General features: G+C 43.2%; 2 protein-coding genes across 2 annotated transcripts; one reads left to right on the top strand and one right to left on the bottom strand.

Annotated features, from left to right (window-relative positions):
- The first annotated feature begins 25,831 nt into the window (after positions 1-25,831).
- Positions 25,832-26,956, top strand: LOC116979985 (actin-85C-like). Its single transcript, XM_033031991.1, has one exon. It carries the CDS (start codon positions 25,835-25,837, stop codon positions 26,954-26,956), a length of 1,122 nt encoding a protein of 373 aa, XP_032887882.1. The 5' UTR covers positions 25,832-25,834.
- A 9,605-nt stretch (positions 26,957-36,561) lies between these two features.
- LOC116980187 (EEF1A lysine methyltransferase 3-like) lies at positions 36,562-47,628 on the bottom strand. The gene is made up of 3 exons (XM_033032284.1): positions 47,339-47,628; positions 38,718-38,829; positions 36,562-37,433 (listed from the first exon to the last, which is right to left on the bottom strand). The coding sequence occupies exons 1-3, from the start codon at positions 47,471-47,473 to the stop codon at positions 37,021-37,023; spliced, it is 660 nt and encodes a 219-aa protein (XP_032888175.1). The 5' UTR covers positions 47,474-47,628; the 3' UTR covers positions 36,562-37,020.
- Positions 47,629-72,089: the final 24,461 nt, after the last annotated feature.

Raw genomic sequence — 72,089 nt, forward strand, 5'->3', positions numbered from 1 at the left:
TGGGGACACATTGGGGCAACCATCCGGCACCACGAGCTAAAGCTGCAGCGGATAATCCGACTATTGACAGCAGGCATCACTTCGTTTGCTCGTTCTATAAACAACACCGAGATGACCACCAATCAACAGGATACACTAGCGTTGTTGTGTAACACGCAGTTTGAAATTAATAATCTGCGGAAATAAATCATCAAACCTGCCATCAGTCCTCGATTTGCCGGGCTGTGTAAAACACCAGCCGATAAGCCAGACAGGCTGCTCTTCGGGAAGGCAGGGTATAAAACGAGCAAACTGAAAACACACACCACCAAGTGGCAGCACCCCGCCGCATCCACCAGTAAACATCCACCATTCAACACTGGTGAAAGCTCGGGGTCCGCTTACTTTCACCGTAAGTCTTTTTAGACCAGGGCCCAGAGCGGACCCCATGGAAAATGCGCCAACCCCCAACAAACACTCCACATCAGACACCTCGCAAGCCGACCAAAGGGAATCAGAGGAAATACCCGTAACCATGGAGGTAGGTGGGTCTGGTTCCTATCACCTTTTGGGAGGTGAAGGCTTAATACTAACAGGAGGTAGATTGCACCGGTTTGAAGCATAGTGGATATAAAATACAATTCATGTCAGAAAAAACGCCGCCAGTTCAACAATGGCCCCAAAGGGTATTTTCTCCCTCCGTCAAAGAGAAACGTGAGGGACAAGCTGAACTGGTGAGACTTATCACAAAGGGGGTCATCGAAAAGACCAAACATGAACCTTTGGAATTTGTATCGAATATATTCACTAAAACAAAAAACAAAACAAAAAAAAAACAAAAACAAAAAAACAAAACAAAAAAAAAAATGGTGGCTATCGCATCATCATTGACTTAACCTCACTAAACAAATTTGTTAAGTATATACATTTCAAAATGGAGACATATGTTACTGCCAAACAACTGAATTCCAAAGGATATTCGACAAGTAGCAAGAGTAATTTGGAAAATGGTAGCAGCATTTCCGGTTACTCAATTCGGACCTTTGCACTATCAAAAAAATTACAGAGAGCAAAGGTACAGGCAATAAAATGACATACAGGTCACTATGATCGTGTCATGAACTTACCCACTGAAGCAATATCAGAGCTACAGTGGTGGGCAGAAAACGTTTGGCATAGTTTCAGCCCTATCTTTATCACTAACCCTACTTTAGTTACTAAAACAGATGCCAGTGCTCAAGGCTGGGGAGCGACTAACTCCATATCCAGCACAGGTGGTAGATGGACTAACCTAGAGTCATCATTACTACTTACACTGGGCATTAACTATCTAGAGATGTTGGGCGCCTTTTATGGTTTAAAAGCATATGTATCTAATATGCAGCACTTGCATGTTCGGTTACAAATTGATAAATACTACGGTGATGGCTTATATTAACCATATGGGTGGCATAAAATCATTGTCATGCGACAAATTGGTCAACATGATTTGGCAATGGTGTGTCGAAAGACATATTTGGCTATCAGCTACTTACCTACCAGGTAAGCTAAACACCCATGCCATGAGAAAATTAAACGCCTGGGTTGCAAGTTTGAACAGACCTTACCTGGAACTGGGATTGTCCAAACAAACCATCACCATGTCGGCATCCCTTCGAACATCCACCAGAGGCAGTACTTAACCAGCATCAAAAAAGGGAGAAGTACTGCCAGGAAACAGGGACGACATACGCAACAGCTACAGCCACCAACATACTGGAGTTCCTGGCCTATCTATACCACGATGCAGGGATCAGCTACAGTGCCATCAACAACCAGCGCCAGGACAACAGGCGATGGGATCCCATCCACTGGTGGTAAAACTGATGAAGGGCATTTACAATATCAAGCCCTAAGCCCAGGTATACCCATATTTGGGATATCAGTGTGGTCCTGACATATCTCAGGGAATGGCCACCAGCCAGATCCCCGGCCTCGAGCAAGCTACACTAAAGACGCTCATGTTGATGGCACTTGTATCCGCTCAGAGGGTCCAGTCACTACACCTATTGCGACTGGACAACATGATCACAGCTCCAGACCAGATCTGTCGTTATTCAGCGACTGATCAAAGAGAGCAGACCAGGAACACCTAATCCAGTCGTAGCTTACCCACCAGAACCACGGTTATGTGCCATGACTCACCTACTATCCTACATAGACACAACCAAAATATACGAGGGAGATGAAAAGCCTTGTGGGTCAGTCACAAAAACCTTATGGTCGGGTGACGAGCCAAACCATTGCGAGATGGCTCAAGCAGGTGCTAGAAACTGCTGGGATAAACACTAACATGTACAAATTTTATTCCACCAGGACAGCATCCATGTCGACGGCTAAAGAATGGACATGCCTATAGACCACATCCTGGCTACAGCAGGATGGTGGGGGGGAAAAGACCGTTCAGAAATTTTATAATAAGCCGTTGGCAAAACCTGGTTTATTTGCAGTAAAGATTTACGAACTGCAAATATTTAATTTATGCCCAGGGGAGCAACTTAATTCTTTGTTGTTATTGTTTAAAAAATACCATTGTGTTTTTCTACAAATAGACTCATTGGTTGATTACGATAACACTTCCTCCCTCAAGAACTTCGGCAGTGAGTGAAATGAAACTGTTACACGGTTTGAAATCACAGAGCTTTGAAGTCTTCACGTAGTCACTCACGTGACTCCGAAGTAATAGTAAGATTAAACGAGAATTTACCAGTTTGAAGTTTGATCTGTATTTTATGAGGAGTTACGATGAGGGATTACGTGCCCTCCGCTCCCACCCTCATTATATGGATCAAACTAATAAATTGATGTCTCCTTATCTTTACTATGTTTACTTCAAATAACTGTGTCTATCTGTGATTCCACACCGCTGCTTGGAAGTATGCCGCGCCTGCGCACTGAGCGGGTTCTTCACGTAATCCCTCATCGTAACTCCTCATAAAATACAGATCAAACTTCAAACTGGTAAGTTCTCGTTTAATCTTACTATTTTATGCCGCCCATATGGTTAATGTAGGCCACCACCGTAGTATTATCTATTTATAACCGTACATGCAAGTGATGCATATTTATGCATATGCTTTTAAACCATAAAAGTCACCCAACATCTCTAGATAATTAATGCCCAGTGTAAGTGGTAACGATGATTCTGGGTTAGTCCATCTACTACTTGTGCTGGATATAGAGTTAGTTGCTCCCCAGTCTTGAGCACTGGCATCTGTTTGGGTTAGTGATGATAATAGGCTGAAACTATGTCAAATGTTTTTTGCCCACCACTGTAGTTCTGATATTACTTCAGTGGGTAACTTCATGAAACGATCATAATGACCTGTATGTCGTTTTTGGTACAAAGGTCCGAATTATGTAGCCGGAAATGCTGCTACCATTTTCCCAATTACTCTGTTACTTGTCGAGTAGTTGGTAGTTTGTTGACCATTAAATTGTTGCATGATTATGCCAATTCAACTATGTTGTCTTTTGGCAATGTTACAGTCACGTAGACTGAATTAATTGTGAAGCCCAAGTAGTCCATGATGGCTTCAACTTAGATTTATCTGGATGTAAGACAACCCCAGGGTTTCGAATAGCTGTTTGGTAGCTGAACAGCTAACATAGTCAAATTCATGGTCTTGCCTACCATTTAGGATATCATCAAGATATGCCATGACAATATGTTTTTGTCTTCTGAATATTGCCAGAGCTGGTTTTAGTGTCTTGGTGACACTCTTAGGGACGACAGATGGCACAATGGGCTAAGTGTTCGGCTGGCAACCGGAAGGTAGCCGGTTCGAATCCCGCTTGGAGTGCATACTGTCGTTGTGTCCTTGGGCAAGACACTTCACCCACCTTTGCCTGTGTGTGAATGTGTGTGAATGTGTGTGAGTGATTGGTGGTGGTTGGAGGGGCCGTAGGCGCAGATTGGCAGCCATGCTTCCATCAGTCTGCCCCAGGGCAGCTGTGGCTACAGAAGTAGCTTACCACCACCGAGTGTGACTGAGCAGTAAATGAGTAAAGCGCCTTGAGTATTAGAAAGGCGCTATATAAATCCCATCCATTATTATTATTATTACTCTTGGGCAGATGTGAACCCATTGGGTAACGCTTTAAACTGCTATAGCTGCCCCATCCAGGTAAATTTCAGCTATCTGCGATGATCCTTGTGAATGGTACTAAATAGTAAACATCTTTAAGATGAATGCTTGCCATGAAGTATCCTTTGGAATTTAGTTGTTTGGCAGTAACAACCGGTTCCATTTTGAAATGTATATACTTAACAAACATATTTAGTGAAGTTAAGTCAATGATGATGCGACATCCACCGTCTTTTTTTTTTTTTTTTAATTTATTTATTAGAGGTAGACATATTATAAAATGTAGTTACATATTATAGTAAAAAAAAAAAACTTTTCATATACATCAGTCATACATTATTAAAATTTTCCATTATCAATTACTTCTGCTTCTAGTATTTTTATTTTTTATAGAAAGCGAGAAAAAGAGAGGGTAGAAAGTTACAAATAAAAAAGAAAGCAAAAAAAAAAAACAAGAAACAACACAACAGAAAAACAAAGGAGGTGGAATGGGTTACCTGTAATACATCAATGGAGATAGGTTCGTAGGTTATAAAGTATAGAGTATAGTTTTTCATCTGTTCCTGAGTTCAAGTTTCAGCTGGGTCCTCGTGCTGTGCCAATCTATCCCTTCAGATAGTTAATGAATGGAGCCCAAATTTTATGGAAAATATCTTGTTTGTCCATTAAGACAAGTCTAATTCTTTCTAAGTATAGGGTCTCCGACATTTCCGTAATCCACATTTTAATTGTGGGGGTTGTAGGGCCTTTCCAAAATTTTAATATTAATTTTTTTCCAGTTATTATACTGTAATTGAGGAAGTTTCTTTGGTTTGTTGTGAGTGTTAAGCTTTGTTCTGATATTCCAAGTATTATTAATTTTGTGTCTGGGTCCAGTTTTGTATTAATAACTTCTGAAGTTATTTCAAAAATATCTGTCCAGAAATGTTTAAGTTTTATACAGTTTGCAAACGTATGTGTTAAATTAGCCTCTAAATGTAGACATTTATCACAAATAGGAGAGATTTGTGGGAAGATTCTATTTAGTTTTATTTTAGAGAAGTGTAGTCTATGTAAGACCTTGATCCACCGTCTTTTTTGGGTTTAGTGAATATATTTGATACGAATTGCAAGGGTTCAGGTTTTCCCATGATACCCTTTGTAATTATTCTCACCAGTTCAGCTTGTCCCTCTTGTTTCTTTAACGGAGAGGGGAAAAAATACCCTATGGGGTGAATGTTGACCTGGTGGCAATTTTTCTAGTATGAATTGTATTGTATTCACTAATGCCATTGAGTATACACTGATCACTCGTGATAGACTCCCATGTGTTAGTATTACTCTATATACTGGTAGGAACCAGACCCACCTACCTCCATGGTTATGGGTATTCTTCTGTTTCCTGCCAGTCCAACGAGTGTTGCACGTCGTCTGACGTGGCGGTGACGTTGGGGGGTGGCACATTTCCCATGGGGTCCGCTCTGGGCCCTGATCTAAAGAAGACTTTCGGTGATAGAATGCGGACCCCGAGCTTTCATCAGTCCGGTATGGTAGACGTTGACTGATGGACGCGATGGGGTGCTGCTGCGTAGGAATTACTGTTTTTGGTTACTCGTCCCAGCCCTGCCCTCATGAGCCGAAGGTTTTGTAAAACCTCTTGCATGTCCTTCATATGCTTTGTGAGGTTTTTGCCAAAGAGCAGTGGGTCTGGCTCAGTGGCTGGGGTATGCACAACCCTGCAATGTAGGATTTATGGCAGGTCTTATGACTTGTTTACGAAGGTTGTGGTCATCTCCGTATTTGTCCATGGAACGAGGAAAAAACAATGTGATGGCTGTCGTCAGGCTTTTAATGGCCTCCTGCACGTGGGGTTTCCACGTAGCTGTCCACCACACCTAGCAGCTCTTCCTGTTCCTGCACCCCTTGCATACTCCCGAGATCTTCAGCCATTGCCCCTGTTCTTGACCAGCCCAGTCCTGGTCACCAAAGCTATCCTCTGGAAAGGAGGAAGCAATGGACAGTGCACAAGGCACTGTGGAGGGAGTGCCTGACCCCCCTCTGCGAGAGCTCCCCTCCTGGGGTGCACCTCGCTGGAGTTCCTGCTCCAAGAGCCGCTGCAAGCGGCACAGGTGGCTGTCTCTCCCCCTCCTGGGTGGAGAGACGTCCCCGTCCGATAAGTCGGAGCCACCGGCCGGATGCCTCTTCCTTGGCTTTACATCCAGCCCGCTGCTCATGCACTAGTGGGGCTGGGCTCGGCACGGGGTCGGGGTAGCGGACCGCCCGGTAATCGGTCCTACCGCCTTGTTGCTGCCCCCGCGAGATGGAACGCTCCTCTGTGGAGTCGAGCGGGGGCAGGTCTGTTCAGGCGGCTGTCTTTCCCCCCGGGCGGGTGGAAAGACGTCCCGTCCGATAAGTCGGAGCCACCGGCCGGATGCCTCCGTGGCGGTACTTTCAGCCCGCTGCTCAGGCGCTAGCGGGCTGGGCTCGGCACGGTGCCGGGATAGCGGAGCGCCGGGTAAGCGATCCTACCACCTTGATGCTGCCCCCCCCAGATGGAACGTGACTCACGTGACTCCGAAGTAAAATTGGAGAATTCAATGCTTATAACGTTAAGCTGTAAGCTACCCAAGCGGAATATGAGCTGTTCCTCCAGTTTGTGTGTGACCTCACTTTGACAATGAAGGAGGCCCAGGACAGAAAGATCAGTAGGGGAATGTGAAGGGGAGATAAAATAGCAACCGGGAGATCCAGCAGGCCCTAGTAGACCGAGCGCAAGTGCTGGGAGAAATTGTTGCCTATTCTCTTGGTCTGACCGATGTAAAGGTGGCTAAATTCAAAGAACCAAGTACAATAGATGCAGTAGAGGAGATGCTGTAAACCTGTGTCTCACCTGGAAGGGCTGTTGTAGACACGTTTTGATAGAAACATAGAAAATAGGTGCAGGATTAGGCCATTCGGCCATCGGAGCCTGCACCGCCATTCAATATGATCATGGCTGATCATCCAACTCAGTATCCTGTACCTGCCTTCTCTCCATACCCCCTGATCCCTTTAGCCACAAGGGCCACATCTAACTCCCTCTTAAATAAAGCCAATGAACTGGCCTCAACTACCTTCTGTGGCACAGAATTTCACAGATTCACCACTCTCTGTGTGAAAAATGTTTTTCTCATCTCTGTCCTAAAATACTTCCCCCTTAAACTGTGACCCCTTGTTCTGGACTCCCCCAACATCGGGAACAATCTTCCTCCATTTAGCCTGTCCAACCCCTGAGCTGAAGGAGGAGGTATAGGTACAGCTATTATATTCCCGCGTTGTGTCCATAAACCAAACATTTGTGGTACTTTTGGGTCAGTGTACACCCCTTGTAAAAATGGTAAATTGCTAGTAAACGGTTCGAGCTGCCTTTAACTGGTTCTAGCAGGTTATAATCAGAGGCTCGCTGCTGGTGTCTGCAACCAATTATTAAAAAAATATTCCTTGTCAAGGAATGCAGCATAAAGTTGGTGTGTCACCAACACTGTTAGTGGTGAGCTTGGGGGTTAAGGATGCTTTGTAATTCCAATACCTTGCTTCTCAAAGTTAACCATTTTAACTGTGCCTCCACCTCCGTGAATTCCTTTTACTGACATAAACTGTACACCACTATGTTTTTTTTGTCAGCATTGCCAACAACTTTGCCAACAAGCAGAAGTAATCTCCTGATCATATTCTGTTGTAAGGCAAAACACAATTTTAACGCACACTAAAATAGCATCAAAGTCTGCTCCTCTGGTTCATCCAGTCCGTGAAAGTTTTCAGTTCAATGACAGGTGACTGGGCTTAATGGTCACGACAGCACACTGACTGCACAACAACAATCGCCTCCTTTTACGTTTCTGTTGAGCTGAGCAATATTTGGATTTGCAAGGAGGATGTATAATGCCACTATTGTCAACTCCTAAGTTCCTTACTTGATTAATAGCTTCTTTCTTTCCCAGCCTGTAGACTTGGCAGTGCTCCACCATATTTATTTCTTGATGTCTTGCAAACGAATACAACGCAGAATAATCGTGCAATAGAAACATTTTTGATGAATGTGTGACCAGTTCTGATTGTAACCAAGATACAAAGCACTGGAGTAACTCAGCGGGTGAGGCAGCATCTCTGGAGAACATGGGTACGTGATGTTTCAGGTCGGTGAAACCAGAAGAGGGGATGTTAGAGGAGCATTGAATGCTCCAATTTTATGTAACCTCTAGCAACCTCGCCCCTCGCCATCCCTTTTCACTCTCCAACCCCAATCCCTCCCCCCTCCATACCCCATCTGGACTCGTACCTATTTTTATTCTCCCCTCCTCTGACATTCATTCCTCTGGCTTCACAATTTGCAACTCTTCAATTCTTCTGTCTCACACTCTGTCTTTGTCCAACCATTTGCCTATCAAAATCCCTCTTGCCTGTGTCAACCTATTATCTGCAATGCTTTGGCCTGCCTCTCCTCCCTCCCAGCTTTCTTTCTTTCCCCACCCCCTTACAATCTGATAATCTTACAACCCTTACTTCGGGTTTGTACGTCTGAAGAAGGGTCCCGACCCGAAATATCATCCATCCATGTTCTCCAGGGATGCTGCCTGACCCGCTGGGTTACTCCTACGCTCTGTGTCCTTTTGTGTAAACTGGCATCTGCAATTCCTTGTTTCTCCAAATTATAGTTTTCAGAGTAAAGATTTTCTCCTCATGCCCATTTGTATTATTTTCCCGGAGTTTAAATCTGCATTCCTTCGCCATTGCATCATCTGCAAATTGACCCCACACACAGAATTGCTGAGTGAGAGGCCATCTCAGCTTCCTCCTGAGAGACCCACTGTCACAGAAGCCAGTCTTAAGCCAGTTTGGTTCATTCCTCCTTATACCAAGAAACAGGTTGGAGCACTGCATACAACAAAAAATATGGCATCAAACAACACGTTAACTTGAGTTCTCAAGTCAACTGTTATGCTCTGGAATTAGCCTCGACTCCAGTCACACTGTTTTAGTACAGTTACAACACTGGCATCTACCCAATAACGTGGTAAATTGGTTCTCACGTGTTCACAGCTCATCATCTTCAACATACCAGATAATTAATACAAGTGAGATTCCGCTGACCATAGACTGAACTAGGCTGAATGTTACTCATCATTCCCCACTGGACATGGTGAGCTACCCGAGACAGATACCACCAAAGCCATCTCTGCAAAATGCTCCAAATTCAATGGAAGCAGAAATGAACCAAGATTGTTTAGGGTGCCACAGTAGCACAGCGGAAAATATGCTGCATTACAACACCAGAGGCACCTGACTATCGGTGCATTCTGTACAGAGGGTTTGTATGTTCTCCCCGTGATTGCGTGGGTTTTCTCCGGATGCTTCAGCTTTCTCCTTCACTCCAAAGATGTGGAGGTTTGTAGGTTAATTGGCTTCGGTAAAATTGTGAATTGTCCCTAGTGTGTAGGACTGTGCTAGTGTACAAGGTGATCGCTGATCGGTGCAGACTTTGGGCCGAAGAGCCTGTTTCCATGCTGTATCTTTCAAGTAAAGTTTAAAGTTAAGTCAGTGTGCTCTCTCAAGCCAATATCCCCAGTAATGAGGTCCTTGTAACACTCAGTCAGTCTTATCATTTGTAAACTTGACCTGAAATAGGCATTGTCTTTTGAGCTCAGTCACAGGAAGTGATTACCATGGAGTTATAAAGTCATAGAGAAATATAGCACAGAAAGTGGCCCTTCAGCCCACTAAGTCCAAGTTATAATCAACCATCTATTTCTGTGCTAACCCAATCCAAATTCCTTGTAGTCGTCCAACATTCCCATCATGTCTCCTTCAGATTAGTTCAGTTTAGTTTAGAGATACAGTGCGGATACAGGCAGTTCGGCCCATCGAGTCCACGTCGACCAGCGATCACCGTACACTTGCACTATCCTAAACACAAGGGACAATTTACAATTTTTACCAAAGCCAATTAACCTACAAATCTGTACGTCTTTGGAGTGTGGGAGGAAACCTGAGCTCCTTGGAGAGAACCCATGCAAGTCACAGGGAGAATGTACAAACTCTGTACAGGCAGCAACCGTAGTCAGGATCGAACCCGGGTCTCTGGCGCTGTAAGGCAGCAACTCTACCGCTGTGCACCGTGTTGCCTTATTCTACCACTCACTTACACTTGGAGCAATTTACAGTAACCAATTAACTGGCTAACCAACACATTTTGGGCTGTGGGGGGGAAACCAGATCCCTCAGAGGAAATCCATGTGCTGACAAGGAGAACGTGCAGACTCCACCCAGACAGCACTGCAGATGAGCACAGAACCAGATTTGCTGGAGCTTTGAGGCAGCAGTTTTACTAGCTGCAACACGGTGCTGCCCCCGAGTGGTGAGAGGAAAATATTCAAGCATATATTCAAATTCTTCAAAGATTGCCACGTCACTACTGATTCCTGGGAATTTCTAGCCCGACCGCTCAAAGCGGTCACCCTGCTCGAGAAAAGATGCTATTAAGCTGGAAAGAGTGTAGAAAAGATTTTAGCAAGATGCTGCCAGGGCTCGAAGGGCTGCGTTATTGATGAGAGGTTGGGCAGGCTAGGGCTTTATTCATTAGAGTGCAGGAAACAGAGTGGTAATTATAATGGTTCAATGGTTCTTTATTGTTACATATGCACAGTGCAGTGAAATTATTTTGCACAACCCACAAATGCGTTACTACATTTTGGTAGACAATCTGAAGAAGGGTCTTGACCCGAAATGTCACCCATTCCTCTCCAGAGGTGTTGCCTGTTCCGCTGAGTTACTGCAGCATCTTGCATCTATCTTCGATTTAAACCAGCATCTGCAGTTCTTTCCTTTGCTATATTTTGGTGCTGTTTAAAAATAAAATAGTCCAAAAGTCCGGTGCACATGCTGGAGCCCCAGGTTTGCCCCATGCTGCTGCAGACCCGAGACCAGATGTCCCCTCCCTCACCCAAACACCTCTGTATTCCAGGAGATGCCTCCTGCAGCCGACGTTTACGTCAGATTTACAGGGACGCATAAAATCATGAGGGGCTGAGGTGAATGCACTTAGTCTTTTTCCAAGGGTAGGGGAATCAAGAACTAGAGGGCAAAGGTTTTAAGTGAGAAGGGAAAGATTTATCAGGACACTGTGGGGTAACCTTTTCAGAGAAGGTGCTACATACAAGGAATGAGTTGCCAGAGGAATTGGTTGAGGCAGGTGTAATAACATTTAAAAGACATTTTGTTTGGTGCATGGATAGGGAAGGTTTAGAGGGTATGGGTCCAACACAGGTGAATGAGACTAGCTTACATAAGCATCTTTTGGTCACATAGAAACATGGAAAATAGGTGCAGGAGTAGGCCCTTCGAGTCAGCACCACCATTCAATATGATCATGGCTGATCAACCAAAATCTGTACCCCGTTCCTGCTTTCTCCCCATATCCCTTGTTTCCGTCATCATGGATGATGTGTGAAATTTAGAAAATGATAATTAACATTGGGGGTTGTAATCTAAGCTGAGGGAAATAAAACTGATCAGGGAGCTGTGACTTTTATTGCACCCATTTGTTATACAAATGGAGAGTGGTTTTCTAAATAGCAGGGAACATAAGGTTAAAGACAACTTTGAGGGAAGATGAAGATGAAAGGTTACAGAGATTGGTCAATGATGACTTATTTCAAAAATGTAGAATCCACAAGTAACCATTGTGTTATGAGAATATAAAAGATGCAGTGGGTGCTGTGAATCTTTGAAACACTTTGGGTTTTCTCAGAATGCTTCTCAGAGCAGATTGTTAAGGTCTTGAATAAACTGACTTCTTCGAGAAACTCACCACAGTTCTATGAGATGTTTTATTTTGCATTTGTTCCTATCTAAGCTGGGCCCCACATGTGAAGCCAGATTCAGGGCAGAGGTGAAACACAAAACTCCCTCCTCAAGTAGATAAGTTGGGCCGAAGGACCTGTTTCCATGTTGTATGAGTCTATGGCTGGGTGACTTTAAGGATCACTTGGAATGGTATTGAGAACTTGGGGTCCAGGCATGAGAAGCAACGAGCTCTGCATAAATGGCAGAAAGACTACATCTTCTCACAAACACCCCTTCCATCCACCCACCCAATAGCCACCTCCTGCCCCATCAGAGTGCACAAAAGCAGAGTGAAAGTAAATCATCCTCGATCCAGAGAGAAGACGATCCACATGCATTTGATGTATAGGAAGGAACTGCAGATGCTGGTTTAAACCGAAGACAGACACAAAAAACTGGGTTAACTCCGCAGGACAGGCAGCATCTCTGGAGAGAAGGAATGGGTGACGTCTATTGTCTATTGTTTTGGGTCGAGATCCTTCTTCAGACTCAACCCGAAATGGCGCCCATTCCTTCTCTCCAGGTATGCTGCCTGTCCCGCTGAGTTACTTCAGCTTTTTGTGTCTATCTACATGAATTTTCCATCACAAAACAAAATCTCAAATCTCAAAACCATCTGCTAGAAAAGCTAGTTTGACAAACCTGCAGAGTCATTATTTTGCATTGCACCTTGTTCTTTCCAATGCCAAAGCAACTAAGAACCTGTAAATAAATAATTCAGAGAGAAGGAAAAAAATCTCTTGAAATGTCTAGAATGTTTTCAAGACATCCTAAAGATAACGATTCCTGGCAGCCCTCAATCTTCACTCTGTTTGACCTCCAAGGCTGACCTTGTGGGATATTCTTGGTGCTCTCCTTTCTCATCACCCTGAAAGATAAAGAGCTCCATCTAATGGTAAAGGTCATGTACATCCACTAGGTCGTGTGTTGCCTGGAATTAGTACTGAAGCTTATGCAATACATAATATTCTGCATTTAATTTCCTTTCTGCTTAACTTTTATGCAATTGAGTAAGTTATTTTGATAAATTCGCAGCTCATTAAAAATAAACTATTTTTTTTAAATTGCATTAGCGCAAAGCATGAAGTGAATTTTAAATCGAAAAGCATTATCGTGGACGATGTAGCAATGTGATTACTAAAGAGTATGCACATTAGAATATAAAGTAACGGTCATATGCTTATTATGGAGTTTTATGATGTGGTCTACCTCATTCCGGAAATATTGTAAGATAAACTGAGTAGCAAGTCAAAGCTCCCAAAGATATGAAGAATTACTACACCAATATTTCAATGGCTTCTCTACAAGGCTCATAATTTCATAAATGATAGGAGAAGAATTAGGCTATTCAGCCCATCAAGTCTACTCCACCATTCCATCATGGTTGATCTATCTCTCCCTCTCAACTCCATTCTCCTGCATTAACCCCTGACTTTTGGATAGGTACATGGATATGCAGGGAATGTATGGGTTGGATAGTGGATGAGTGATGGTCTTGGCATCATGCTCATCACCGACATTGTGGGCCTGAGGGCCTGTTCTTGCGCTGTGCTGTTCTCTGTTCTATTTCCCAACAATTAGTACATCTCAGAAATCTGCTGTGCACACTACACGCTCAATTCAATTTTCTCAAAACTCAGCTTCGAGTCAATCGAATTGGTCAATTAATTCCTCATGGAAGGTTGGTTAAGAAGGTTTCCTCATGGAAGGTTGGTTAAGAAGGTTCAATGGTTGGGTATTAATGGTGGAGTAGCAAGATGGATTCAACAGTGGCTGAATGGGAGATGCCAGAGAGTAATGGTGGATGGTTGTTTGTCAGGTTGGAGGCCAGTGACGAGTGGGGTGCCACAGGGATCTGTGTTGGGTCCACTGTTGTTTGTCATGTACATCAATGATCTGGACGATCGTGTGGTAAATTGGATTAGTAAGTATGCAGATGATACTAAGATAGGTGGGGTTGTGGGTAATGAAGTAGTGTTTCAAAGTCTACAGAGAGATTTATGCCAGTTTGAAGAGTGGGCTGAAAGATGGCAGATGGAGTTTAATGCTGATAAGTGTGAGGTGCTACATCTTGGCAGGACAAATCAAAATAGGACGTACATGGTAAATGGTAGGGAATTGAAGAATGTAGGTGAACAGAGGGATCTGGGAATAACTGTGCACAGTTCCCTGAAAGTGGAATCTCATGTAGATAGGGTGGTAAAGAAAGCTTTTGGTGTGCTGGCCTTTATAAATCAGAGCATTGAGTATAGAAGTTGGGATGTAATGTTAAAATTGTACAAGGCATTGGTGAGGCCAATTCTGGAGTATGGTGTACAATTTTGGTCGCCTAATTATAGGAAGGATGTCAACAAAATAGAGAGAGTACAGAGGAGATTTACTAGAATGTTGCCTGGGTTTCAGCAACTAAGTTACAGAGAAAGGTTGAACAAGTTAGGGCTTTATTCTTTGGAGCGCAGAAGGTTAAGGGGAGACTTGATAGAGGTTTTTAAAATGATGAGAGGGATAGACAGAGTTGACATGGAAAAGCTTTTCCCACTGAGAGTAGGGAAGATTCAAACAAGGGGACATGACTTTAGAATTAAGGGACTGAAGTTTAGGGGTAACATGAGGGGGAACTTCTTTACTCAGAGAGTGGTAGCTGTGTGGAATGAGCTTCCAGTGAAGCTGGTGGAGGCAGGTTCGTTTTTATCATTTAAAAATAAATTGGATAGTTATATGGATGGGAAAGGAATGGAGGGTTATGGTCTGAGCGCAGGTATATGGGACTAGGGGAGATTATGTGTTCGGCACGGACTAGAAGGGTCGAGATGGCCTGTTTCCGTGCTGTAATTGTTATATGGTTATTATATGGTTAATTGATTGGAAGATATGCAATGGAAACAGGCATTTTGACCCACTGAGTCTACGCCACCCATTGATCAACCGTTTGCGCCGTTTCTATGTTGTCCCACTTTTACATCCTCTCCCTACACACTTGGGGAAACTTACAGAAGCCAAACAACCTCCAAACCCTCACGTATTTGAAATGTGGGAGGAAACTGGAGTACCTGTAGGAAACCCACGTGGTCACAGGGAGAACGTGCAAACTACACACTGGCAGCACCCGAGGTCAGGATCGAACCCAGGTCTCTGGCGCTGTGAGGCAGCAGTCCTACGAGCTGTGCCACACTGTTGAAACTTGTTATCTGATACAGCTGGTTAGCTAACGTCCAAATCACCTCACCGACTGAGTTCACAAATTTAATTAATTAAATAACTTTTGCGTTATTTCTAGCTAACTTATTAAATATTGTATTGTAATTATCTGTGTCTGAAGCCAGGCTTTGTGTGGGGATGCCAGGAAGCACAGCAAGGAAGAGAGAAGAAAATGGAAGCAACTATCAACAAAGGGAAGCAGATCAGCATTACACAAGGCCATGTTACTGCAGGACTCGTGCAGCACTTCTAACACCACCTTATCAAAGAGTGCCATGAGGCTAGCTTTGAAGTGACAGGGGGTAAAGTTCAAAGGAGATGTGGCAGTGCAATTTTTTTACATGGAGAGGTTGTGGCCTGGAACACACTTGCAGGTATGACAATGGAGGTAGATATGACAGTGGCATTTAAGAGATTGAATGAATTAATAGTAAGATTAAACGAGAACTTACCAGTTTGAAGTTGGATCTGTATTTTATGAGGAGTTACGATAAGGGATTACGTGAAGAACCCCGCCAGGACGCATGCGTGTCATTCTTCAAAGCAGCGGTGTGAAATCACAGATAACTGTAATGACTAAACATAGTAAGATTAGAGAAGAGATACCAGTTAAGTATATGATCAGGGTGGGAGTGGAGGGCACGTAATCCCTCATCGTAACTCCTCATAAAATACAGATCAAACTTCAAACTGGTAAATTCTCGTTTAATCTTACTATTTTACTTCGGAGTCACGTGAGTGACTACGTGAAGATTTTAAAGCTCTGTGATTTCATGCCGTGGAAACGAGTCCATGCATCACGTCTGCCTTGACTGTGGGAGGAATTGTGTTAACATAATTTGGACATGAATTCGACATTAAAATCATAAAAAATTTTAACACAAATTTATAACCCCTTTTTATGGGTTTAAATTAATTTACAGAACTTAAATTGTTTCTGCAAACGTTCCAGGTTTCATTACTGGTTTATTATAAAATAATTGGAATGTTTTCCCCTCCAGACCATCCTGCTGCCTTGAGGATTTGGTCCATTGGTACATCCAACTGTATCGCTGCCAATGTAGCTGCAGCCCTGGTGGAAAGAGATTTTTAAAATTAGTATCCACCCCAGCCTGTGTTAGCACCTGTTTCAGCCATCTTGAGATGGTCTGGACCGTCACTCTTGGTGTGGTTGCTAGTGGCTGACCAAAATGTGCCTTTTCATTGCCTCTTAGGATATTCTTTTTCTCCATGTATAACGACAGATGTCTTATTATACACAGACGGTCATCTGTTGGGTATGACCTAATTGTATATTGAGGCCTGCTGATCCCTTTCTGTTCTGCTTACTATCTCATAAATATGAAACGTAATATTTTCTGTTGAGGAAGTCATGTTGTCCAGTCTAGTTTTTGCAGTGACTGTACCCTCTGTGCCGTGACCAATACCATTAGCATGACTGTTTTAATGTCAGTCTGTGTAGGGACAGAACTGTTGCTGGAGACCAATTCCTGAGCATCTTCAGGATTATTCTCACATCCCATATTTGGGAGTATCTGGTTCCCCTCATAGGTTTTGTACCAGTGGGTGAGTCCCAACAGTGTAATGGTCTGTCCCCTGCCATAGGTAAGTCGATAGGGCACTTCTGGCGCAGTTGATGGCACTGTAACTGAGCCCCTCATCATAGTGGATGCCTGCCAGATATTCCAGAACAGACGGGATGTTCATGTCTTTGATACCATGTTTGATACCACTGGGAACCATGGTTGTGTAGGCCAATCGGGTACTACCAATACCAGATGCAGAGTCTTGTTGTATTTCCTTAATACCCGACTGATGAGGCAGGAAAGGAGGGAATGCGTAATAAACAATTCCCCCCCCCCCCCCCCCCCCAATGCAGCGAAAATGCATCTGTCACCGCTGCCCCAGGGTCTGGTTCCCATGTAACATAATTTGATAACTGGTGGTTAAGTCTGGATGCGAATAAATCGATATCTGGTGTTCCATATTATGCTGTGATATCAGCAGTACTATTTTATTCAACATCCATTTGGTGTTTTCATTAAATTTGCGTGACCTGGTGTCTGCCACTGAATTTAGTCTTCCTGGTAGGTAAGTGGCTGATATCCAAATATCTCTCTGGATACACCATTGCCAATTTGTATAGCCAGATTGTCACACGATGTCGATTTGTTTCCACCCTGTGGTTGATGTATGCTACCACGGTGGTATGGTATTGGTGGCTCCGCACCCAAGTGCACTGGCATCAGTTTGTAGTACCATGGAAGGGTTACTGACATTGATTGGATTGGAACAAGGCCAGATGTTATCTATCCACCATTTTAGTTCCATTTTAGCTTGATTGGTAGTTTCACAGATCTGTCAAAGTGACCTGCATAATTTAGAGTGCTTGTATTTTGCTCTCTGTATGTTTTGGTAATGTAGAGGTCCAAATTGTGTGGCTGGAAAGGCAGCCATCATTATGCCATTACTTTAGCTACCAATCTGATGGATGGTTTGCTGATGTCAGTGAGGTTATTGCAAGCCTCTATTAAATCTCTAGCCTTTCCCTTAGGCAGAGTCACCGACATGTGAACTGAGTCAATGGTGAAACCCCAGGTAGTCCATAGTAGTGGAAGGCGTTAGTTTAGATTTAACTGGATGAAAAATGAATCCCAGTTTTCCAAATAACTTTTTTGTGGCTTTTACAGGTTGTTTGGCCAATTCCAAAGTTTTGCCCATAATGAGTATGTCATCTAAATATGCCATGACCATGTGTGTACGTTTCCGTAGAAACGCTAGGGCTGGTTTCAAATTTTTTGTGAACAGCCTGGGCTGATGATAACCCATTTGGCAGTGCTTTATACTGTCAGAGTTGTACCATCCAGTTGAATTTTAAGTAACATCTGTGGTCACCTCGTATAGGCACTGAATAGTAAGCATCTTTTAAATCAATGCTGGCCATTGAAGTAACCTTTGGAAATTAATTGTTAAGCAGTAACAAAGGTATCTATTTTGTCAGATCTATGATGATGCGATGACCATCATCTTTTTTGTTTTTGATAAATATATTGGACACGAATTCTAATGGTTCGTGTTGAGTTTTCTCAATTACACCTTTTATGTGAAGCCGCTTCAGTTCAGCTTGCGCTTTTGATTTTCCTTTATCAGAAGGCACGAACATTCAGTTCAGTATATGTTGAACTGGAGGGCTGTACTTGTGTATAAACTCTGTTGTATATCCCTGGATACTGCTTAAGATGTAAGTATCGGTTGTTATCATGCTCCATGCATTCAGAAAAGAGTGTAATCTCCACCCAATCTCCGTGCCCACTGTATATTGTAGGGAACCAGACCCACCTACCTCCATAGTTACCAGTGGCCGGTTTACTTTTTGTAGGTTCTTCGCTGCTGTTGTAGCGCTGGGGTCTGGATTTTCGGTTTGGTTGGCGTTGGAGGTCCCCGCATCTTCCAAGAAGGCCGGTCTGGGCCATGGCCTAAAAAGACTCATGTTTTGGGTACCGGTCCTTCGAGCTTTCACCAGTTCTGCTGGTGGGTGCGTGGGGGTGCTGTCGTTGGCTGTAGTGGGTTCCAGTAGGTTCTCTTGTTCCTGCACCCCCTACACACTTGTCTTTTCTTCTGCGGACCCCTCTTCCAGGTCAGCCCAGAACTGACCCGCAGTGCTCCCCTCTGATGAGGTAGAAGCACTGTGCAGCCCTTCAAGAGGTACTGCTGTGGGTTTATCATAGGGCCCACAGTGACCCGACTCCATCTCCCGGAGTCTGTCACATTGGAGCAAAGCTCCATACACCGCTTCTTCCGGCTCCAGCGCTCTCGGGCGCTGGCCGCCCGTGGTTGTTCAAAGTCGGACTCCTCTGAGTCCACGACCTTGTTTGTTTTGTGTCTAGCCTTTCCGCCCGGCCGCGTGGATCTGGCCGGTGCGGAGGCGACATCGGGCACAGCTGATCCCACTACGGGTGATCCAAGTGCCGCTGGCTGCTGCTGGCTGCCCGCTGCTCCACGGTCCTCCTTCTCCAGCTTTGTCCTTACTGTCCTTCCGTGGAGTGGATATGGCCGGTGTGGAGGACATCTGGCACAGCTGATCCCATCTAGCCCACCAGCTTTGTCGCAGCCCGTTGGTTTCTGCACCTGCAATCAGCATGGTAAATACAAAAAAGACCGCAGCTCTTACCTGCAGGTCCAGGTTAAAATTGTTGCTACGGGTGAACGTCGTTCCACCCCGTCTGCTGCCGTTATTGACTTGTCAAAAGTCAACGGCCCCATTTGAATAGTCTCCCGCCCGGCCGTGGTGTTCTGGCCGGCGCGGGACCAAAAGTCGGCACAGCTCTTCCCATTACGGGAGATTAACGTGCCTTTGGCTGCTGCTGCCGGCTGCCTGCGACTCCGCGGTCTTCCCCAGCCAGCTTCACTAGCAGCACTTGTGGACACTCCTTTGTTCAGCTTCCCCTCCTGTAAAGACCCGGCGCGGGGAAACATTAATTTTGCTCCCTCTCCCGCCCGGTCCGGTGCGGGAGCGAGTCGGGAGCGAAAGTCGGGCACAGCTGTTCCCATTACGGGAGAATAACGTGCCTTTGGTTGCTGCTGCCGGCTGCCCGCGACTCCGCGGTCCTCCCCAGCCAGCTTCACTAGCAGCATTTGTGGACGCCACATTGTCCAGCTTCCCCTCCTGTGAAAAAACCCAGCGCGGGGAAACATTCGTTTTTTGCTTCCCTCTCCCGCCCGGCCGGGCCCGGTGCGGGAGCGAGTCGGGAGCGAAAGTCGGGCACAGCTGTTCCCATTACGGGAGATTAGCGTGCCTTTGGCTGCTGCTGCCGGTTGCCCGCGAATCCGCGGTTCTCCCCCGCCAGCTTTCCCGCAGCCTTCATGGATCCGGTCCATGTCTCCACCTAAAAGGTAAGTGGAAGGAACGCAGAGTCTTCTTACCTGCTGTTCCCGACTTTCAAATTCTGGAACGCAGAGTCTCCTTACCTGCTGTTCCTGGTTTTCAAATTTTGCCGCTAGGGGAACGTCGTTCCCCCTGCTGTGACTCGTTGCAATGCGTGTAGCGATAATACACGCATGCGTCCTGGCGGGGTTCTTCATGTAGTCACTCACGTGACTCCGAAGTAAAATTAATGGTCCCATAGCAGAAACGTCCACGTCGTGGGGCTGGAAACTGGAAGTATCCTGAGCTAATTCTGCTACCACCATCATCTATTGGGGCACGTGATGACACCCACAGATTGTTGCCAGAAGCTTGCGTCCTTTTCAGGACGGATGATGACAGTGAAGTCAACATTTGTAACAAGATGGACACGAAAAGAAGAATGAATGAATTATTTGAATTATTATGAATGAATACTTTATTGTCACATGACAAGGCACAGTGAAATTCTTTGCTTGCAAGGTATGCAAATAGTGACTACATAAACGGTGCTGACAAAGTTACAAATTATCCCGCGCCAGGTCCTCCCAATTCCCCCGCCCCACGGCAGTTTTTAGATTTTTAGATAGCCACATGGATATGCTGAAAAAGGACGGATATGGATCATGTGCAGGCAAGGAAGATGACCTTGCATCATGTTCGGTATGCACACTGCGGGCTGAAGGGATGTTCATACGCTGTAGTGTATGTTTTATGTTCTAATTGCCTTTGCTTCATAAACCAAGTGATGTCCAAGCCATATTACCTGTTGAAACCTTAACTTGACCCTTGGAAAAAGAGCAACAAAGTGCTGAAGGAAGTCAGTGTATCGGATATTTTTGTACAAGTTTCCAGCATCTGTTGTCTCTTGTGACTCCCTTAAAAGAGACGCCTTCCTTTCATTGGATGAAGTACTTCCAAAAATTATAGAAAATTAAGTATTTTGTAATTGAGGAATATGTCGCTGGCTTGCACACCAACTTGCTTTCCCACAGCAGTCTGCAAATTGTGAGGTCACCTTCCCCTCCAGCAGACTCCTTCAAATATTCAGAGGGTAACATTAGTACACATTCTTATTGCAATCACTAGGAGTTGGCTAGAGATTCCTTATGCCTGCAAAATCACTTACATTTGCAGTGAACAGCTCGGGTAGATGTGCAGAGTCTCTTGTCCAGTGTAGGGGAATTGAGAACCAGAGGGAACAGGTTTAAGGTGAAGGGGGAATGATTTTATAACTAGTTGCCGGACGAGGTAGTTGAGGGGTAGGGACTATCGTGATGTTTAAGAAGCAATTAGACAGGTACATGGATAGGACAGGTTTAGAGGGATATGGGCCAAATGCACCAATTGGGACTAGTGTAGATTGGGTCGGTGTGGGAAAGGTGGGCCGAAGGGCCTGTTTCCACGCTGTATGACTTTGCCTCTCTCTTCCTGGGCAAAGATAAACAGGACAAGAGAGGATCCCCATTAAAGTTGTTCAAAGTGCTATAAACTGCATCCACACAGCCCTGTGTGCTTCTCATCATAAGCAATAGCAATACATTGCATTTGTTCAATATTCACAGCATACAATGCTTGTGAAAGCTTGCACTGGGGCTTCCCAACAGGAGTTAAGATTTATTCATCCTTTGCCAGCAGTTCTATGTCTGGCCTTTATTTCAAACAGTCTGCCAGGTTGCAGGCTGGCATCTCGGCAGGTCCGATTTTGCTCCAATCCATTTAGGAATGTGGCCACAGCTAGCTACAGAGCTGGGATTCAGCACCAACCTGAATGGCTGACCAGATTTTGTAGTTGATTGTAAAATACTCAATTCAATTCAATTCAATTAAAAAACTTTATTGGCATGATAAAATACATTGTTATATTGCCAAAGTATAAAACATGACATACATATTAAAAATGCATAAGTATAAATACAAGTATACAGTGCATGGATAGATATGTCCCTGTACATAAACTCGTAATAGACCTATAGCCCAAGATAGACACAAAAAGCTGGAGTACCTCAGCAGAACAGGCAGCATCTTTGGAGAGAAGGAATGGGTGACTAGTTACGGAAAAGAGAAACAAGAGATATAGAAGATGATGTAGAGAGATAAAGACAAATGAATGAAAGATATGTAAAAAAGTAACGATGATAAAGGAAAAATAGGCCATTGTTAGCGGTTTGTTGGGTGAAAACGAGAAGCTGGTTTGACTTGGGTGGGGGAGGGATAGAGAGAGAAGGAATGCCGGGGTTACTTGAAGTTAGAGAAATCAATATTCATACCACTGGGCTGTATACCCAAGTAAAATATGAGATACTGTTCCTTCAATTTGGGCCCAACGCCTGTCACCCAGCAGGGCAGTACATCAATACCAGCAGTTGCTGAAGGATAATGAGCATGAGGTGGAGAACAGGAGCTGCGGGTTAGTGGATGAGACCATGAAGTAGTAGCGGCCATGAGTGACAATAGCTGGAGTTCTCTGAGGATAACTCATCCGAATTGCTTCATATAAACCATCCCATCTACCCCAAATTCATGATGATTACACACCAATCTGAGGCAGTACCAGGCCACCTGGTCCTTTGAGTCTGCTCCAGTATACAATAATTTAAAGTTTTGTGATACAGCATGAAACAGGCCCTTCCACCCACCTAAACCACACCCTCCATCGATCACCTGCCAACACACCAGTTCTATATTATTCCACTTTCTCATCCACTCCCTACACATTTGGAGCAATTTAGAGGCCAATTCAACTACAAACCAGCACATGTTTGGGATGTGGGGGAAAACCACAGCACTTGGAGGAAACCCACAGTGTAACAAGGAGAATGTGCAAACTCCACACAAACAGCACCCGAGGTCCTGCGGCGCTGTGAGGCAGCAGCTCTACCCGTTGCACCATTGTGCGGCTCCAATGTCGCTGAGTATTGGGCAATTACATCTGATGCGCTTCAATTTTGATAACAAAATGACTATGCAGCAATAAGCAAAGTGCAGGAGGAACTCAGCGGGTCAGGCAGCATCTGTACAGGGAATGTTTCGTGCCAGGAATGCTTTTGTTTTCCTGAACATCTGAAAATGCAATACAGAGTTAGCATGTATAACCATGACAGTTAACTCCACCTCATTCACCCTCAGCCCCCTCAATACTTCCACAGGCTCTGACTGGCTCACTTCCAATTCCCTTTAACTCAAAGCTGGAAAGACTGAAACCATTAAGCTTGCCAGAAACTGTATCTGCACTGTCTGCATCCCTATTCTTGGTTTGGTATCAGGGTGAAAGAGGCAGTTTACAAACGTTGGTTTCTTATTTGATTGTGTATCACACATTAGACCATATTGCCTCTCCTTCACCAAATTCACCTCCACCTGCCGACTCTGCCCTTGTCTCAGCTTACTTCCTCTGCTCGAACTCTTCCCGACTTAAGTGATACTTCGGGACTTAATTACTCTGTATCCTTCCACCTTCTTCCATTACCTATGCTGCAGATGTGTGCAAGGCAGGGCCCCAGAAGGTGCATTGATTCATCTTATCCCCCAATCCATAATAATTATTCCAGTCTGAAGAAGGATCTCGACCTAAAATGTCACCCATTCCTTCTCTCCAGAGATGCTGCCTGTCCCACTGAGTTACTCCACCTTTTTTGTCTACCTTCTTTATAATTATGCCATACGTTAATATAACTGTATAATATATCAGAATTAAAGGACTTCCTTTTGGAAGGAGATGAGGAGAAATGTCTTTAGTCAGAGGCTGGTGAATGTGGATTATTTGCCACAGAGGGCTGTGGAGTCCAAGTCAGTGGATATTTTTAAGGCAGAGATAGATAGATTCTTGATTGGCATGGGTGTCAAGAGTTATGGGGAGAAGGCAGGAGAATGGGGTTAGGAGGGAGGGATAGATCAGCCATGATTGTATAGCGGAGTAGACATGACGGGCCGAATTGCCTAAATCTACACCCATTCCTTATGACTTTATGATGATTCATGTGGTTCGCCAAATGTGATCACATTTAAGTTCCTGCCCATGTCTTTTCCAAATCTCTGCTCCTGTGTGCTAACTCACACAAACCCCTACATATATTTACCTATTCCCCTACTCACCTACATTTTTCCAGCATTCCTTTGAATGTACAAATACTCTATTTTGCTTTCAAATTATTTCTTATCCTCGTCTCTCACCTGCAGTAAATTTCTCCACTCCTACATTACACTGAACTCTTGGCCACAATCCTGGCAAAACAACAAAGTGCTGGAGTAACTCAGGAAGTCAGGCAGCATCCGTGGGGGGAATGAATCAGCAATGTTTCAGATCAGGACCCTTCTTTAAACTGATTATGATGGGCGGAAGAAAGATGGCAAAGATGTGGAGGCAGGACAAAGTTTGGCAAGTGTGGCCTCTATTACCTCCCTAATTGCCAGTGTTCCACTATTTGCACCCCTACCTTCCACATCGGCAGCTTGTAACCTCTGGAATTACATTCCCTCACGTATCCCTCATCCCGAAAGCATTTCTCTGTTTTTAGTTTAGCTTAGTTCATTGTCATGTGTACCGAGGTACAGTTTTTTTCTTGCATGCTATCCAGTTAGCCAAAAGACTATACATTATTACAATGAGTCCACAGTGTACAGATGCAGGATAAAAGGAATTACATTTATGGCAAGATAGAGCTCAGTAAAGTCTGATTAAAGGTACTCTGAAGGTTTATCTGTCTCAATGTCTTTTCTTGAGTAGTACAGGTGTCAGAGTTTATGGGGAGAAGGCATGAGAATGGGGTTAGGAGGGAGAGATAAGATCAGCCATGATTGAATGGCGGAGTAAATTTGATGGGCCATATGGCCTAATTCTACTCCTATCACTTATGACATGACCTATGATCTCAATTTCTTTCTAAACAATGCTGACAATTTTTCTTTCATAATTCATCTGCCAGGCACTTGGTCATTTTTTTTTCAACTAAATGACGATATAAAAATGTAATGGTTTGAAGAAAACCACACACTGCTCATTGTATGGTTTACTACAGTAGGGATCTCGTGGATTTATTTTCACAAGTAGTGGGGACAGATGAAGTCGTCCATTGCCTCTACCCAAAGTACGACACAGGTTCTGTTGGTGTATGACTGGGGTCGTGGTGTTTGATAGAACACCCTCAGAGCAAGAGAGGCAGCGTTACGGTAAACAGATCAGAAAACCTGTCTTCATCAAATGTACCGTGCCACAAGGTACACAAGGTCAAACCATTTGCTTCAGTATTGGTGCAAGGATAGGAGTAACAATAAAATATTAAATCGTATGGTACTTACCCTTTTTACATATTTTAAAAAATAATGCATCTTGTCTGGAGCATTAACATTAACCAATAATTATCCAAGACATTCGATTTAAGTTACAGAGCAACGGATGAAAATGCATTATATCTATTCATTAAATTGATGGTTGGAGGTTGTGATATAATTGATGGTGTAGCACATACAGAGGGACTGTTAACTTTAGTTACCCGCTGATTATATTAACAGGGCTACAAACCTATTACATTGACCGCGATGAATGGTTGTCCGGACGACGCGACAGTGACCACCAATGATTATTTCCTCATAATTCTTCCAAAACTGTCACAATTGGACGGGAGAAACCTCACAGAAATGTTAAGGCAAGGGCTTCAAGGGTCATCAGTTCATTGCGGCTGAAGCAGCGTTGGCAAGCACGTCCTTGGTGCAGCCTTGTTTGTGTGAGTTAGGTGTTTAGTTGGGTGCTCCCGGGGCACTGGCAATAATGGTGGACCTCCAACCCGCCGTCGTCATCGACAATGGATCAGGTCTGATCAAAGCTGGCATCTCAGGGGACAAGGAACCTCGCTCGATCTTCAACAACATGATCGGTAAGCCCCGTCAGAAAGCGCTCATCATAGGAGCCGGCCAGAAGGACTTCTACATTGGCGACGAAGCCCAAGTCAAGAGAGGGGTGTTGTCCATCAAATACCCGGTGGAGCACGGCATAGTCACCTCCTGGGATGATATGGACAAGATCTGGAGGTACGTGTATGACAACGATTTGAAAATCAAGTCAAACGAGAGACCGGCCCTGCTGACCGAGGTCCCCTTGAATCCGTTGGCCAACAGGGAGAAGATGTGCCAGATCCTCTTTGAGGGCTTCGATGTCCCGGCCATGTACGTGGCCATCCAAGCGGTGCTGGCTCTCTATGCCTCCGGGAGGACCACTGGGTGTGTGATGGACAGTGGGGATGGCGTGACCCACACGGTGCCCATCTACGAGGGCTACTGCCTTCCCCACGCAGTTCTCAGGCTGGAGGTCGGGGGCAAGGACCTAACCGAGTACCTGGTGAGGATCCTGACCGAGAGCGGCATCTCCTTCGTCAGCACGGCCGAGAAGGAGATCGTGAGGGACATTAAAGAGAGGCTGTGTTACGTGACCCCGGACCTGCAAACCGAGATGTGTAAGAAACCCTGCGAAGTGGAGAGGGATTACAAGCTGCCCGATGGCCAGATCATCAAAATCCAAAACCAGAGGTTCCGTTGCCCCGAGACTCTCTTCCTCCCGGCCAACATAGGCATCGAGGCGCCCGGCATCGACAAACTGTGCTTCAACACCATCATGAAGTGTGACATTGACCTGAGGAAAGACCTGTACGCCAACATGATTCTGGCTGGGGGTTCCAGCCTGTTCCCCGGGATGGATGAGAGGATGCTGAAGGAGATGACCAAGATGGTCCCCACCGGCACCCCGGTCAGGGTGTGTGCTCCGCCCGAGAGGAAATACTCGGTGTGGATGGGAGGATCAATCCTCTCCTCCCTCTCCGCCTTCCAGCAGATGTGGATCACGGCCTGCGAGTACAAGGAGGTCGGGGCTAATATCGTGCACAGAAAGTGTTTCTGAAATCTGTTTTTAAAACAAAAAGACAACTGTATTTAACAAAAGTAATAAACGTACTGACAAAATAAAAGTGCCAAATTGAAGTGAGAAACTGATCGCTTTTCCATTCTTTGCAGATCTCTCAGTCATTTCAGTAACGCGAAAGTTATAAAATAATGCTTGTTTCCTTCTGCACTTAAAATGGTCTTCTCTCCTCAGATGCTTCTTCTTCTTGCATATGGTGTGCACAGCCTAAAGTTGTAGGACAACTTGTTCTATTTGATCTTATTTGATTGTGCATTCGTCGAAACAGGGCGGACCACATGAAGGTTGCAATCTTCCACCCCTCCTCAGATGCTGTCCGACACTAATATTGAATTGTAATTACGTTCATGGCATTCTATTTATCAAAGCATTTTTGTGCGCATTTACCCGTGCGTTTCAGCAAACAGCTGGCTGGGTCAAACAGTTCAAGGTATAACATTGTCGGCAAGACAGCTGCACAGAATCATGCAACTCAGAGAACATTCAACCCAGTGTGGTTGCCAGCACCAGCGCTTTGAAGCATTAGTATCCAATACAATGCCCTCCATAATGTTTGGGACAAAGACACATCATTTATTTATTTGCCTCTGTACTCCACAATTGGAGATTTGTAATAGAAAAAAAATCACATGTGGTTAAAGTGCACATTGTCAGATTTTAATAAAGGCAATTTTTATACATTTTGGTTTCACCAGGTAGAAATTACAGCTGTGTTTATACATAGTCCCCCCATTTCAGGGCACCATAATATTTGGGACACATGGCTTCACATGCGTTTTTAATTGCTCAGGTGTGTTTAATTGCCTCCATAATGCAGGTATAAGAGAGCTCTCATCACCTTGTCTTTCCTCCAGTCTTTCCATCACCTTTGAAAACTTTTATTGCTGTTTATCAACATGAGGACCAAAGTTGTGCTAATGAAAGTCAAAGAAGCCATTATGAGACTGAGAAACAAGAATAAAACTGTTAGAGATATCAGCCAAACCTTAGGCTTACCAAAATCAACTGTTTGGAACATCATTAAGAAGGAAGAGAGCACTGGTGAGCTTACTAATCGCAAAAGGACTGGCAGGCCAAGGAAGACCTCCACCGCTGATGACAGAAGAATTCTCTCTATAATAAAGAAAAATCCCCAAACACCTGTCCAAAAGATCAGAAGCACTCTACAGAAATCAGGTGTGGATTTGTCAATAACCACTGTCCGCAGAAGACTGCATGAACAGAAATACAGAGGCTACACTGCAAGATGCAAATCATTGGTTAGCCACAAAATTAGGATGGCCAGGGTTACAGTTTGCCAAGATGTACTTAAAAGAGCAACCACAGTTCTGGAAAAAGGTCTTGTGGACAGATGAGACGAAGGTTAACTTATATCAGAGTGATGGAAAGAGCAAAGTATGGAGGAGAGAAGGAACTGCCCAAGATCCAAAGCGTACCTCTCGTGAAACACGGTTGTGGGGGTGTTATGGCCTGGGCATGTATGGCTGCTGAATGTACTGGCTCATTTATCTTCATTGATGATACAACTGCAGATGTATTCTGAATTCTGAAGTGCATAGACACATCCTATCTGCTCAATTTCAAACAAATGCCTCAAAACTCATTGGCCGGCGGTTCATTCCACAGCAAGACAATGATCCCAAACATACTGCTAAAGCAACAAAGGAGATTTTCCAAGCTAGAAAATGGTCAATTCTTGAGTGGCCAAGTCAATCACCTGATCTGAATCCAATTGAGCATGCCTTTTATATGCTGAAGAGAAAACTGAAGGGGACTAGCTGCCAAAACAAGCATAAACTAAAGATGGCTGCAATACAGGCCTGGCAGAGCATCACCAGAGAAGACACCCAGCAACTGGTGATGTCCATGAATCGCAGACTTCAAGCAGCCTTTGCATGCAAAGGATATGCAACAAAATATTAAACATGACTACTTTCATTTACATGACATTGCTGTGTCCCAAACATGATGGTGCCGTGAAATGGGGGGACTGTGTATAAACACTGCTGTAATTTCTACATGGTGAAACCAAAATATATAAAAATGGCCTTTATTAAAATCTGACAATGTGCACTTTAATCACATGTGATTTTTTTTTTCTATTACAAATCTCAAATTGTGGAGAGGCAAATAAATAAATGATGGGTCTTTGTCCCAAACATTATGGCGGGCACTGTATGTCCTCTTCCCCTGACGTTTTCCTCATAACATATTATCCATCTTTCTTTTGGAAACTCCTTTTGGATTCTCATCTATCTCTCATTAGGCACACCCAGGGCCACAGCAGCTTGCTAAGAAAGAGAAATGTCTTACTTAAGATTTATATTTTGTCCTGGTAGTTTACCCTGTACATTGTCCTAACCAACCCCAATGTTGAAATTATATATTTTAAATCCAAAGCAAGTTTGTAATGTATTATCTACTGCCAGAAGCAGCATTGAAGGAGATCATATGGCACCCATGGTTTAAAATGGTTTTGAGACCCAATCAATGACATGACAACTATATATTTGAAATATTATAGCTTGAACAAAATGGAATGACCTCGGGCACTTGGCTGAAATAGTTACATTATTGATTATCTCTTTAATTATTCATAATTATGTTATTATTGTAGGCTATAAATGAAAATAATTTTTACCTCTATACTGGTTTGGATGAAATTCTCAGGCTCTTTTCTGTACTTCCATTTATGGTGTGGGCTGCGAGTACCATAACTTTTCAGCAACAACAGCAAACCTGCCACTGTATTAAAAACACATCTGAAACGAGCTTTGCTTTGAATGGTTAACCTGAACAAGGGGAGCATGTGTTTAGGTTGTCTTAAATTGAAAAGTTATATATTTACATGACTAGTGATTGTAGGCGACTAAAGTGTTTTCACTGTGAAAATTATAAGCTGTTTATGTATGTATTTCTTTTGTTTTAATAAATCAGCTATTGGTCTGAAGGTGTGCTGTCTTCATGGAATGCGTTTCAGTCCATATTCATAAAGAGAGAAGTCATGTGTAGGAAGGAACTGTGGATGCTGGTTTACACTGAAGAGAGTCAGGCAGCATTTCTGGAGAAAAGGCACAGATGACGTTTCGGGTCGAGACCCTTCGTCAGTCTAAAGAAGGGTCTCCACCCGAAACATCACCTATTCCTTTTCTCCAGAGATGTTGCCTGAACCACTGAGTTACTCCAGCATTTTGTGTCTAAGAGAGGTCATGTTGTGGAACATGTAATCTTTCAATAGCTGGCATTATTCTCGGGTACAATTCCAGCATCATGTTTTTGATTAATTAATATTCAAGATTATACACGTTCTGCTGTCCAACTTGCCACAGATGGCTGTGGAGGCCTTGTTATTGGATATTTTTTAAGCTGGAGATTGACAGATACTTGATTAGTAAGCGTGTCAACGGTTACGGGGAGAAGGCAGGAGAATGGGGCTCAGTGGGAAAGGTAGATCAGCCATGATTGAATAGCAGTGTAGACTTGATGGGCCCAATTGTCTACTTCTGCTCCTATGACCTATGATTTTGTACAAATGAAATGATTACACATTCAGGTTGACCTATTGTTGACTTATTACAAAAGCATAATGGCTAAAGATAGAAAGGGTAGAGTGGCTGTGCCCTGAGTTTGAATACTGTAACTAAGGTTGTGATCACTACAACGTTTGGCATGTTTACCAAACGAGAACGATATTCTAGACAACTGTAGAAAAGTCTGTGTTGCATTTTGGGGATTTCAGCCATTTATTGGGAAATGGGATTTGGAGGATGTCACAATAGGAGGGAGAGGAAAATCAGGAATTTACAGAATTTAAAAAAAACTAATGTTAGAAGTGAAGAAAATGCCAGAATAAAAGATGCAATAACAGGACATTTGAAATTTCATTCATGAAATTAGATAGGTGAGAATGAGTTTATGAAAGGAAAATCATGTTTAACAAATCTACTGGTTTTGGGGGTGGGGGATTGAAAGTAGTAGGATAGATAAAGAAGAAGTGGTTGGTTTTGGGTACGTTTGGACTTTCAGAAGGTTTTCGATAAGGTGCAAAATGAAAGTACATGGGATTGTGATTAATAAACAGCCATGGACTGAGTAGGTTGATGGGCAGGGAAAAAAGGGTCAGAATAAACACATCCTTTTGGAGTCACAGACAGTGGTTATCACCTGGATCGGTGCATGGGCCTGAATTATTCACAATACAAACCAATGATTTAGGTGACTGATATGACTAATAATCAAAGTTTGTCAATGACATGAAACTGAGTGGGATTGTGAGCTATGGGGAGGATGTAAAGAGGCTTCGAGGCAGTTTAGACGTTCAATGAATGGGTATGTGCATGGAAGATGCATTTGAATGTGGATAAATAAGCATTAATGTGGATAAATATCCATTTTGGTGGAAATACAGCTAGGTAGAATATTTAAACAGCAAAATATTGGGAAATATTAAAATACAAAGGTATCTTGGTGTAGTTCTGCAATGGGCGGTTAAGAAAGCAAATAATACATTGGCCTTCAATGCGAGAGGGTTTGAATACAAAGTTGTCTTTATACACCTATATAGGTCCTTGGGAGCCCACACCTGGAGTAGAGTGTGCATATTTGGTCTCTGTATCTAGGAATGAAGGTTCGTCAGACTGATTTCTGAGTTGATGGGACTTGTATGTGGAGCGTTTGTGCCAACTAGATCTATACACACTAGAATTTAGTTTATTGCCACGTGTACCACAGTGAAAAGCTTTTGTTGATGCTAACTAGTCAGTGGAAAGATAATACATGATGACAATCGAGCCATCCACAGTGTACAGATACATGATAAAGGGAATAACGTTTAGTGCAAGATAAAGTAATGAGGTACATAGTAATAATAATAATAATAATAATAAATTTTATTTTTGGGCGCCTTTCAGAAATCTCAAGGACACCTTACATAGTACCTTAGGACCACTCTCTAGTTATGTATAGAAAGGTTCAGCTGCCTGATAACAGCTGGGAAGAAACTGTCCCTGAATCTAAAGGTGTGCGTTTTCACACATCTATACCTCTTGCCTGATGGGGGAGGGGAGAAGGGGGAGTGACAAGAATGACAGATGGTCTAACTGAAAAGTGCAACATTTTGAGTGGACACAGAAGACTAGGTGTAAGGAAGATGTATCCCTTGGCTGGTGATCGTAACCTTGGAACATGGGGCTTGATATTTAGGAGGTAATAATGAGAATTCTTTCACTCTTAAGGATGGGGAACCTGTCGACATCTCTAACACAGAGAGTCGTGGAAGCCAAATTAGAATACGTATGTTTAAGGAGGAAATATATACATTTCTTAGTATTAAATGGTCTGGGACAGATCACCAACAAGGCAATAAGATAGAGGAGCAGTCATGATTATATTGAAAGCTGGAGAAAGCTCGAGAGATCTAATCCTACTTCTATTGTCCATGTCTCACATCTATTATGTTTAATAAGTTTGCTGATCACTCTAAAGTCTCAATGATCTTTAATTGGACATTAACTACAGGATAATACATACATGGATGTAGTGAAATAGAATATCATTTTGGTCTAATCCTTGCAGATGAAAATAACTGGAAAATGTGTGATTCCATGGCTCAGTGTGAGGTGAGAAAATGTCTTAATCATTATTAATATTAATGCCAATACACATAGAAAATATAACTCTGCTTTTTGATAAGATTAGGTTGTGAAGTCACTTTATTTTTTCATTATTGGGTTGAGCAAGCATCGAAAAATATACAAAGTTAATAGCCCATTCCTCTATTTTCCAGAAATCATGGACACTAAACAGAACGATCTGTATGTACAAAGCATTACAACCCACAACTCCTTGTAATAGTTACCATTAACATGAGAGTAAATAACATGGAAAACACTGATATGATTAATGTTCGTTCACTGATACGTCGCTGACACTTGAGGCAGCCAAATTGAAAAAAAAATGTAACTTAAAAACTTCTTGCAAGCAAGGTCAAATGATTACAAGAAACATTCTATCTCTGAGTACAACCACTCTATCTGGTATGTAGAGTTTAGGAGGACCTTGAATTTAATGCTGAATTTTGCCATATAGGTGCTAAAAAAACCATTGTACCCCGAGATTTGGGATTGAAAAAAAAATAGCTGCAGTCCCTCATCTTAATTGGTGTGGTGTGAATCTCTGAATCGTGGTTGAGTTCAGTTTTGCAATATTTTCCACATAATTATGGTATCCCAGAAGCACACATAATTTTATAATGGATAATTTCTAGGAAGAAAAGGCCACATGAACGTGAATACATCACAGGCACTTTTTCTCTTAAAATGCTCCTTACTGCAGAAAAAGCGGAAAAGTTGGAAAATTTAAAGAAGCTCAGTTCTCAAATTTGAATCATTGTGTACAATCTCTTGTAAATTCAGCAAGTAGGATGACATGTTGCTGTGGTACATGAGAAAAAAATTAATTGTGATTCATGTCCCATCTCCATGGTACAAGAACTCATCCATCACAGGACAACTATGTCAGGATGCTATTTATTTCCCACAGCTCAGCCTTCAACACCATAATACCGAATAAAGTCATCCCTAAACTTCTGAATTTTGTCCTTGGGGCCTGCATCTGAAACAAGCTTCTGGCCTTCCTGAATTGGTAATATTTCTTCCATCTTGGCCCTCATCACTCGTACCCCTCAGAATTGTGTCTCCCGCACACCCTGGACTGTGTGGCCAAGTGCAATGACAACTGGTTCTTTAAATTCGCCAATGATACCATTGTTATAGGCCGGATCAACAACAATGATGAAACACAGAAACAAGATCAAGAACATTGTGTCAAAGTATTAGCATGGCAATCTATCCCTCTACGTCAGCAAGATGAAAGAGTTGTGTGTTAATCTAAGGAAGCACAAGGATGAACATAATTCTGTCATAGAAACGTAGAACATAGAAAATAGGGGCAGGAATAGGTCATTCAGACCTTCGAACCTTCGAGCCAGCACCGCCATTCAATATGATCATGGCAGATCATCCAAAATTAGTACCCCGTTCCTGCTTTATCCCCATATCCCTTGATTCCATTAGCCCTAAGAACTAACTCTCGCTTGAAAACACCCAATGAATTGGCCTCTACTGCCTTCTGTGGCAGAGAATTCCACAGATTCACAGCTCTCTGAGTGAACTCATCTTAGTCCTAAACGTCCTACCCCTTATTCTTATAATGTGACACCTGGTTCTGGACTCCCCCAACATGGGGGAAAAAATTCCTGCATCTAGCCTGTCCAATACCTTAAGAATTTTACATGTTTCTATAAGATCTCCTCTCACTCTTCTAAATTCCAGTGAACCTCATCAACAGAGATACTGTGTAGATGGTCGGCAGCTGCATGTTCCTTGGCATCTATCAACAACAACATATTGATATTGATGTGGTGCTAATTAAAAATGCAACAATACATTTACTTTCTTACTGTCTGAGAAGATTCAGCATATCCACGAGGATTCTCCTGAACTTCTACACATCCATTCTAAAAAGTATTCTGATAGGATACAGCTCAGCCTGGTATGACATGTGCTCTGCTCCTGACTGTCCCAAGATAGAGTGGTGAACACAGCCCAGCTCAACAAAGCCACGTCACTTCTTTCCATCCAACCCATCTTCACGGTTCATTGCATCAGGTAGGCTGGCTGTGGAAGTATCATCAAGGGTGCCTGTCACCCTGGCCATTCCTTTTTCTCTCTACTATCTTCTGGGTGAAAGTGCAGGAGCTTGAAAGCTCAGATATCCAACTTAAGAAAATCTTCTTCCCCACTGCTAACAGACTCCCGAACCAAACACCCTTTCACACCCCCTTCCCGAAGGTGTTACCACATACTCCTGCCCTCAATTCTATCTCATTCACATTTCATTATTCTACTTTAATATGTTTTTGCACTACTTTGGATTTCACCTCAATCTCAAACCATTCCACTCTGTTACATTCATCATTGTTTTTTTGCTTGTATTTGTCATTTCTGCATGTATATTGGTTACTCTGTGATCTTCATGTGAACAAGGAATTTCATTGCACCCTGGTTGAAAGGATCAAGAGCTTCAAATTCCTGGGCGTGCACATCTCTGAAGATCTTTCCTGGTCCGAGAACACTAATACAATCATCAAGAAAGCTCATCAGCGCCTCTACTTCCTGAGAAGATTACGGAGAGTCGGTTTATCAAGGAGGACTCTCTCTAACTTCTACAGGTGCACAGTAAAGAGCATGCTGACTGGTTGCATTGTGGCTTGGTTCGGCAACTTGAGCACCCTGGGGAGGAAGAGACTACAAAAAGTAGTAAACACTGCCCAGTCCATCATCTGCTCTGACCTTCCTTCCATCGAGGGGATTTATCGTAGTCGCTGCCTCAAAAAGGCTGGCAGTATCATCAAAGACCCACACCATCCTGGCCACATACTCATCTCCCTGCTACCTTCAGGTAGAAGGTACAGGAGCCTGAAGACTGCAACAACCAGGTTCAGGAATAGCTACTTCCCCACAGTCATCAGGTTATTAAACTTGGCTCGGACAAAACTCTGAACATTAATAACCAATTATCTGTTATTTGCACTTTAGCAGTTTATTTATTAATGTGTTTTGTAGTCAATGCCTATTACGTTCTGTTGTGCTGAAGCAAAGCAAGAATTTCATTGTCCTATCAGGGACACATGACAATAAACTCTCTTGACTTGACTTGACCTGATCTGAATCTGAATATTTCTAAATCTGTAATGTTCTCATGTTGACAGTGGATTATTCCAGACATTTGAGAAATAGAATTTTCCTGATGTGTTCTGGTGTCTTTTTTCGTTCATTTTCATCTTTGCCTTCTACACAGGCCTTTTTCTCCCAATAATTTATTCTATCAGACACTTTGCTGAAGTCACTCATTAAACAGCGTCTTTCCAAAGTATAAACCTCAAATCCCTGTTTTTGCTCAAAAACACTGTCTGCAGACTTGCAATCATTTTCACTGTTATTTTCTGTTGGCCTTCTAAACCAAAAATATATTGTTTTTGTGGCACAAAGACTAAAGCAACCCACGTTATTTTAATACGAGTTTATATTTTATGACATGGTAATTACTGCAGTAAACTAACGCTACTTGGCTCAAAAGTTCGATGTTGGTCTTCATGCTCCACCCAAGCCATCTCCACCCTTCTTTATTTAACCCCAATGTTTGGGTAGCTTCCACAACAATGCAACAATGCATTCCACATGCTAACCCCTCTCTGGGTAGGGATGTGTCTTTTGAATCCCTATTGTATTTATTTGTTATTGTCTTAACCATGTTTTTTTCTTCTTTAGGCCTACCTGTCAAACTCTCCCATATTCTTAAAGACTATTATCAGGCAACCTCTCAGTTTTCTCTTTTCTGGATTAAAGAGCCCCGATCTGATTAAGCTTTGCTGATTGGTATAACCCTGCAATTCTAGCATAATTCCAGTATTTAATTTGTAGCTTTGCCTCCAAAGAATTTGCATTATATTGGGACCAAATTGTCTGCAGACTTCTCCATTCTAATGACTTCATTAATTACAGCACTATATTGCTGAAAATTGCCTCCCCATATACGTTAATAAAGCCTCAGATTTACTGAGTGAACACTAATTTGCCAGCTAATCGCCACCAGGCAGATTAGACCATTTTGGTGAACTTCAATGGAGGGGAATGAAATCATATTCCCAACACCAGACTCCAGTCTAATGACTTGCACTGACACAACTGATGTGAGATAATGATAGATAAAAGCTGTAAAAAAATGTAATAGTCAGATGCCACAGTCTAGTCTCAGACACGAAGAATGGCCCTTAGATAATGTATCAGACAGTTGCAGCCTCCTGCACCCTCATCCCTTCAGGAGATGGAGTGAAAAATGTCCAACATCCAGAGAAAAACACATTCAATAAAAGAAGTCAAAGAAACATTTCTTCAAACTGACTTTTTTTTATGTGGATAATGTTAGAAAAACATCCTTAGGAATCCCAAGAGTCTTATAATGTGATAAACAGACTTTTCTTTCTATGTTACTGGCTGATCCCCAGAACTTGGAATTTTCTTGGTCACTTTGTACACGTTGATGTCATCTTCTTCGTTTCTGTTAACGAGTTGGCAATTAAAATGTTTTGGTAGAATTTCCTCGTAGAAACTATTGATCTGAAAGTCCTGCCACATTTTGGAAGCCAGGTATATGATAGTTCTTTCACTGCTGAGATGCTGTAGAGTCTTTAATAATAAAGGATAGGTCTTTGCAAAGTAGACGATTTCACCTCCCAGAATGAAGTCGTAGTCAGTAGGAAACTGAGTATGATCAAGCCCCCATGATAGGGCACGGATATTTACCCGATTTCTGCAGGAAGCAGGAATGCTGGCAGTAACATTGTGTTCTATTTGTTTCAACACATTTGGTCGGTCCGTAATCGTTACATCGCCTCCTGAAAAAAAAATAATGGCAAATCTGTACTAGGGACCAGAGCTGAATAGCAATCCAATGCTCAACCTTAGTCTTTAATAAAAAAAGAGAAAAAAAAAATCTGTTGCAGGAAAGAGTAAATGAATAGAATTTCAGGTTTATGCTGAACCCTGGAGTCTAGAAGTAAATCATTGAGCCTGCTGGTGATTGAATCAGTGGTAGCCCAGTGTTGACGCATAGATCTAGTAGCTGGCTGACATCCACTTTCAGAGCTGCTCCCCAGGGAATACCTCAGCAGGCATTTCAGGAGAATGTCGGCCAGCCTGTGTGGGCTTTTACATAAAGGTTAAGTAGCCTAAAAGCCAAATGAGTGGGGATTCTGAAGAGTACACTTTAATCCGCAATGGAGCTCATTAGTACATTTTTCATCTTTGGCCTTGGGGAATATTCTGGCATTAAGCAGAAATTATTTTGAGGTGAGGATTTTAAAAATAAGCATGTTTTTATATGGCATATTTTACATCTTTAGGTCATCTCAGCTGGAGACCCAGTGATATTTCCTCCTGATGAAATTTATTGCCGAATCCAAGAAGACTGATATACTTTGCCAAAGGACATGAGACTCTGCTATGCTTTGGTGCCATCTCGCGTCCAACAAAGGCATCTTCCACAGCAATTTCTGCTATTTTGTCCATGCTGTTAAAGGATTTCTCTTCCCAAAAGCTTCCAAAGATATTGATTACCATTATTCACTAGATTCTGTCTGTTCTCCCTTCAACTGCATGGGTTCCCCCCAGTACACTGGTATCCTCCCATATCCCAAAGACATGCAGGATAGACTAATTGGCCACAATAAAATGCCTCATGTGTAAATGTGAGTGGTTAAAACTGGGGAGCATTGATGGGAATGTGGGGAAAATATAATGGGATTAGTTTCGGATTGCTGTAAATGGGTGCTTTATGGATGGCTGGGACTCAGTGGGTCAAAGGTCCTGTTTCCGTGCAGTATGTCTCTATGAATATTGAACACAAGTGAATGGGATGCATCCTAGGTCAATGAACTAAGTACTCTGTCCCAGTCCTTTGTCACTCTGAAAGAGGTCTCATTAAATTATGTGCTTGGAAAATAGTTGGAGGGCTTTTGGAAGTAATTGAGTGACAGGTAAGATAGTGCTTGAATGGGAATGGAAACAAATGTAAAATATAATTTATTTTTCATTGTAAAGAAAATGTAATTATCCCAATTTCCCCATTTCACCTAATTAATTAAAAAGGAAAATCATACCTTTAAACGCCACAAACTTACCTAGTAGGACTGCCAAGATTCCCACAATTCCAGTGCCTGCACCCAGTTCAATCACTTTCATACCAGAAAATATTATTCTCTGTTTTTCAACATACTGACAAAGAGCAAGACCCTGAAAAATATGGCATTGTTAGAATTGATTCATGTTGACATTGAATTGGCAGGACCAACATGCAAAGATATTGCAGGTGAAATGTGTATTCCATATGGTGGCGCATCTTTGTTACGTTAGTGCAGTACCTATGCTGCGAGCTTGGATGTCCAGAGCACAAGGTATGGTAACATACATTTAATTCCCACCACAGCAACTGAACAGTTTAAATTCTGTTCAGTGAAATAATCCAGCATAAAGAGTTGATATTAGTAAATGATCACAGTAAAATTACCATACTTTCATTGAAAAGAAGCATCTATTCAATAATGTGCATTAGAAATTTGCTGTCCCTACTCAGTCTGGTCTTATGCCACACAAGATCCACTCTTTACTGCCATCTAAAAGGGACTAATAGGCCTCTTGGCTTCAGCACAATATAGATGGACTATAAACATCAGTTTTGCAACTTCAAGGTCTCGTAAATAAGTTAAAAGAAATTACCTCCTTCCAAGCAGGACATTGTTTGTAATAATAGCTCTTTAAACTTTTAGACTCTAGAGATACAGCGCGGAAATATGACCTGCAGCCCACTAGGTCCGCACTTAACAGCGATCACCCTGTACACTAATGCCCCTGTCCCACTTAGGAAACCTGAACGGAAACCTCAGGAGACTTTGCGCCCCACCCAAGGTTTCCATGCGGTTCCCAGAGGTTGCAGGTGGTTGCCGGAAGTTGCAGGTAGTGGAAGCAGTTAGGGAGACTGACAAAAACCTCCGGGAACCGCACGGAAACCTTGGGTGGGGCGCAAAGTTTCCAGCGGTTTCCGTTCAGGTTTCCTAAGTGGGACAGGGGCATTACACTATTCTACACACTAGGGACAATTTACATTTTTAACCAAAGCCAATTAACCTACAAACCTGTACATCTTTGGAATGCGGGAAGAGCACCCGGAAAAAACCCACGTGGTCACAGGAAGAACGTACAAACTCCGTACAGACAGCACCCATAGTCAGGATAGAACCCAGGTCTCTGGCGCTGTAAGGCAGCAACTCTACCGCTGTGCCACCCTGCTGCTCCTACAGCGCTTGCTATAACCCATTATTATTATTTAATGATTGTAATTAATTAGTAAGTTTCAAGGACTTTGAGTTAAGTACAGAAGGAGAGACTAGGGAATGCAAAGTACGAACAATACTTCAAAAAACAAAAGAAAGGAAAGAAAGTAAACGGTCAGAAATGCTGCTTTATGCAGTGCAACTTAGTGATAAAACTAAAAACTGCAACAAATGCAAGATAGCAGACAAAATGTGAATGTGTGGGATAAACGTTGCCAATGGAAAGATAGGTTACAATATGTAGCCCACAAATGTCCTTGATACAAAGGCACGCGTAGAAAGTGAATGAATCATGTGGATGCACAGCCCTTCACTTACTATGACGTGGATGTAAGGTACTCAGGGTCAGCAACTAAATGTATCAGGTTACACAGTTTTACAGGAAGTGTACACAAAATTACAGGAGGAATAGTGTGTCCTTGAAGATTAAGGATGAAATATATTGTCACATGTAGTCATTGTAGCACAGGAGGCCATTTGCCCATAGAGTCCATGCTGGCTCTTTTAAGAACAATCCATTCTGTCCCATTCTGCTGTTACTCTGAAAGTTTATTACCCTGAAGTGCCTCTCCAATTTACTTTTTAAATCAATGATTGTCTCCACTTCCAGCACCCAAGGAGGCAGCATGTTTCAGGTCATTATCATCCAAACAATAAAAATAACTTCCTCATAACTCTCCACGTTCCAGCCCCCGATCACACTCTGTGTAATAAACCTGCCCCACACATCTCCTTTAAACTTTGCCTCTCTCACTTAAAGTCATGCCCTCTAGTCTTTGAGTCTCCTTTGTCTCATTAACCTACACAAATTTCCGCTCAACCTGCTTTTCACCAAGGAGAATACCCCCAACATCGCCAATTTAAACGCAGTTAAAATCCCTCATTTCTGAAACTATTCTGGTAAATCTTCCCACACCTTCATATCCTTTCAAATCTGTGGTACCACAACTGGGCACAGTATTCCACTTATGATTTGTAAAGATACAGCATGCCTTCATATTGCCCCCAAATCTCATAAGATTTGCAGATCACCCTCTTGATATGTCTGGCCACCTTCTAAAATCTACACACACAAATCACCCCTCCCTCACTAACACCCGCCCTTGTCCTCCACACTCTTTAGAATGTTACCACTAAAAGTCTTCAACTCCTCTTCCCACCCCCACCTGCTCGGAGGTTCCAGTCGCAGGTCCGGTGGACGGTGACATCGGGAGCTCGCGCGTCCCTGGTGGGAGACCGTTTTTCGGAGCTCCCCAAACGGCAACTTCTCCTGCCCGAGTTGAGGGGTTGAAAATGACCCGGAGCGGGGCCTTACATCGCCCGGCGCGGCTTTAACGGCCGCGGGACTTGCCATCGCACGCCGGGTGCTTTAACATCGGGAGAAGAATGGAACACAGGGGAGAGACAAGACTTTGCCTTCCATCACAGTGAGGAGGAGATTCACTGTGATGGATGTTTGTGTAAATTGTGTTGGTTGTGTGTCTTGGTGCTTTTCTTGTTGTATGACTGCAGAAATCAAATTTTGTTTGAACTTCATTTGAGGTTCAAATGACAATAAATAAATTGTATTGTATTGTATTGTAAATGTACAGTATCACTTCCATCTGCAATTCTCATTCCATCCTACCACACTTTTGCATTCAATTGATTGCAATATTGTTTGCCACACCTCTGCATATGATATCATTGGCAATTTTGAGAATTTCACTCTGCATTGTAATATCAAATCACTTATATCTATCAAATATGTCATTATAATGATGAACCAGCCTTTACGAAGTGCTAGACTAGCACTGGAGACTATGCATTGAGAAGAGATGGGGAAGGACTAAAGGCACCAGTGGAATTTGTGCAAACATCCCCTGCTAGCAGACGTGAAAGGTCAGAAAGGAAAGAAGTGCAGAAATTAGACAACCATGCAGTAAAGGCCGATTGGCTTTTTAATTGAGAGCCATTATAATTTGTATTTGCCTTATGGACAACTAGACCAGCTTATGTCTGAAAGGCCATGAATTGCTGGATTACATTTAGGAGTTTGTCTGCAATAATATGTCTGAGAAATAATAGGTAATGAACCAGTTCCAATTAGCAATTAAACCACTGATCATTATAACAGTTACCACTAAACCACCCAAAGGTGAGGAAAGACAGTTTAATTAAAGTCACTTGGCAAACGCAGCATGCAATATATAAAGTGATCCCCGACCGGCAGACCAAGACAAGGATTTCTATCCTGTCACAGCAAGAAATTACTGTGGTGGGCAATTAAATAGGAGGAAGTTCTAATGCAATTCCATTGCTTAGCAGGCCCCAACATGTGAATGATAAAGGCAAGGCTCAATCATTCACAACTATATTTAGCCTGGTGATTTAGGAGCAAAGAGGTCCTTCTGCAGTTGTACAGAGCCCTAGTGAGACCACACCTGGAGCATCGTGTGCAGTTTTGGTCCCCTAATTTGAGGAAGGACATTCTTGCTATTGAGAGAGTGCAGTGTAGGTTTACAGGGTTAATTCCCGGGATGGCTGGACTGTCATATGCTGAGAAAATGGAGCAGCTGGGGTTGTATCCTCTGGAGTTTAGAAGGATGAGAGGGTATCTCATTGAAACATATAAGATTGTTAAGGGTTTGGACACGCTAAAGGCAGGAAACATGTTCCCGATGTTTGGGGAGTCCAGACCAGGGGCCACAGTTTAAGAATAAGGAGTAAGCTATTTAGAACGGAGACGAGGAAACACTTTTTCTCACAGAGAGTGGTGAATCTGTGGAATTCTCTGCCTCAGAGGGCAGTGGAGGTGGGTTCTCTCGATGATTTCAAGAGAGAGCTAGATGGGGCTCAAAGATAGCGGAGTCAGGGGATATGGGGAGAAGGCAGGAACGGGGTACTGATTGGGGATGATCAGCCATGATCACATTGAATGGGGGTGCTGCCTTGAAGGGCCGAATGGCCTACTCCTGCACAAGAAAAAAACCTCAGTGGCCATCACAGAAACTAGTCTTAGCCCATTCAATTCACTGCACTTTATCAAGACACAACTGCTAGCATAGGTCAGAGGCTGATGCACTGTATCTAGTGTCTCACCTGTCAATGCAATGCTTGTCCACTATCTACAAGACACAAGTCAGGAGCATGGTTGAATATTCCCCACTTGTTTGGATGAGCACCACTCCAACAACACTTAGAGTGATAGATTGATGCAGCATGGAAACAGACCCTTCAGCCCAACCTGCCCACACCGGCCAAGATGTCCAATGCTGTTTAATGTTTTTCACATTGTTCATTCCACAATGCTTCTTTCTAGTCAGTGGAGCAGGGCTCACTGTTTGTTTCATATTCAGTGCTGAGTTCAAAAAACCATCCATTTTCCCCATGACCTATCAGAGATAATGAACAGTAGCCCTCAATACCGCACTCTGATTATTTTTTCTTCCAGCACTTTGATGCAGACAGGAAAAGTATTTGAATCAATGGGGTATCACATTGCAGGCCTACCTCTCCTTATATGTTGGTAGCATATTCCTCTCCTTACATGATGAGCAGTGGCGGACTGGCCAGGGTGTCAGCTTGCCCGATGGCAAGTGGGCCCCTGATGAAGTGGGCCCCTGATGAAGTGGGCCCCCTATATCAAGTGGGCCCCTGATGAAGTGGGGCCCCTTTGTCTCCTGGCAACCAATATTTTTAGACCCAGTCCGCCACTGACGATGAGCAAAGGTTTTAGCATTGCTTAAAATCCCAAAAGAGTGAGACGGAGTAGGACAGTAACAAATTCTTTCCAGCAATGAAGGTTTCCACAACCACAACCCATTACGACAAGTTTAAAAGTGCACAATTAAAACAGAATTGGAGATACATGGAGTGTTCTGAAGCAGTTGGGGTGAGTGGTTTAGATGGAAATTATCTACATTTATAATTAAATAAGTGATGAAAGGAACAGAATAGTTAAATGTAATTAGAACTGCTTTCTTGTTCGGAGAAAAATAGGGATGTGAACAGACTAGGTTGAATGGCCTGTTTCCTGCTTCATATTATAGATAGATAGATAGATATAATTTATTGCCACACAACCAGGGTCGGTGGAAATTTGGGTTGTCAGCAGCAGTACAATAATAAAGAACACACAATAAAACTGTAACACAAACATCCACCACAGCATTTATCACTGTGGTGGAAGGCACAAAAATTTGGCCAGTCCTCCTCCATTTCCCCCCCGTGTACAGGACCAGAGACCAGAGTCAGTCCAGGATCGGCTCTTCCTCACCGGAGACCGTGGCTTTAAGATGGTGTAGGCCGCAGGCCGGCGGTCGAGATTTAAAGTCTCCGCCGCAGCCAGAAGCACCGTAGACTGCAGGGCCGGCGGTCGAAGCTCCCCTCCAGGGGTGATGGTAAGTCCACGCCGGGCCCGCAGTAGAAGTTGGCCGCGGGCTGGCAGTGATGGCTTCTTCTTCCCCCGGGTCCCCCACGAGGGATGCCGGGCTGTAGACGCCGCACCAGCTGGAGCTCTGCAGACCGCGGCTTCAGGCTGCGACTTCAGGCTGCCGGCTGCCCCGGGCCAGCGAAACAGAGCGCTCCCCTCCAGCGAGCCCCAGCGAGGGTTCACCCGCTCCACGCTGAGAGTCCATGCTGCGCCCGCCGCTGAAGCCCCGGGCGCGTCTCCGGGAAAGGCCGCGCCGATCCTTGATGTTAGGCCACGGGGGAGGCGACCTGGAAAAAGTCGCCTCTCCATGGAGGAGGCGACCGAAGCGGTTTCCCCCTCACCCCCCCACACCACCCCCCACACAAAACACACGAAGGAACATTAAATACATACTTTAAAACATACTAAAATATTTAAAAAAGTTGAAAAAACTGACGCGCTGCTGACATGGCTGCACATAGAGGAGCGCCCCTACAGATCTACGTATGTTCTATGTTCTACGTATCTCGGTACACTGTTCAGCAGTGCCAACTCAGTGCCGATCAGACTCTTGAACGGATCTCTTATAAGCTATGAATATATTCCCCATCCCTCTGCAGCACTTGCAACCATTCTTTTATCTGCTATTTCTTTGTACCTGTAACATTATATTCTGCAGCATTTGATTGTATTCTTGTGCAGATGGTTTATCCAAAACCAATTTTTGCACTCAGGTACATGTGACATTAATACCAGTAATAGACCCTTTAGAAGAAGCAATGAATATTAAGGCTGATTCACAAAAATTAATATCATACTTTTATAATAATATATTATATAGAGAATCACCCTCAACAGAAGCACTAAGGGAAGATTGGGAACATGAGCTAATGATAAAGATCTCGAAGGATAGATGGGAAAAGTATTTGATGAATACACATAACTGTTCTATTAATACAAGACATAATTTAATTCAATTCAAATTATTACATAGACTATATTATTCAAAAACGAGGTTGAATAAATTTTATCCAAACGTCTCTCCCAGATGCGATAAATGTTTGTTTCAAAACGCTAATATAACACATTCATTTGTAGGATGTACAAAGTTGAATAAATTTTGGAGTGATATATTTGATATATTTACAAAGCTCTTCAAGTCAAGAATAGAACCCAAAATGGAATGGATTATATTTGGAATAATAGGAGAAGATACCAATTTAAATAAAGACCAAAATGTTTTTTTTAATTATGGGTTAATAATTGGAAAGAAATTGATACTTAAATTTTGGAAAAATACAGCTATACCAACTGTTAAAATGTGGATTAGGAATATGATGGACATAGCACGCCTTGAAGAAATGAGACTCCGACTAATAGATAAATATGACCAATTCTTAAGGAATTGGTCTCCTTTCATCGACTTTTTGGAATCATGTGATGCAGCGGTACCATAAGGATTGCTGATTTCAGTTCATGACGTGGATAGATCTACATCTCCGAATATAGATTTGAAAAATTCTCTTTTAAGGGGCCTTCTCTTCTATTTCTACTTTCCACCTTTTCTTTTTTATTTTATTTTTTTATTTTTATTTTTTTATATACACACTTCACATTTTCTACTCTCTACCATCTATTTTTCCACTCTTTCCCCTTTCTATTGTTTTCTTTTTCTTGTCTTGCTTACTTCCTTCTCATAACATAAAACCAGAGGTTGTACATGGAATGGATTATGGTATGACATAGTTGGCACCTAAAATTAGGTGCCACTGTATTGTTTTGTATTGTATTAACTTCTAATTTAAAAAAAAAAAAAAAAAAAAAAAAAAAAAAAAAAAAAAACCCTTCTTCAAACTTCACATATCCATGTTCTCCAGCGATGCTGAGTTACTGACCTGCTGTGTTACTCCAGCATTTTGTGTTTATCAGTGGACTAGCATTGTAGGGGCATCTTGGCTGGCTTGGGCAAGTTGGGCCAAAGGGCCTGTTTCTATGCTGTGTGACTCTCTGAACTCAGCGGGTTAGGCTGCATCTCTGGAGAACATGGATAAGCAATGTTTCAGGTTGGTATCCTTCATTAGTCTGAAGAAGTGTCCCAACCCGAAAAATCGCCTATCCATGTTCTCAGATTCAGATTCAGATTCAGATTCAATCTTTATTGTCATTGTGCAGTGTACAGTACAGAGACAACGAAATGTTCTCCAGTCTTGACTGCCTGACCAGATGAGAAATACCAGCATTTGGTATCTTTTGTTTTTGCAAACCAGCATCTGCAGTTCCTTTGTGTACACGAAATTAATGATCTTGAGTTTAGCAGGCTATAACATGCCAAATCAAATCAAAGTTATGTGGTAGCATAGCGGCACAGTAGTAGAGTTGCTGCCTTATAGCGCCAGAGACCCGGGTTCGATCTTGACTACAGGTGCTGTCTGTGTGGAGTTTGCACGTTTTCCCTGTGACCTGCGCGGGTTTTCTCTGGATGCTCCGGTTTCCTCCCACATTCCAAAGACGTGCAGGTTTGTAGGTTAATTGGCTTTGGTGAAAAGTTGTAAATTGGCCCTAGTGTGTAAAATAGTGTTAGTATACGGGGTGATCGCTGGTCGACGTGGGGCTCCGTGGGCCGAAGGGCCTGTTTCCATACTGTGTCTCTAAAGTCTAAAGTAAAGTAAAACTGAGGTTTTGTTCCTTGAGCTTATGTACGGCTTCATGGGAAGGTAACAGGAGTTAGGGGACAGAGAGATCATCCTGGTCGAGTGTGAGTCGCCAGCTGGCTTTTGTGCGGGGATCACTGGTCGGCGCGGACTCAGGGGGCCAAAGGGCCTGTTTCTGAGCTGTATCTCTAAACTAAACTAAATATTTAAATGTGTTATAATCTGTATTATTTTTCACCAATATTAAGCTGTTTGTAAAAACGTGCAATGCAGAACACAGACCTATTGATCCAGACTTTTCTTTTATATATTTGAAAGCAACAACAAGCTTAGCAATCATTGAATTAGCAGCAGATTAGTATACTTACAGCATCCCATATAAAACTGGAAGATGCAAGCACGGAATCAGCGCTTTGACTGATCCACAGCTTATGTCCACAAAACTCATAGTTTCTCTCCAAAATGTAGCTATTGGCAGGGTCAGTGTAACTCTCAGTTTCCATCTTCTTGTTGGATCTGTAGTTCTTGCTCTCCAGTGGATCCCTGCTGCTCTCCCAACAGATCCCTTCCAAGCGTCAAATATGGATCTTTAACAATTTCATGTCTTGAGTTTGTGTGTTTCTATCTATTAAGACAGATGTGTGGAACAATTTGGAAAGTCTGCGGAATATTTCAGCACAGTTTTTAAGCACAAAGTAAACTCTTTAAATTCCATGTTGGATGAAATAGATTACGAGAACTCGCAGCAATTCAAAGATCCCGTGAATTACTGTCCTGACCTTCGGAAGTAGAGGCGGTTGGCAATATTTGACAGTGAGCATACATTTTATCTCAGATCTGTCAGAAACTCCAGGACAACAGATAAAAAACATTCAGCTCTTTGGATTTATGCCTTTGACTGTCGACAGCCATATGGATCTAGCGGAATCTTAATGATCCAGTAGCTTTTTATATTCTTCTTTCTTGAAATCTCTTTCAATATGCTTCTGAATTATACTGTAACTTCCCCCTGAGTAACTATTTGTTATAAACCACTCTGGTTCCAGTTTTCCTGCTTCACCACAGCGAACCCCTCCCCCCAATCCTCACACCATCAACCCCTAATTCCTCTCGCCTACCTCCTCCCTGAGATTCAATATCAGTCATGCACTCAAAACAGAACTTTTTATCCATATTACTTCTCCCTCTAATGCGAGTAAGCTCTGGAGCCCATAGCATGCATCGAAACTTAGTTGTGAGAGAAATTGGACGAGACAGTTCATCTTACTCGCTCCTAGGTATTTGTCAAACCACTTCAGTCAATTACTTGCGACTATTGCTTCTTCTCAAACTTACAGATACAACTGTTGTGAAATAATATATAACAAGGTTACTTACGTTCAGCAGAAGGACACCATAGTAAACAATGACTTGCTCAAAATGCACTTTCAAAAACCTACAAGGAGGTGGTGAGTCTTGCATACCTCCCTGTGTGCCTCTAACATCAATGCCAGGAAGTTGTGTTATCTAAAGTATTTGTGCAGCCTTGAGTGAAAAAAGTTACAAATTACTCTTAACCGCTGCAAAACAACACCAAAAAATGTCGTGGCATTCAATAGGGCAAATTGGAAAATTAAATTTCTTAATCAATGAAAAAAGAGCAGATTTTAAAAATCCCTACTTTATTTAAATTGCTTGAACTGTTGACAGTTTTGCAATGGCATTGCATTAATTTCATACTTAATTCGATCGTGTTGAAACCTCTAACTGCAACGCAGTTGCCATCTGATGCCTGCCAATGGTTGTGCAGATAAATTGTTTCATTGTTACACTGATATTCAACAAGCCTAAATGCAACGTATTTCATTATTCCCAGGCAACCAGGACTAGTATTTAATATCAGGATTGCACAACTCAGCATTTTCAATTCTAGTTTAGTTTAGTCCAGTTTAACTTAGTTTAGTTTAGTTTAGTTTATTGTCACGTGCAATGAGTTACAGTGAAAATAATTTTTGTTGCGTGCTATCCAGTCAGCGGAAAGACTTACACTCAAGGAGCTCACAGTGTACAGATACAGGATGTGTGGAATAATATTTAGTGCGAGATAAGGTCCAGAAAAGGCTGATTAGAGATCATCCAAGGGTCTCCAATAAGTAGATGATGGTAGCTCAGGACCACTCTCTAGTTGGAGATAGGATGGTTCAGTTGCCTGATAACAGCTGGGAAGAAACTGTCCCTGTTTCTGGAGGTGTGCGTTTTCACACTTTTGCCTGATTGGATAGGGAAACAGAGGGAGTGACCGGGGTGAGACTCGTCCTTGATTATGCTGGTGGCCTTGCTGAAGCAGTGTGAAGTGTAGATGGAGTGAATAGGTGGGAGGTTGGTTTGTGTGATGGTCTGGGCTGCGTCCACAATCACAGCTAGGCTTTAAAAGGAATCTCACAATTTCTGCCATAACGGAAGTCATCTTGGTCATCTTGTACATCGACCAGACCAAACGTCGATCTTTAATCTTTTTAACTCCTCTTCGCATTCCCATACTAACATATCTGTCCTGGACCTCCTCCATTGCCAGAGTGAGGCCACATGCAAACTGGAGGAACAGCACCTCATATTCCGCTTGGTAGCTTTGAACCAATGGTATGAACATTGAACTCTCCACTTTCAGGTAACTACAAATCTCCCCTCTCTATTCTCTCCCACACCACCTTTCTCCACCCCTCCCCTATGCCCCATCTGGAGTCGCATTTATTTCTCCCCTCCTTGGCCCCTTCACCTCCATTCATTCCTCTAGCTTCACAATTTGTAACTCTTCGATCCTTTTGTTTCACACCTTCTCTTTTTATCCCTGGTCTGTATCCAACCATCTGCTATCAATCAAAAACCCTTACGAGTAAATTCATAAGTTCATAAGTTATGTCCAGAATTAGACCACTCGGCCCATAAAGTCTACTCCGCCATTAAACCATGGCTGATAGCTTTCCCTCTCAACCCCATTCTTTTGCCTTGACCATAACCCCTGACACCCTTACTAATCAAGACCTATCAATCTCCACCTTAAAAATATTCATTGACTTGACCTCCACAAATTCACCACCCTCTGACTAAAGAAATTCCTCCTCATCTCCCTTCTAAAGATATGTCCTTTTGCTCTGAAGCTATGGCCTCTGGTCCTAGACTCTCCCACTGGTGGAAACATCCCCTCCACATCCACTCTCTCCAGGCATTTAACAATTCAGTACGTTTCAACAAGGTCCCCCCTTATCCTTCTAAACTTCAGTGAGTACAGCCCCAGAGCCTTCAAATACTCATCATATGTTAACCCAATCATCCCTGGGATTCTTCTCGTGAAGCTCCTCTCCAACATCAGCACTTCCTTCCTCAGATATGGAGCCCAAAACTGCTCACAATACTCCAACTATGGTCTGACCAGTGTCATATAAAGCCTCAGCATTACATCCTTGTTTTTGTATTTTAGCCCTATCGGAATAAATGCTAGCATTGTATTCATGTTCCTTGCTACCGATTCAACTTGCAAATTAATCTTTTGGGAATCCTGCACCAGAACTCCCAAGTCCCTTTGCACCTCTGAATTCTCTCCCAGTTTAGAAAATAATCTGCACCTTTATTCCTACTACCAAAATGCATGACTCCACACTTTGCTATGCTGTATTTCATCTGCAACAATTCTGCCCACTCCCCCAACCTGTCCAAGTCCTTTTGCAGAGTCCCTGTTTTCTCTACACTACCTGCCCCTCCACATATCTTTGTATCATCTGCAAACTTGGCCACAAAGTCTTCAATCCCCTCGTCCAAATCATTAATATACAACATGAAGAGTAGCGGCCCCAGCACCGACCACTGTGGAACTCCTCTAGTCACTGGCAGCCAACCTGAAAAAGCCTCCTTTATTGCCACTCTATGCCTTCTGCCATCCAGCCAACCTGCTGTCCATGGTAATATCTTCCCTCTGATACCATTGTCTCTCATCTTCTTTAGCAGCCTCACATGTGCCACCTTATCAAAGGCCTTCGGACAATCCAGGAAAACCACATCCACTGACTCCCCTTTGTCTGTTCTGCTATTTACCTTCTCAAAGAATTTCTAAAGGTTCATCAGGCAAGATCTCCCTTTCACATGCTGACTTCGGCCTATGTTATGAGCTTCTAATTACTCAGAAACCTCATCCTTTATAATGGACTTTAAAATCTTATCTACCGCTGAAGTCAGGCTAACCGGCCTATCATTTCCATTCTTCTGCTTTGCTCCCTTCTTGAACAAGGGAGTAATATTTGCAATTTTCCAATCATCTAGAACCCCTCCTGACTCTCGTGGTTCTTGAAAGATCACAACTAATGACTCCAAAATCTCTGAAGCCACCTCTTTCAGAACACTGAGGTACAGACTTATCTACCTCAGACCGTTGAGCTTCCCAAGCACCTTCTCCCTAGCAATAGCCATAGTCACTCCACTAACTTCCACCCCTGACCCTTTTGAGTTTCAGGCATGACTGCTGTTGGCTTACACTGTGAAGACTGATGCAAAAAAGGTTATTCAATACCTATGCCATTTCTTTATTCCCCATTATCACTTCTCCAGCATCATTGTCCAGCAGTCCAACGTCTACACTTGCCTCTTTCTTACTCTTTATATATCTGAAGAAACTTTTCCTTTCCTCTTTTAGCTTACTTTCATATTTCATCTCCCCGTATTGCCTTTTTAGTTACCTTCTGTTGGGTTTTTTTAAAAGCTTCCCAATCCTCTGGCTTCCCACTAATCTTTGCAGTTATATTATGCCTTAAAGAAAAGGCATTATGCAATGTTATATGCCTTAAAGATAGTTTTATGCTGTCTCTGACTCCCGTTGTCAGCCATGGTCGCCTCATTCTCCAGTTAGAATCTTTCTTCTTCTTTGTAATGAAACCTGTATACACCTTTGAATTCACCTGTATTCACCTATTACCTGCCACATGTTGTCAAGCCCCTCCTCTCTTCCTGCTTTTTTCCTCTCCCCACAGTTTAAAGAATGCTCCCAACCTGAAGCATCGCCAATCCTTGTTCTCCAGAGATACTGCCTGACCTGCTGAGTTACTCCAGCACTTTGCTTCTTTTTTCATCCTATTTAAGATCCAGGTAACAGTCAAAGTTCAAATCTATTGTGTTTTTTTAATTGCATTTTCACCAAAATCAATGTGCAAAACATATGGGATTTTAAGTACAGTGATTTGCAGTTTTCACGTACTTTGAGTCAATTTGAAAGCATCGTCTCTGAAGCTCACAATAGGACAATGACCTCAGTTGAATGAGCCATATTCAAGCTGAATACAAATTGTATTTGTTTGCCAAGCATAATTTCTTTTATCATAATTCCATGTTGGTTCTGCCCAATTACTATTAAAAACACTGAGTACGTGTGCTGTAAAACCAGGATAAGCGCTCAACCAAGAAAGCCAAGCCCAAAGCCAAAGTAGTATCTAAACTTCTTATACACACTTATGCTAAGGACAATAACTAACTCCATATGCAATAACATGCTGTCAACACAGGTTAACAAGCGCATACAAACTAATCATGAAGATGCAAGTATATCATTGGGGTTATCAAGTGGGCACTAGTGGTTCATTGAGTTAGGCCCAAGACACCTCAGGAAAGTTCACCTGTTAGTTCTTAAGTACTCTGTTACCACTTTGACAAAAATGGATTCCAGCATATTCCCAGCTACTGATTTCAGATGAACTGGTCTATAGTTTACATGTTTCCCTCTTCCTGTTTATTCTAATGGTGGAGCTATATTTGCTACTTTCTATAATGTGGGAACTATTCTGAAATCTGTAGGATTTTTGAAGATGACAAACAGTACAACCACCATCTGTACAACCACCACCTTCAAAACCTGAGGGTGTAGACCATCGGGTCCTTAGCAACTTTTGCATTAATTTCTTAAATGCTAATTTTTCTAGTAATTTAATCATAGCATCAGAATCGTATGGCATAAAAACAGGCTATTTGGCCCAACTTGTCCATGTCAACTGCTGCATTAGTCCCATCACCGAGCACAACTCCATAACCCTCGATGCCTAGAAAACTTATCTAGACAATTCTTAAATTGTCTAGATAAGTCAGGACTTACATATGAAGAAAGACTGGATAGACTCGGCTTGTACTCGCTAGAATTTAGAAGATTGAGGGGGGGATCTTATAGAAACTTACAAGATTCTTGGGGGGTTGGACAGGCTAGATGCAGGAAGATTGTTCCCGATGTTGGGAAAGTCCAGAACAAGGGGTCACAGTTTAAGGATAAGGGGGAAATCTTTTAGGACCGAGATGAGGAAAACATTTTTCACACAGAGAGTGGTGAGTGTCTGGAATTCTCTGCCACAGAAGGTAGTTGAGGCCAGTTCATTGGCTATATTTAAGAGGGAGTTAGATGTGGCCCTTGTGGCTAAAGGGATCAGGGGGTATGGAGAGAAGGCAGGTACAGGATACTGAGTTGGATGATCAGCCATGATCATATTGAATGGCGGTGCAGGCTCGAAGGGCCGAATGGCCTCCTCCTGCACCTATTTTCTATTTTTCTATGTTTCTAAATGCTGTTGGTATCCCAGGTTCAACCATTCTCTCAAACAGTGCATTCCAGGTACTAACCACTCACTGGGTAAAGAAGAACAACCTTGTATCCTCTCTAAGTCTTTACTTCATCACCCTGTAACGATGTTGTCTAGTTTTATCTATTTCTCATGTGTAGAAATGATTCCTGCAGTACATCCTTTCTATATCCCTCCTAATTGTACATATCTTAATCATGTCCCCTTTTAAACTCTGCTCCAGGGAGATCAGATCTAGTTTTTTGCCTTAGTACTGAACTGCTTCATCCCAGCCAACATCCTCGTGCATCTTCTTTGCACCTTGTTCAGTCCTATCATATACATTTCATATGTCTGTGACCAGAACTGAGGTCTGACCAACTCCAGCTGAGATCAGACCAAGGTTTTATAAAGTTGGTGAAGTGACTGCAGATACTAGAATCTGGAGCAAAAAACAAACGTCTGGAGGAACTCACTGGGTCAAGTAGCATCTGTGAAAGGAAAGGAATTGACAACGTTTCTGGTTCTGGTCCTGTTGCAGGGTCTCGACCTGTAACATTTACAATTCCTTGTCGCCCACAGATGCTGCTCAACCTGTCAAGTTCCTCTAGCAGTTTATTTTTTCCTCCATGCTTCTATGTTCTCTTTCCTGACTCCTGAAGGCCAGTATCTCATAAGGCTTCCTAACCACTTTATCTACCTGCATTGCCGCCTTCAATGCAAGGCATTCCACCACATTGGTCTACCAAGCATATGCATTTCTAAAATGGTCTTGGGTTTATGGAATGTCACTCTGTTCCTCAATACTCCCAAAGATCCCACCATACATGGTGTATGTCCTCACCTCATTAGTGCTCCCTAAACACATTTCTCAATATACAAATAAATATGAGCAAAAAGCTCATGACGGTAAAGAGTTACAAAATGAATGTAATTTAGGGCACAATAACCATTTGTATTCAAAAATTTAATCTACACTTATAACAATACGCAAAGAGATATTTTGGCAATAGGTCCATGCAGGCTCTCAGAGAGCAATCCCATTGTGCATATTCTCCCTGTGCTCCCTAATTTCTCCTGTGCTCATTCTCTCTCACACATGCATTTTAATATCCATATGATCTATTTTGCTATTAACCTACACAAAGAGGTAATTTACAGTAGCCATTTAACTTACGAGCATGTCTTTGGGATGAGGAAATGGGAACTGACTTGGTTAGAGGGAGAATGTGCAAATTACACACACAAATAACGCACAAGCTTAAGATCAAGCCCAGATCACTGGATCTATAAGACAGCAGTGTTAATTGCTGCACTGCCTACCACCTACTTTCTTGCTGTTTTATCCATGTTGTATTGGCAAAATCCTAATTATGTGTGTGTGATGAGATGCAATTAAAGGAGCATATGAGGCAAGCAAGAGTGTGTGTGCATAAAATATTCCAGGATGAAACATAAACCCAAGATTATTTTAGAAATATGTGTGCTTAATAGACCAACAAACAACTAAGTGTCTGGCAGAATCAAAATCAAGACATGCTTAATGAATTCCTCACAAGCAATTAGTCATATGTTTGCTAAACCATTAAATTCACTATGGTACGGAAGATTTTTTTGAAAATAATTGAATTTACTGATTAACTGAATCTATTGTATTCGATTTTATAACAGGAAAATTTGGAGGTGTAAATTTAGGGTTTGGCCATTCTCCAAGTAGATTAGGACTTCTGCACACATCTCCATCTCCCCACAACCCCAAGACATTCTCGCCATGAAAATAGTAATTCTGTTAGTTATGTGACCCTTTATATGTTTTTAATTTGTCCATGTATAAATATCATTATTGACTTTTAAACATCTTTTTGTTACTAGGACCCCAACAGGAAAGACTGAAATAAGAAAACAATGAATGTTGAATATATAGACACTGCATTCCAAATGGTGGGGTGAGTGAATATTTAGGGTAAAATGTGGGGTGTCAAACTGTAATTGATGAAGTGAGCATGCTTTGGATGATGGCTGTGTAGAATCGGATTAGGAGGTGTTTCCTTACTCTAAACTTCTTGAGCTGGCGGAGGAAGAAGAGTCTTTGGTTGGCTTTTTTGTAGATGTGATTTGAATTGATTTTCCATTTGAGATTATTGCTTATGTGAGTGCCAAGAAATTTGAATGAGTCAGTGGTGGATATGGGTTCGCCTGAGATGAGTAGGGGGGTCTTGGGTTGTGCCTTACGTCTGAGATCAATGATGAGTTCGTGTGTTTTTGATGTGTTGAGTAAGAGGTTATCATCTGTGCACCAAGTGACTGCTTTGTGTGTAGTTGTGTGTCACATTCGAACTGTGTGCCAAAAGGGAGATTTTCTTCTGATTTCTATCAAATTAAATTTTCTTCCAGAGCTCTTTGATGGACACCCAGCTCATCTTTAGGTGTGAGAGGGAGCTCGAGCAGCACACCTGACCACATGGAGAATGTACAAACTCTAAGTATCCAGATAGGAATGAATGAAAGGATCAAACCTGGGCTACTGGTACTGTGAGACAGCAGCACTACCTGTGTGCCACTGAGCAATCCTTTAGTAACTGATCAGAAGTCTTTCATACAGTGGCAGGGGGACAAATCTAATTAGAGGGATTTAAATAAGCAACACCAATTCTGTCCCGGGTCTCCTCCATTGTCAGAGTGAGGCCCAGCACAAATTGGAGGAACAGCACTTTGTATTTCGCTTGGGCAGCATACACGCCAACAGTGTGAATATTGACTTCTCTAACTTCAAGTAACCCTTGCTTTCCCCCTCTCTCTATCCATCCCCTCTTCCCAGTTCTCCGGCTAGTCTGATTGTCCTCGTTTACATTTTATCTCTGTTTACTTGGTTGTTACTTTCTCCTAGCTAACAATGATCTATGCTACATTATCCTCGATCTCACCCCCTTTTTGCTTGTTTTCACACCTTACACATCCTTATCTTTGTATCTCCCTCTTCCCTTACTCAATCTGAAGAAGGGGCTCGGCCCGAAACGTCACCCATTCCTTCTATCCAGAGATGCTGCCTGTCCCGCTGAATTACTCCAGCATTTTGTGTCTACCCTTGATTTAAACCAGAATCTGAAGCTCCTTCCTATACATTAGGCTTTCTCTTAATGTGGAAGATCCCTGCCTTACATGTGTGGTATGAAGGTGGCTGCCCTCTTGGTCTTGCTGGATGGTGGCACAGCCTGCTTCAGTACAGGAAGTACAATTAGATTGGCTTTGAGAAGTTACATTAAAACTAAGTTTAAATGTAGTTAGGAAGCTACATTTAAGAGGCATTTAGACAGGAACATAACTAGGCCAGGCACAGACGGAGTATATTAAATAGCAAGTGTATTAACTAGGGAGAGAGTAAGTCTGCTTAAGGATCAATGTGGCCATCTACACTTTATGTGGAGACACAGGAGATAAACAAGCTCATAAGTGAATATTTCTCCAGTGTATAAATTATTATTGTTTGACATATACACATTACACCTTAAAGCATACTATGGTGGATAATTCCCATACGTAAACTAGTGTGTCAAGGAAAGAGGGAAGAAATTGCAGAAATCCTAGCTGAGATATTTGCAGCATCTTGGCCACAGCTGAAGTCCAGTGAGACTGGATAGAGGCTGATGTTGTGCCTTTATTTAAGAAAGGCTGCGAGGACAAGCCAGAAAAGTACAGCGAATGAGTCTGACATTGGTATTGGTTTATTATTGTCACATATACTAAAGCATAGTGAAAAGCTTGTGTCTGCGTGCTATTCAGATCATATTATACGTGAGTACAATCATGCCATATACATCAAGTACAGCAGGTAGTGCAAAGAGAAAAATACCAGAGTGCAAATTAAAGTTTTATAGCATTGTAGCATTACCGTAACAGAGAAAAAGTCCAATGCCCACAATTCAGGCAGGTTGGAGGATTGGGACCACCTCCTAATTTATGGGAGCACCGATTGGTAGTCTGGTAACAGATGAGAATAAAGTTGTTCCTGAATCTAGTCAAATGTTTTTCAAGTTTTTGTATCATCTTGTGTCAACCTTGATTTTGTGCTTAATTATCCATGAGGTCCACAGTTTCAGCCCACATGGGCTTTATAGAGGTAATCATGATGGGCTTGGTTAAGGTGAAGGGTCTCAGGACTTTTCTCAGGGTAGGGCAATCTAAAGCAGGAGGGCATAGATATGAAGTGAGAGGGGAAAGATTTAAAAGGGACCCAAGGGACAACTATTCATACAGAGGCTGGTCGGAATATAGAGAGACAGGTAAAACACGGCAGGGACATGGAGAGTAAAGGTTTAGAGCTATATGAGAGAAATGGAGGCAAATGGGATAAGCTTAGCTAAACATCTTGGCATGGACAAGTTGGGCTGAAAGGCCTATTTTTGTGCCATGTAGCTGACACTAAGGATGTGGTCCTAATGTGGGCAAATGGGATTAGCGGAGATGGGTAAAAAGGTCAGCATGGACATACCTTGATCATCTTTCATTCATTTGTTCGAAATCTCTCTACATCACCGTCTATATCTCTCGTCTTCCTTTCTCCTGACTCTCAGTCTGAAGAAAGGTCTCGACCCGAAACGTCACCCATTACTTCCCTCCAGAGATGCTGCCTGTTCCTCCAGCATTTCGTGTCTATCTTCAACATGGACATAGTTGGCTGATGGGCCCATTCCATATAATAATAATAATAATGGATGGGATTTATATAGCGCCTTTCTAATACTCAAGGCGCTTTACATCGCATTATTCATTCACTCCTCAGTCACACTCGGTGGTGGTAAGCTACTTCTGTAGCCACCGCTGCCCTGGGGCAGACTGACGGAAGCGTGGCTGCCAATCTGCGCCTACGGCCCCTCCGACCACCACCAATCACTCACACACATTCACACACAGGCAAAGGTGGGTGAAGTGTCTTGCCCAAGGACACAACGACAGTATGCACTCCAAGCGGGATTCGAACCGGCTACCTTCCGGTTGCCAGCCGAACACTTAGCCCATTGTGCCATCTGTCGTCCCGAGAAAGTGAAAGTGCAGATAAATGTAGTGCAAGGCCCGCAACGAGAGAGATTGGAAGGTCGGGAAATTTATTCCCAGTATATGAGGGAACACATTCAAAAGTCTGAGAGCCATGGAAAATAAATTGTTTTTGAATCTGGTGGCCCATGGTTTCAAGCTTTTGTACCGTGTGCCTAACGGGAGAGGAGAGCAGAGAGAATGAGCGGGGTGTGAGAGCACTTTGATTATGTTGGCTGCTTTCCTGAAGCAGGGTGAAGTATTGGTCGATGGCAGGAGGCTGGTTTGTGTGACGGACTGGGCTGCTGTAACTTTTTATGATCTTGGGAAGTACAGTTGCCATGGCCAGCTGTGATACATCCAGATAGGATACTTTCTACGATGCAGTGTAGAAATTGGTAAGAAACATTGGAGACATGACGAATTTCCTTTGCCTTGTGATGAAGGCTTTGAGTTACTGATGAGGATTAACCACAGCCTGCAGTGCATTTTAATATTTCACTGTTTCCCCAAGTGAAAGAACAGGATTTATCAGGGTTTATAAAGTACACATTTTGTAACAATTCCAATTGATAAGTCAAGGTTAGTACACTCGAAACTTTGAAATATTGTTGAAGCAATGCTGATAAATTTGAAGGTTAAGCTGAGAGTGCAAGTTTTATCTGTGAGAGAATCTGGTCAAGGGTATGCTCGTACTTGGAGTTTGGAATAGAAGTATCAATAATGAAAATGTGTAATAAGGCTGAAGCTCCTTGTCACCCATAGGTAACCTGAAATTGTGCCCCAGGCCACACTCTGGGTAAGTTGTTACTGGCAATCATACCTCCATAAGCAGTTCACTCACTCAGTTGAAGAACTTACATTGTATGGGCATCACTGGTAAGATGACCATTCACCAGGTTAATTCCCGGGATGGCGGGACTGACATATGATGAAAGAATTGGGCGACTGGGCTTGTATTCACTGGAATTTAGAAGGATGAGAGGATATCTTATAGAAACATATACAATTGTTAAGGGATTGGACAGGCAAGATGCAGGGAAAATGTTCCTGATGATGCAGAACCAGGGGTCACAGTTTAAGAATAAGGGGTAGGCCATTTAGGACTGAGATGAGGAAAAACGTTTTCACCCGGAGAGTGGTTCATCTGTGCAATTCTCTGCCACAGAAGGCAGTGGAGGCCAATTCTCTGGATGTTTTCAAGAGAGAGTTAAAATTAGGTCTTAGGGCTAACGGAATCAAGGGATATGATTTTGGATGATCAGCCATGATCATATTGATTGGTGGTGCTTGCTCGAAGGGCCGAATGGCCTACACCTGCAGCTATTTTCTATGTTTCTATGTTAAGTGTTGATTGTTAACTTTGAGCAGTGTGAACCATTCTTATTCTAACACGCCTGGCAGAGTGGAGGTGCTGTGAAACACAAAGGGGGTTATTGTTAGCATTTAATATTTTTGCAGTGAGCATTAAAACCAAGGGCAGCCATACCTGTTGCCAGTAAACCTGGTGAGGATTAAGATAACTAGGTTACTCACCTGTATTTGTTCCTTCTTGTTTAGCTGCGAACGTGCACGATGAAGATGAAGATGATGATACTTTATTGCCACTTGTACCAAGCTATGTACCATGCAGATCTTTGTTTAGCATGCAAAGTACACAAAAGAGGAACCACAAAGGTGCTGACAAAGTTTCAAAAAGTACTCATCCCTTCTTTATTGCCATACCCACCCTCTCCCCACGCTGGGATCGCCCTATATTCTCGGTGCCCCCCCCCCCCTTCACCGGGTCCCCCTTTGTTCTTGTCGACGTGGCCCATCCACCTTGGCCACACACCGTCCTCCTCCGTCGTCTGTCCGCGGCGGGTGTCCCGTCCCGCTGCTCGCTGGGAGTGTGTTCAGGATAGAACTAGCATCCTGGTGCTTGCTGGTCGGCGTGGACTCAGCGCAGACAGTCAGCAACATTGCAGCATGGTGGTGCAGCGATAGACTTGCTCCCTTACAGCGCCAGTAGACCCCTGAACTGCTTTTGGAGATATGATTGCCATTAACAACTTACCCAGAGCGTGGCCTGAGGCTCAATTCCAGGATTTGTGCCTGGAAGGTCATGTTTGACTAATCTTCTTGAATTTTTTGAAGAGGTTACTAGGGAAATTGACGAGGGTAAAGCAGTGGATGTTGTCTATATGGACTTTAGTAAGGCCTTTGACAAGGTTCCTCATGGAAGGTTGGTTAAGAAGGTTCAACTGTTGGGTATAAATGCAGGAGTAGCAAGATGGATTCAACAGTGGCTGAATGGGAGACGCCAGAGGGTAATGGTGGATGGCTGTTTGTCGGGTTGGAGGCAGGTGACTAGTGGGGTGCCTCAGGGATCTGTGTTGGGTCCTTTGTTGTTTGTCATGTACATCAATGATCTGGATGAAGGTGTGGTAAATTGGATTAGTAAGTATGCAGATGATACCAAGATAGGGGGTGTTGTGGATAATGAAGAGGATTTCCAAAGTCTACAGAGTGATTTAGGCCATTTGGAAGAATGGGCTGAAAGATGGCAGATGGAGTTTAATGCTGATAAATGTGAGGTGCTACACCTTGGCAGGACAAATCAAAATAGGACGTACATGGTAAATGGTAGGGAATTGAAGAATGCAGTTGAACAGAGGGATCTGGGAATAACCGTGCATATTTCCTTGAAGGTAGAATCTCATATAGATAGGGTGGTAAAGAAAGCTTTTGGTATGCTAGCCTTTATAAATCAGAGCATTGAGTATAGAAGCTGGGATATAATGTTAAAATTGTACAAGGCATTGGTGAGACCAAATCTGGAGTATGGTGTACAATTTTGGTCGCCCAATTATAGGAAGGATGTCAACAAAATAGAGAGAGTACAGAGGAGATTTACTAGAATGTTGCCTGGGTTTCAACCAATAAGTTACAGAGAAAGGTTGAATAAGTTAGGTCTTTATTCTCTGGAGCGCAGAAGGTTAAGGGGGGACTTGATAGAGGTCTTTAAAATGATGAGAGGGATAGACAGAGTTGATGTGGACAAGCTTTTCCCTTTGAGAATAGGGAAGATTCAAACAAGAGGACATGACTTCAGAATTAAGGGACAGAAGTTTAGGGGTAACATGAGGGGGAACTTCTTTACTCAGAGAGTGGTAGCAGTGTGGAATGAGCTTCCAGTGGAATTGGTGGAGGCAGGTTCGTTGGTATCATTTAAAAAAAAATTGGATAGGCATATGGATGAGAAGGGAATGGAGGGTTATGGTATGAGTGCAGGCAGGTGGGACTAAGGGAAAATAATTGTTCGGCACGGACTTGTAGGGCCGAGATGGCCTGTTTCCGTGCTGTAATTGTTATATGGTTATATGGTTACCTATGAGTGACAGGGAATGTCTGTCTTATTGCACATGTTCAATCCTAACTACAGATGCTGTCTGTATGGAGATTGTACTTTTTCCCTGTGACCTCGTGGGTTTTCTCCGAGATCTTCGGTTTCCTCCCACATTCCTAAGACGTACAGGTTTGTAATTGGCTTGGTGTAAGTGTAAATTCTCCATCGGCTCGGACTCCCTGCTGTATCTCTAAACTAAATTAAACTACACATGGTTAGTGATGTTGATGCTCATTGAAGTTCCTCATCCAGAATACTTTCGGATCTTTTGCTGTGCTTAGTGATTTCAATAAATACAGATCAAAATTGATGATTTGGAACGCCACTGACATTTTCCCCTCAGTCGTTCATCAGTTGACAGAGGGCAATAAGTAGCAATGAGAAAGAGAATCCAGTGCCTAGATTTAATCAGAAATCATGAAGGTTTGTGGATGCAGAATCAATATAGAAATGTGGCAAGTCAGGTGAGTAGAAAAAAACTGAGGATGCTGCATTACACCGAAGATAGACATAAAATGCTGGAGTAACTGAGCAGGTCAGGCAGCATCTATGAAGAAAAGGAAGACATGATGTTTCGGGTCGAGACCCTTCTTCTGACTGAGAGCCAGGGAAGAGGGGCACTAGACATATGAAAAGGTGCAGAGCAATTCAGAGCTGGCCCCGATAACAAAGGAGCCCACAATGGTCCATTGCTTGGCTGTGGAGGAAGTGAAAATGAAGGGATATGAACAGTGAAACTGTGTCCCAAATCAGGGCCATCTCTATTTTACTGTGTAGACTTTGGTCAACTGATGTGGTTCAAACAGGTGGTTTCAATGGACAGTATTGAATTTACTAAGGGACTGGCCAATGACTGTTATAGACTTTAATTTCCATTGATGTCTGAGAAGATACATCCATGTATATCTATGGACTAGACCAAGTGCAGACCCGTTGGGTCTGTTCCCCCAATGTGTGGTTGTGGGGGGGGAGGCGGCATGCAGCGTCACACACTAACTACCCCCCCCCCTCCCCCTCCCGCACTCACGCTAATGGAGGGGAGAGGGGGGAGGAGAGAGAGAGAGAGAGAGGTAGAGAGGGGGGGGGAGGAGAGATGGGGAGGAGAGGAGGAGAGGGGAGGGAGAGGAGAGGGGGTGAGAGGAGAGGGAGAGGAGAGGGGGTGAGAGGAGAGGGAGAGGAGAGGGGGGGGGGAGAGGAGGAGGGGGGGAGAGGAGAGGTGGGAGGGGAGAGGGGGGAGAGGAGAGGGGGGAGAGGATAGGGAGAGGAGAGGGGGGGGGAAGAGGGGGGGGAAGAGGGGGGGAGGGGAGGGGAGAGGGGGGGAGAGGAGAGGGGGGGGAGAGGAGAGGGGGGGGAGAGGAGAGGGGGGGGAGAGGAGAGGGGGGGGAGAGGAGAGGGGGGGGAGAGGAGAGGGGGGGGAGAGGAGAGGAGGTGGAGAGGAGAGGGGGAGGAGAGGAGAGGGGGAGAAGAGGAGAGGGGGGGGGAGGAGAGGGGGGGGAGGAGAGGGGGGGGAGGAGAGGGGGGGAGGAGAGGAGGAGAGGGGAGGAAGAGGAGAGGGGGGGAGAGGAGAGGGAGAGGAGAGGGGGGGGAAGAGGAGAGGGGGGGGAAGAGGAGAGGGGGGGGGGAGAGGAGAGGGGGGGGGGGGGAGAGGAGAGGGGGGGGGGGAGAGGAGAGGGGGGGGGGGGAGAGGAGAGGGGAGGAGAGGAGAGGAGAGGAGAGGAGAGGGGGAGAGGATAGGGAGAGGAGAGGGGGGGGAAGAGGGGGGGAGGAGGAGAGAGGAGAGGGGGGGAGAGGAGAGGGGGGGAGAGGAGAGGGGGGGAGAGGAGAGGGGGGGAGAGAGGATAGGGGGGAGAGGAGATGAGGGAGAGGAGAGGGGGGAGAGGAGAGGGGGGGAGAGGAGAGGGGGGGAGGAGAGGGAGGGGGGAGAGGGGAGGGGGGGGGGGGAGGAGAGGGAGGGGGGGGGGGAGAGAGTGCCTTTTTACTTCAACCCAAACAACTATTTGCAGGCAGTGCTTTTTTAACCTCTAACCATATTTTCATTTTCAAACCAAATTAAGGGTACTCACAGTGCTGTAGACATTTGTCGGTGCCATTCAAAGCTCTGATTGAGGCACACCACTTGCAGAGACTGATTGAGGCACACCACTTGCAGAGACTGATTGAGGCACACCACTTGCAGAGACTGATTGAGGCACACCACTGGCAGAGACTGATTGAGGCACACCACTTCCTGGTTTTATAGTAGCTCCCCCTCCCTCCAGCAGGGGCAGCAGGGAGAATGGGGAATGTTGTAAAAACATTTATATCTCTGTCAATTTTCATCGACGGGAATAATCCTCGGCACACACGCGGCGGAAGGGGGCTCTGAGCGAGGTGGCCAAAAATGACGGCCGTAGGTGGCGGCGTTCTCTCGGAAACCGCAGCACAGAAAGCCGAAACCGGTCAACAGAGTTTTAGTAATATAGATGTATCCTTGCCATGGTGCTAGGGCAGTACACAATGGTACTCATAGACTGGCAGATTTAAGTCTTTGTTAAAATTAAATAACATTACTTTACATGGCGGAAAAGAGCCAACCACATTCTAAGGTTGGAAGATATCAGGGTTTTACAATAATCTGACAGTTTTGAAGTTCAGTTCTTTATTCCATACATTTTGGAAAATAAACAGTTTCACACGATCAATGAAAACTCCACACAAACAACACTCGAGGTCCGGATCAAACCCGGGTCTCTGGTGTGTAGAAAGGAACTGCAGATGCTGGTTTATACCGAAGATAGACACAATGTGTTGGAGTAACTCAGGGGGTCAAGCAGCAACTCACGGGGAGGAAAAGATGAGGTATGAAGGTAAGCTAGCCAAGAATGTAAAGGAGGATAGTAAAAGCTTCTTTAGATATGTGAAGAGGAAAACATTAGTTATGACCAAAGTTGGACCCTTGATGATGGAAAAATGTATTATGGGGAACTGGTAGATGAGTTGAACAGATACTTTAGATCTGTCTTCACTAAGGAAGACACAAACAATCTTCCTGATGTACTAGTGACCAGAGGATCTGGGGTGACGGAGGAACTGAAGGAAATCCACATTCGGCAGGAAATGGTGTTGGGTAGCTGGATGGGACTGAAGACTGATAAATCCCTAGGGCCTGATGGTTTGCATCCCAGGGTAGTGGCTCTAGAAATCGTGGATGCATTGGTGATCATTTTCCAATGTTCTATAGATTCAGGATCAGTTTCTGCAGATTGGAGGGTGGCTAATGTTGTCCCACTTTTAAAAAAAGGCGGGAGAAAGAAAACAGGGAATTATAGACCAGTTAGCCTGACATCGGTGGTGGAGAAGATGCTGGAGTCAATTATAAAAGATGAAATAGCAACACATTAGGATAGCAGTAACAGGATCAGTCCGAGTCAGCATGGATTTACGAAGGGGAAATCATGCTTGACTAATCTTCTGGAATTTTTTGAGGGTGTAACAAGGAAAATGGACAAGGGAGAGCCAGTGGTTGTAGTGTACCTGGACTTTCAGAAACCATTTGATAAGGTCTCACATAGGAGATTAGTGGGCAAGATTTGGGCACATGGTATTGGCGGTAGAGTGCTGACATGGATAGAAAATTGGTTGGCAGACAGGAAACAAAGAGTAGGGATTAACGGGTCCCTTTCAGAATGGCAGGCAGTGACTAGTGGGGTACCACAAGGCTTGGTGTTGGGACCGCAGCTATTTACAATATAAATCAATGATTTAGATGAAGGGATTCAAAGTAACATTAGCAAATTTGCAGATGACACAAAGCTGGATGGCAGTGTGAACTGTGAGGAGGATGCTATGAGAATGCAAGGTGACTTGGACGGGTTGGGTGAGTGGGCAGATGCATGGCAGATGCAGTTTAATGTGGATAAATGTGAGGTTATCCACTTTGGAAGCAAAAAAATGAAGGCAGGTTATTATCTAAATGGTGTCAAGTTGGAAAAAGGGGAAGTACAATGGGATCCGGGGGTCCTTGTTTATCAGTCAATGAAAGTAAGCATGCAGGTACAGCAGACAGTGAAGAAAGCAAATGGCATGTTGGCCTTCATAACAAGAGGAGTTGAGTATAGGAGCAAAGAGATCTTTCTGCAGTTGTACAGGGCCCGAGTGAGACCACACCTGGAGTATTGTGTGCAGTTTTGATCCCCTAATTTGAGGAGGGACATTCTTGTTATTGCGGGAGTGCAGCGTATGTTTACAAGGTTGGTTCCCGGGATGGCGGGACTGTCATATGCTGAGAGAATGGAGCGGCTGGGCTTGTACACTCTGGAATTTAGAAGGATGAGAGACAATCTTAGTGAAACATATAAGATTATTAAGGGTTTGGACACGCTAGAGGCAGGAAACATGTTCCCGATGTTGGGGGAGTCCAGAACCAGGAGTCACAGTTTAAGAATAAGGGGTAAGCCATTTAGAATGGAGATGAGGAAACACTTTTTCACACAGAGAGTTGTGAATCTGTGGAATTCTCTGCCTCAGAGGGCTGTGGTGGCAGGTTCTCTGGATACTTTCAAGAGAGAGCGAGATAGGGCTCTAAAAGATAGTGGTCAGGGGATATGGGGAGAAGGCAGGAACGAGGTACTGATTGGGGATGATCAACCATGATCACATTGAATGGCGGTGCTGGCTCGAAGGGCCGAATGGCCCACTCCTGCACCTATTGTCTATTGTCTATTGTCATCGGTTCACAAGTTTATACGTGATAAGAACAGAATTAGGCCATTCGGCCTATAAAGTCTACTCCACCATTCAATCATGGCTGATCTATCTCTCCCTCTCAATCCAATTCTCCTGCATTCTCCACAAGATACAAGATACATTTATTTGTCACATGTACCAATTGGTACAGTGAAACGTATGGACTCCATAACCCTGGCACCCTTACTAATCAAGAATCTATCTATCTCTGCCTTAAAAAATATTAATTGACCACCTCCACAGCCTTCTGTGGCAATGGGTTCCACAGATTCACCACCCTCTGACTAAAGAAATTCTTCCTCATCTCCTTCCTGAATCTATGGAGAAAAAGAATGGATGATGTTTCGGGTCGGGACCCTTCTTCTCTGGAGTTGTTTGAACCATCAGCCCCACCAGCCACACTACTATGCTGACCCTATTTTCATCATCCTCTCTAATTGTATCCAAAAAAAGCTTCAACTGACCAGAATTTATTGTATTTTCAATTTGACATTATGACCTATATATTTATTGGCCATGTTATTACAGCCCTTCACTGGCTCCCTGTCCCCAACACTGATTCCACCTTACGCTTCCTTATGGCTGTGTCTCCCTCACCCCTAATTATTAGTCAGAAGAAAGGTCTCTACGTGAATCGTCATCCATTCCTTCTCTCCAGAGATCCTGCCTGTCCCACTCAGTTACTCCAGCATTTTGTATCGATCTTGATTCCACAGTGTTGTATTCTCATCCTCAAACTGCTGCATGGTTTTTTCCCCAATCTCATGTATTTTACAACTTCTGAATCCAGGTCTTTTCCGATATCAATCACAGTACACAATAGTAGATTTCAATCAAATATGTTTTGTGATTATACCAAGAAGAACCTCTTATATTGGATGAATGAGGTTTCAGAATGTTTCTTAGAATTAAGCTGGGTAAATGCCAAAAGCAGATACTGACAACCAAAGATAAGGCTTGATACATGCGTGCAGGAAATTCTCAACCCTTCATATGGAATACTGAATGCTGTAAACCCTGATAACACTATTTGGGCATCCTAATACACAATACTGCATTGTCCAATGGAAGTGTTTAGTATCAATAACAGGAAGAGGACAGCTCAGAACAAAATGTCAGCCCTCTCTTTATTCAATACACTTCTTTGTTCAATAAAATGACAAAATATCACAGTGGCACTGTTTCCTTTCAGTATTACCTCAATGCAAACATCAGTGGGTAGCAAGGGCACGGCATGTTCTCTTGACTGTGTATGGACAGATTAGTTTGTCATGTACCACGTTTCTCAGTGAAACTGTGCCTGAGCATATATTGTGCCTTCCAAGCCTCCTAACTCCTGACGTAACCATTTGGCAGTGATATCCACTAATTATTATTGATGTAAATTTAAAATTACCCTCACAGCTATTGTTTATTCATAATTAAAAACCTTTTCGCTCACGTTTTCATCTCATAAGGTCATAAGCGATAGGAGTAGAATTAGGCCATTTGGCCCATCAAGTCTACTCCGACATTCAATCATGGCTGATCAATCTCTCCCTCTTAACCCCTGACACCTGGACTAATCAAGAATCTATCTATCTCTGTCTTAAAAATATCCACTGACTTGGCCTCCACAGCCTTCCGTGGTAAAGAATTCCCCACCCTCTGATTAAAGAAATTACTCCTCATCTCCTTCCTAAAAGAATGTCTTTTAAGTCCGAGGCTATGACTAGTCCTAGACTCTCCCACTCGTGGAAAAATCTTGTTCCATCTTTTAGCACTGAAGTTTCACAACTATGTAAATGTGTTAGAGTTATGGGAAGAAGACAGGAAAATAGGGTTAGGAGAGAGAAATAGATCAGCCATTCATAATTGATAGGCCAAATGGCCTAATTCTGCTCCTATCACTTATGTAGCTTAATTTTCGAATCATTTGATGATTCGGATTTTTTAGCAAACAATGAAAGTATTTAGATAGGTTGTGCAATTGACCAGATAAAAGGCAAATGAAAATCTAATAGTAGCAACCATGAAAAATATATATTTTATGTAAAAAGATGGATGACATAAGCACAGGAAGTGACACTAGTCAGACATCTGAGCAAACATTTTCAGTGCTGAGAAAGTGCAACAAATTGAATCTTGCATGTTATGGTAGAAAGCATTTCATTAAAGCACATTAAAAAATGGAGAGCACATCTTATGGAATATTGTAGGTAGACAAAAAAGCTGGAGAAACTCAGCGGGTGAGGCAGCATCTATGGAGTGAAGGAATAGGCGATATTGTTGTAATTTTACAAGGAAAGGTTGGACTAGGCTTACGTCCACTAGAATTTAGAAGACTGAGAGATGACTTAAATGAAACATATGACGTCTTTAGAGATTTTGACAGGTTGCAAATGTGGAGGATGTTTCTACTTGTGGAATAATCTAGAGGTCATTGTTTGAAATAAAGGATAGTCCATTTAAGATAGGGATGAGACAAATATTTCCTCTTAGAGGGACACGAATCTTTGGAACTCTCTTCCACAAAGAATGGCAGAAACCGAGACTTTTTTAAGGTAATAGGAGATTGGTTCTTGACAGACAAAGGGATGAAAGGGTAGGTGGAACAACAGCCTTGAGCAAAGATCCTATAGCGAGCAAGATAGATCACTCGACAAAAAAGACGTAGTACGGTCATGGGCAGATTTGTGGGTAATTTAAGGCCCGGAGATGGAAGCCGGTTACGGAAACATCCTCGTAAAAATAAAAGTTATTTGGGAAAAATCGTCTCCTCATTTTCAGAATTTTAATTTATTAACACAAACTGTTCCCCAGCAACGTTGATTACACTGCGAGTCAGGTCGGGTCGTGTCGGGTCCGGTCCGGTTACGGAAATGGATGAAAAAAAGACCCACGTTCCGTTCCATTGCGTACTACATGTCAGCCCATTGCATTTAGCAGGAGTGGTCTGTTATAGGATCTTTGGCCTTGAGGGTGATCATGTAGAAACACGGAACTAGTGGGAGAAGGGTTTCGACCCGAAACGTTGCCTATTTCCTTCGCTCCATAGATGCTGCCTCACCCGCTGAGTTTCTCCAGCATTTTTGTCTACCTTCGATTTTCCAGCATCTGCAGTTCCTTCTCAAACAACTAGTGGGAGAGTCTATGACTAGAGGTCATAGCCTCAGAATTAAAGAATGTTTTAGGAAGGAGATGCAGTGGAATTTCTTTCATCAGAGGGTGGTGAATCTGTGAATAACTTCTAGATTAGCTATTCACACCTATTCTTTGGGAAGGAATGATAGAAGAGTGGAGGGGCAGGACAAATATAATTGAACCCAGGTAATGTTAATTTTTTTTCACAGATGGTTGGACAAAGGCCAGAGATGAACACCAGAGTGAGACCAAAAGAGGAGAGGATTGCAAATCGTGTAGTTAGAGGATTGACAAGGTGCAAATTGTTTAGTAATGTGAGTAGAGAGGGAGGGGAGGGGAGAGATAGGTGCAAAGTCACCCATGGCTCAGGGGAAGGGAGAGAGGGGAGGGGGGGGGGGGGGGGGGGGGGGGGGGTTTATGGGTGAGGAAGGGGAGGGGGAAGGTGTTTCCTTGAGGTTACCTAAAGTTGGAGAATTCAGTGGAGGAAGGAACTGCAGATGCTGGTTTAAACCTAAACAAAATGCTGGAGTAACTCAGCAGGACAGGCAGCATCTCTGAAGAGAAGGAATGGGTGACATTGCAGGTTGAGTCTGAAGAAGGGTCACGACCCAAAATGTCACCCATTCCTTCTCTCCAGGGATGCTGATTGTTCCGCTTTGTTACGGCACTTTGTTACTGAGTTACTCCAGCACTTTGTGTCTATCTTTGGAGAATTCAGTGTTCAACGTTCATTGTTCAATGTTCTACCTCTCTGAAGAAGGGTTCCGACATGAAACGTCATATATCCATGTTCCCCAGGGATGCTGCCTGACATGTTGAGTTACTCCAGCAATTTATGTTTTTCCTTGTGTGTGTGTTCACCTCTGACCTTTGTCAGTCATCTGTTTATCAAAAACCCCATTTGCCTGTGTTCACCTATGACCTGCCATGCATTGTCCTGCCCCCTACTCTTCTAGCTTTCTTTCCTCCCACCTCTGCAATCAGCCTGAAGAAGGACCCCGACCCGAAACATCACCTATCCATGTTCTCAGTTCTGTTCTGTTTAGTGTATTGTCACATGTTGCATGCTAACCAGTCAACGGAAAGACAATACATGATTACAATTGATTCATTTACAAGGTATAGATACATGATAAGGGAATAACGTTTAGTACAAGGTAATGCCAGCAAAGTCTGATCAAGGACAGTCCGAGGGTAACTAAAGGAATGGATAGTAGTTCAGCACTGCTCTCTGGCTGTGGTAGGATGATTCAGTTGCCTGATAACAGCTGGGACAAAAGTGTCTCTGAATCTGAAGATGTGCGTTTTCACACTTCTATACCTTTTGCCTGAATGTGATCAACTGTTACAAAGATGGTCCCAGAACTGTGAAGCCATATTTACCAGGAAAGTTTTGAAGTGGCTGGTTGAAAAGTAAAGAGTAATCCGGCAAAGAACCTTAAAATATCAATAGATTTTGACAACCATTTGGAACTGAATTTCCGAAGTATGGTGTAATGCAATGCCAATGTAACGGAGCCTAATAAGCACATCTGACAGGGCATGAATTTTTAGCCACTTGTGGGAGAAGGTCAAACTAGAATGGCATTTGGTAAGTTTGCACATTGGCTTGGAAATGGGAGAGGCTGCTGGTAGACAGTAATTTTTGTGATTGAATGCCTGTGACAAGTGGTGTTCTGCAGGGATCAGTTCTGGGACTGTTGTTCTTTGTAAAATATGTGAATTATATTGATGTGGATGTAGGAGGCATGATCAGTAAGTTCTGAAAATTGCTGCAGTTGTTGATAGTTTGGAGGGTAATGTTTATCTACAGGTTGATACCGATGTGTTGGTGAAAGGGGCTTAAAAATGGCAAATGGAGTGGAGTTGGATCCAGATAAAATGGATAAAGTATTGTGGGAGCACCAATCATGAATCATGAATCATTAGTCATCATGAATGGTTAGTTCCTAGAGAGTATTGAAGAACAGTGGATCCTTGATATACAATTCCAAGGATTCCTGAAGGTGAAGGTATAGGCAGGCAAGTAGGCAGGGTGGCACAGTGGAGTAGTGGTAGAGCTAACTGCCTTACATAGCCAGAGTCCCAGGTTCGATCCTGACCATGGGCGCTGTCTGTACTGAGTTTGTACATTCTCCCCATAACATGTGTGAGTCTACTCCGAGATCTTCGGTTTCTTCCCACACTCCAAAGGCATACAGGATTGTACATTAATTGGCTTGATATAAGTGGAAAATTGTCCATAGTGTGTGGGTAGTGTTAATATGGATCACTGGTCAGTGCGGACTC

This window comes from Amblyraja radiata, chromosome 13 (genome assembly GCF_010909765.2).
Source record: "Amblyraja radiata isolate CabotCenter1 chromosome 13, sAmbRad1.1.pri, whole genome shotgun sequence".
Classification (NCBI taxonomy): domain Eukaryota; kingdom Metazoa; phylum Chordata; class Chondrichthyes; order Rajiformes; family Rajidae; genus Amblyraja; species Amblyraja radiata.

Bases quoted from the DNA above. Each gene is read 5' to 3' on its own strand.
- LOC116979985 (XM_033031991.1), top strand. From the start codon at position 25,835: ATGGTGGACCTCCAACCCGCCGTCGTCATCGACAATGGATCAGGTCTG.
- LOC116980187 (XM_033032284.1), bottom strand. From the start codon at position 47,473: ATGGAAACTGAGAGTTACACTGACCCTGCCAATAGCTACATTTTGGAG. The intron at 38,830-47,338 runs GTAAGTATACTA...CATATTTTTCAG, and splicing joins CCAGTTTTATATGGGATGCT to GGTCTTGCTCTTTGTCAGTA. The intron at 37,434-38,717 runs GTAAGTTTGTGG...TTTTTTTTTCAG, and splicing joins AATCTTGGCAGTCCTACTAG to GAGGCGATGTAACGATTACG.